This window comes from Eublepharis macularius, chromosome 3 (assembly GCF_028583425.1).
Source record: "Eublepharis macularius isolate TG4126 chromosome 3, MPM_Emac_v1.0, whole genome shotgun sequence".
In the NCBI taxonomy this organism is placed as follows: Eukaryota; Metazoa; Chordata; class Lepidosauria; order Squamata; family Eublepharidae; genus Eublepharis; species Eublepharis macularius.
Window position 1 is genome coordinate 104,581,252 of NC_072792.1, and position 72,089 is coordinate 104,653,340.

The window sequence follows — 72,089 nt, forward strand, 5'->3', positions numbered from 1 at the left end:
TTGGCAAAAGTCCTCTTTTTTTATGTGCACTTTTAGATTTCTTGTCTTCTTCCAAGTTTGTAACTCCATTGAAGTCGCCTGCCAGAATTATTTGATCATAGGTCACTTCATCTAACTGTTTCTGTAAATCCTTGAAAAAATTTTCTTTTGCACCATTAGGCGCATAAATTCCAGTCACCAAAGTCTTCTTTGAGTTCCAAATTATTTCCACTGCTATATACCTGGTTTCTGTATCACATAGAACGAATTTGGACTGCAGCTCTTCCTTTATATACAATACAACTCCTCTCTTCTTCTTTTTGGAAGCCGCTGCAAATTCATTTCCAAGTTTTGCAAGTTTTAAATATTTTACATCCTGCTTTTTGATATGTGTCTCTTGCAAACACACTATATTACATTTTTGTTTTAAAAGCCAGTGGAATGTGATCTTACGTTTAGAAGGTGAATTTAGTCCGTTTACATTCCAAGATATAATTTTACACTCCATGATCAAATTTTAGCTCTCTTTGGTAAGTCTTTTTCATTGTCTTTAATAAACGTTTCCATCTCCTGACCAGATCTGATATTCCTCCTAACTCCACCAAATTAGAAAGCCAGCCCTTCAGGTATTTCCCATCTGTATCTAATTTTCAAATCTTTTAACATCTGGACCAGCTCTCTATACTTTTCCCTCTCCAACAACACCGATCTGGGCAGCTCTTTCATGATTCTCACCGCTTTCCCGTCGACTTCTAATAGATCCTGTAATTGTTTACTCACAATTGACTCTCTGCTGCTTCTAGTTGTAAATTGCATGATCATATCTCTCGGTAACTTCTTTTGAGCTGCAAATTTTGAATTAATCCTGTATGCCACATCCAGAAGAGCTGCTATTTCCACTTCCTCTTTGCCCAGGTAACCTGCCAGAATTTCTCTAATATGCTCTTGGGTTGATTTTTCCAAAACTTCCGGGATCCCACGAAATCTAAGTTGTTTTTCCATTTGTTTACATTCAGCTACGGCCATTCTTCCCTTCACTCCTCTCATCTCCGTTCTATGCACATCGGCCAAGGTGTCAGCCGCATTTTCTACTGCGTTAACTCTCTGCTGTGTGACTTGTAAGTCTTTTTGAACTTGATCCATATTCTTAGATAGTTCTGCTATCTCCGATTTAAATGCCTCTTTAAAGTCCTTCAAATTTTTCGCCATCTCTTGCATCATATTTTTAAGCTCTTTATTTCCTTCCATAACTTTTTTCTCCATCTCTTTATTTCCCTCTGTAACTTTTTAATCTAAATTTTCCAGTGCTGTCTGCCAGTCCTTTTTCGACATCGTGGGGCTAGCTTTACTTTGCTCCCACGAGTCTGCTCTTTTCCTTAACTCCATGGCACAAATTTATTCTTTTCTTTTATTTTTAAAAGTCCAAATTTAAATTGTTTTTCCAAAAGTTAGTGTTTACGAAATCCAAAATGCCGGGCGTCTTTTCTCTATGATCTTATTTGAGGCAACCGCCCTTACCCTTATCCAAGATGTCCTACTTCCATTTTCCTTGAAGTCAAAACTCTGCCCTTCTTCAAAATGGCGATATCCCACTTCCGTTGGTTACAAGCTGCTTCTCACCCATCTCTTTATGGTTGAGATGCACTTCCTGTTCCTCTCCGTTGCACAGCAGCTCTCGTGATACTGAAACTTTCTCACAGTCCACTATCTCCTCCAAGCCGCAGGTATGTAAACTATATTCATTTTTACGCTCTAACTTCTCTTTAAATAGTCACTTCTTAACAATTTGTATGCCGGAACGTTCTCAGTTATATATTAAGTCTATCGCAATTGCCTAATTCTCTTTATCACTTTGATTCTTATTGTAATCTGTTCTGTACTGAGAGATAGCAATCTTTACCTTCTTAAGCATTTCTCTTGGGTTGTAATCACTGCTTCAATTATCCAATCAATTCAAAGTGCTTCTTTATGTTGCTGAAGCTTGGTCATGAGGGTCTTATGTCAGAAATGGACTCCAGAGCCGCTGCAGAGATCTTGGCTGCCTGTCTACGAGTGGGACCTCAAGGGTGGATGGGGGATTGTTGTGTAGACCCCCCCCTCACACCTGAGATCAACACACTCTCGAGGTCTTGAGCGTACTTGCTTGTTCTCTGCCTGAGAACAGGGGGCTATGGGCAATTTGTGCCCCTCCATCCCCTACAAACAGCGGCACGGACAGCTCAGCTCCCTGAACTGCATTAGACCTTCATGGATCCCAAACCGGAAGTCACTCCACAGTTTCATCTCAATGACCTCTTCTGGGGTGAAATGCTACCACCATAGAACACAATGTAGTAAAAGTCACAGCACCATCGAAATACAGTTAACAAAGTGAAATCCAGCATCATCACGCAGATGCAGGTCTAACACCAATTTTATACAACCATTTGTGAGGAGAATAAACTACGTTAAAGTGCCTCTTCCAGAGCTTTTAATGTTTTGTAGTGGGCAGGGGGAATCTAGGCATTTGCTAATCTCCCTGCACTTTCTATAGCCCTGCCTGCATGCTAGCATGAACAAAGATTTCATTCTGTCCCTCTAGAGCATGTGGAATGGCTGATTTTTCATGCAAGGAGAGAGAAGCCATCACTTCTGTCCCACATCTACTCTGACTGCCAGCAGATACAAGCACAGCCTTTCCTCTACTCTGCTTAGTATGCACACAGCCCCAGAACCTATGGTTATATACTGAGAATAAGAAAGCACTGTCCTGCGACTTGCACATATTTCTGATTAAGCCATGCTGTCCCCTGTCTGCCCCTTCTGCTGAGTAGGAAATCATTCTAGAGAAGCATCAGTATAACCATCAAACAGGATAGTTTCTCACAAATGTGAGAAATAATTTTGTTTGGATTCAACAAGTTTCTTACATCTATGAATGAATGTTGTTCAAGGTGAATTTTGTTTGGTAAAAATCTAATTGAACAGTCTTAATTGTCAAGAAACATGTCAGAGTAACTGGACTTGGAGAAAATCTTTCTCAAAATTATCATCAGCTGATTTGAAAGATTTTTACCAAATACATTTTCAAGGATATTAGCATCATACATACTTTGGTGCTTACATAATCGAATGTGGGATATGTATTGGACATGCCTGAATTTGATTAGAAGTGTTACATTTTTTTGACAATGCCCAATGGTATTAGAATGTCAGGAAAATTTTGGAATCCTACAGTAGCTTTTTTGCAATGTCTTCCTCAAACAGAATTGTTTTAAATGCAACCTCTTTTTCTATTGCATGGAGGGATTTTACCCATAGTCAGGATATACAGCAGTTTGTCAACCATTGTCTCGATGCTGCTTTGATTTACAAAAGGCTGTGCAAAATGCTTTTTTAAAAATATATTGTCAGAGGACACGTGGAGGCAGGGAAAAGCAGCCATTTAACTCTTACTTGACTTATAAAGACAAGAGAAATTAGGAGTAACATTACAACACTTTCCAAGCTTTGAAAAAAATAAATAAAAGAGTGTGCTCATGTCACTAAGGGAGGAAGGGGGAAGCAGTCATTTATCCCTTTCCTGGCTTTTAAAGCCAGGAGAGAATAAGCAGTAAGGTTTCAATGTTACAAATCATTCCTAGCTTTAAAAAAAAAGACAGTGTGCACATATCATCAAGGGGGGAAAGGAAAAACAGCCATTTAACCATTTCCTCCAAAAGATACACAAGGAGGGAGAAACCCCACGGGTAACTGACAGAACTTATGGTCCACGCCAAATACTAAGTCAAGTGAAAAATTCTTTAAAGTGCAAGTGCAAGTGCTACTATAACCATTCAATAAATATTTAACAGTTCATTCTCATGCAACTACATACACATCACTTATTATACAAAACATTGAACTCTACAATCACGATAGGTACTGCATCAACAAATTTTGCCAGGTACAACCGAAAATCCTGAAGATACGACAGTTCTTTTAAATATATTTCTTCAATCCTGAAGATACGACAGTTCTTTTAAATATATTACTTCAATTTCTCAATTAACACTCCTTCAGTGTGTCATCCTCTCCATTCAGATGAAAATGGATGTGCAGGTAAGGAACAAGCCCTTCCTCACGCTCAATCTGGGGCCGGCTACAAACATCAGATTTCGTGCCCACTTCATCAGGAGCGTGTTTCCTATTAAGGATAGAGGTACATCAACTTCCCAGTTTCATTACATTAATACCTCAAATGATACAAAATTCCCCTATTATACTTACACATCACATCAGAGGTACATTTTCATAATACAAATTGGCAAACAGTCGACCCGAAGAAAGGCGGCCGTGCATTCTCTGGCGCGCCCACTGTCCATGTAAATTACACTCTTATCGCGGCTGGCTAATTGATTACCCTCCTCGTTAAAGCTACAGACCCCCAATAAGTCAATCCCCATCGAGGCAACCCTATTTTATAAATAGCAGTTAAGTAATAATTCGTTATTCAATCCCTTTGGTTTAACAGAGTCGAGCTTGAAGATCCAGTAAGCCTCCCGACGGAGGAGCCAAGACTGGACCCCTTCCCGTTCACCTCTATTGGCCACTTCCAAAATCATCACCTTAAAATTATTCTCCTGGTGATTCTGTTCCTTAAAATGTTGAGTAAGTGGTGCCTCCATCACGTTGTTTCGGATTCGTGAGATGTGCTCAAGCACCCTCACTTTGATGGGTCTCAGAGTGCAGCCAATATATATCAAGTCGCATGGGCACTTAAGGGCATATACGACCCCTTTCGTTTGGCAATTTGCGAAATGGCCAATGATGATGCTATATGAAGGCAAGGAGATCTCCATTAAGGGATATAGACATATCATTGGCCATTTCGCAAATTGCCAAACGAAAGGGGTCGTATATGCCCTTAAGTGCCCATGCGACTTGATATATATTGGCTGCACTCTGAGACCCATCAAAGTGAGGGTGCTTGAGCACATCTCACGAATCCGAAACAACGTGATGGAGGCACCACTTACTCAACATTTTAAGGAACAGAATCACCAGGAGAATAATTTTAAGGTGATGATTTTGGAAGTGGCCAATAGAGGTGAACGGGAAGGGGTCCAGTCTTGGCTCCTCCGTCGGGAGGCTTACTGGATCTTCAAGCTCGACTCTGTTAAACCAAAGGGATTGAATAACGAATTATTACTTAACTGCTATTTATAAAATAGGGTTGCCTCGATGGGGATTGACTTATTGGGGGTCTGTAGCTTTAACGAGGAGGGTAATCAATTAGCCAGCCGCGATAAGAGTGTAATTTACATGGACAGTGGGCGCGCCAGAGAATGCACGGCCGCCTTTCTTCGGGTCGACTGTTTGCCAATTTGTATTATGAAAATGTACCTCTGATGTGATGTGTAAGTATAATAGGGGAATTTTGTATCATTTGAGGTATTAATGTAATGAAACTGGGAAGTTGATGTACCTCTATCCTTAATAGGAAACACGCTCCTGACGAAGTGGGCACGAAATCTGATGTTTGTAGCCTTCCCCAGATTGAGCGTGAGGAAGGGCTTGTTCCTTACCTGCACATCCATTTTCATCTGAATGGAGAGGATGACACACTGAAGGAGTGTTAATTGAGAAATTGAAGTAATATATTTAAAAGAACTGTCGTATCTTCAGGATTGAAGAAATATATTTAAAAGAACTGTCGTATCTTCAGGATTTTCGGTTGTACCTGGCAAAATTTGTCAATGCAGTACCTATCGTGATTGTAGAGTTCAATGTTTTGTATAATAAGTGATGTGTATGTAGTTACATGAGAATGAACTGTTAAATATTTATTGAATGGTTATAGTAGCACTTGCACTTGCACTTTAAAGAATTTTTCACTTGACTTAGTATTTGGCGTGGACCATAAGTTCTGTCAGTTACCCGTGGGGTTTCTCCCTCCTTGTGTATCTTTTGAAGTGATTACGGGTACAGCCATTGTTACCAGTATATTTAACCATTTCCTGGCTTTTAAAGCCAGCATGGAATTAGCAGCAAGCTTAGGAAACATTCCTGGCTTTGGGGAAAAAAAATAAGAGTGCGCATGCATACCTGGGAGGAAGAAAGCCAATGGAGAAGCAGCCTTATGATACTTACCTTGCTTTACTAAAAAAATGGCGGATAAGGAATTCAGAGAGCTGAGGAGGATGGGAGTGGCTAATTCTGCACAGACCAAGCAGCTCACAGAGAAAAGGAGAGGGGGAGAAGAGAAGCAGAAGGGGAGTATAGAGTTCACACTGACATCGCGCCAGCCACAACTCGGGAGCAGCTTCAAAATAAATTCACAGTATGTCCACAGTGAGAAAAATCAGGAATGCTATGGACAAACATTGGTTCTGCATCCCATGACTACCTTGGAAATGTGAAAGTCCCGCAAACATGGGAAGCAGAAAAGGTGCTGAAACGCTTTAAAGTGCCAGTGTGAAAAGGACCCTACAGTAACATTTAAAAAAAACACACATTAAGAAGCAGAAAGAAAGTCCAAACTATTTAGATACAATGTAGTTTAACACTGATTTAGACTTTAAAGGATTTGAATTCTATTCATTCAAAGCAGTAAAATTTGAGAGCTTTACCCAGACTTCGTAAGCAACATTCTTTTAAACAATATTTTACTTTCTTTTCTTATATACATTCTCAAAATACAAGTTCAGAAGGATGCTAGATCCTGCAATTATGAGTTCTTCTCTATTAAATATTTTCAGTCTTATATACTAATAGCCCTGATCTTTGTAAACAACTGAAAATGCTCCTTTTTGCAGAAAAATTGAAATCTAAAAAAAATATATGTTTTTTTTAAAAACCCAAAATGATAAAAGGAGTGCTGTAACTTTAACCAGATGTCCTCAGTGGCTGTTGCTAGGCAATCATCAGCCAGTATTCCAGGGTTGGTTTCTGTCAGTAAAAGTCAGAGAGGGGCCAGGGCCCATTTCAGTGCTCTTTGGGCCTTTGAGGGAGGACTTATTGGGACCAGGCCCAGAAGAAACCGCCAGATGATTTGTTACCACATGACTTGCATGACTCAGCCAGGCCTGGCTGCTTGCTACTATTCAACAGAACTCCCCCAGCCCCCCCCCCCCCAGTGTAGAGGTTAGAGTTTCTAAGACCCAGGTTGGACTCACCACTCTGCTGTGGAAGTTCACTGGGTGACTTTGATCCAGTCACATACTCCCAGACTAACCTACCTCTTAGGTTGTGAGGATAATATGGAGGCAAGGAGGGGGGATTTTAATGAAATATTAAAAACAAGTTTAGATCACAGAATAAGAATAAAGAATGTTCATTGGTGAGTTCTATCTATTCGGTTGAACTAGATTTGATTGATCCTTGGGGCATGTTACACCCAAAGTACAGAGACTAAACCTTTATTTCTCCTTTACATTGTAACTGTTTTCGATTAGATTATTTCCTTGTTTCCGCTGTGTTGATGCTTCAGATTAAAGCATGCAATACAGATGTAATTGTTATTTCTGATCATGCTTCTATTTCATTAGTCCTCCAGTTTCCAGATTGGCTACCCAGTCTAAAGCAGCTTAACATTTCTCTGCTCAATGACAAAACTTTAAAACACAGATGTTGAGCTTGCAGAGTATTTTAATATTAACCAAGGAACTGTGAATACTTATGCTATTGAATGGGAAACTTGTAAAGCTTCTGTCAGAGGAAGGATTATTGCATATGCATCTTACAAGAAGAAGCTTAGAGAAAGGGAATAAACAAATATGAGAAATAAGTTGAAATACTTCTTAACTCAGAGCTAAACTACACGAGATGCCTGACATGTGTTGGGTTCCTGCAAGTTTACCTGGGAAATTAATTGGGCCACACCCCCAAGCTCCAAGAGGAAAACCTTCTCAGAGACGGAAAGGAGACTTGAACCTCTCTGAGTTTGAAGCTCTGTGGGAAGGGAAGGTTGAGTCTTGCAGCTGTGGTAACAGTTTCAGCAGATCCTTCTGCCACTGCTAGCCACCTGTCAGCTTCAGGCTTGGATCTCTTTGGGCTCCCTGCACTCATTCTTTTCTCCCATCCTTTTGGCCCTGCTGCTACTGCTCTCTTGCAAAAATCTACTCCGCTCAGATTTTCCTCAAGGAGCTTGGGGACAGGACATGACTATACTTCCCAGGTAAACTTGTGGGAACTTGACATGTGTCGGGTGTCTCATGTAGTTTATCTCTCAGTTTGCTACATCTCTCAATCCAGATCTCTATTGAGAGTTGCAAAAGGTTAAATATGAGTTGAATATCATATTGTCAATGAAAGCAGAACATGCTTTGATGCGCTTGTTCCAGTCATATTGGGAAAGGGGAGAGCAAGCAACCTTGATCTTTCATGTTTAGTTATTGCTCAGCAATAGCTTCTTGCTGAAGCTTTGAATATGGATGAAATTAAGGCAGTGATAATACATATGAGCACTGGTAAATCTCAAGGTCTAGGTGGGTTCTCTATTGTATTGCCAGAATCACTGCAGGCTGCTTATATTACTGTCATTCCAAAGCCAGGCAACAATCAGACTCAATGTGCAATTTTTCAACCTGTTTCATTGATGAATGTGGAGGCTATGATACTAACTGCCATTCTTGCTAACACACTTCAAAAGTTTATTAGAAATTTCGTACATGTAGAGCAGCTAGGATTTATACAAAGCAGGCAAGGTTCTGATATTCTTAGACTGGTTGTGAATGTGATTGTATTAAATAAAAAAAGATCTGATCGAGTTGCTATTCTTTCTCATGGTGATGAAAAGTGTTTGACAAAATATATTGGAAATTTATTTTTGCCACATTGTCTAAATATGGTTTCTCTTATGAATTTTTGAAATTGATTAGAATTTTGTATTCATCCCCTAGATCTAGGGTACAGACCGATTTTTTCTGCACAATTCCCTCTTGAAAGATTTACTAGACAAGGTTATCCTCTTTTTCCTCTCATTTTTGATCTGTGTTTGAAACCTCTAGCTTGTGCTGTTAGACAAAGTAATAATATACATGGTTTTATACATACACTTAAATAAGATACATGGCTTTATACATAAAATATACACTTTAGAATTTAAAATTATCTTACATGCAGATGATCTTTTATTATTTACTTCAGAATCTCAGTCTTCCATATCTGAATAAATGAGTTTGATTAATAATTTTGGTAATTGGTTTGATTATTAAATTAATTGGACAAAATCAGAATTGATGCCATTGAGAGGCAGATCGCACCCAAAGAGTGCTTGTTAATGGTTTCTCATCCTCTTGGAGAAGAGTGACAAGTGGAGTGCCTCAGGGATCAGTCTTGAGACCTGTTCAATTCAATATTTTTTATAAATGATTTGGATGATGGAATAGAGGGAATTTTATTAAATTTGCAGATGATACTAAATTGGGAGGAGTAGCAAATATGGTCGAAGATGGAGTCAGGATGCAGGATGATCTTTTTTTTTTAAAGAAATTTTTATTGGATGGGTTAACATACATTCTACCAATCATTTTACAACATAATTCCCCATATATTAATGTATGTAGCCCACCCCTCCCCCCTTTTCTATGTTGACTCCCAACAGCACTATGACTCCTTTATTTCTTATCGTTAACTCTATATTACTTTCATTTGTCCCTATAATTAAAGGCAAAATTCTAGCTTATTCTTTATCATTACATTTCTATAATTATCAATAGATTACCCTTATCCTATCAGATCCCCCTTAATTCCACATAAATTTGATTTTAAATTTCCCCCATTCTATAAAAAGTTTCACCTAAATTTATTTTCATAACTTCCTTATCAAACTATTCATTTCCACCATATACAGCAGTTTAAATCCAGTCTTCAACCTATTACAATTTGTTTCTTTAAACAATTACATATAACTTTGTACTTTTGCTTTAGCTTCAATCCCTTAGACAGCACTTTTAACTTAGAACTAAAAACGTATTCCTTCAAATAATTCCGTTCTTATATTTCTATCTCTCCACATCTTTTAGAAATAAATTTTACTTTTACATTTTTTTACTTAAATTTTGTTCTCATTTTCTTATCAATTAATTCATTTAACTTTACATTTAGCATTTTCCAATTTGTTCATTCATCTTACATTATCAATTTGTTCCTTTAACTTTACATTTTAACCATAAATTCAATCCCATAGGTAGCTCTTGTAGCTTAAAGCTGAAAACTTAGTCCTTTAAGTAATTCCTGTTTGTAACTTGAATCTTGCACTTCTGCCTCTTTTCCGGGTTTCCTCTTTCACTTGAACAATATTGTCTCTTGGTAAATTCTTCTGTTGTACATAACTGGAGTTGATTCTGTATTCTATGTTTATTGTTGGCTCTTCTGATTGCTTCTTTAAAAATTCTGCCAGAACTTCAATAATTTGTTCCTGCACACTCTGTGTTGTTGCCCCTAACATATCACGAATTCCCAGCTTAATGCCTGTAGTTTTGTACTCAATTTCTGCCACACGATCTTGAAATGCCTGTTTTTCAACTTTTAAGCTCAATGTCAAATCGGTGGTTTTTTGTACCATCTCTTGAGCTGCTTTGTTACTTGTAGCTCATTCTTCACCTCCTCTTCTGCTTTCAGTAAATCCTTTATATTTTTAATCAAATTTTGTTCCATTTTCTGCATAGATTGGCTCAATTCTTCATAGCCCTCTGTAACTTTTTCCCCAGTGATTCTATAGCCGTTCCTATGGCAACCTGCCATTCCTTCTCTACTTTCTTCATGCTTCTACACTAGATTCTTGCCCGTCCCAGATATCCTTTTTATCATTTATTTAAAAATCCAGACTACTTTAATCTCACCAGATATCGGGCGGAGAGTCTCTATGGTAGCTTGCTTCATCCTTTTCCCTTCCCTTCCCTTCCCTTTTCCTTCCCTTCCCTTTTGTCCTCTCGTTGCTATATCTTGCGTTTTTTCCTTTGTTTTCCTTCCAAGGTCTTCTTTGCTGTTTCCACTTCCTTCTTGCTCTCCAGATTAAGCCTCTCTAGGCAGTGTCACTCGTTGTTCTCCTTGCATTCTAGCCTCTCACGATGTTTGCTCCGCAGCTTCTCAACCTCCTCCCCCTTTCTCACTGCCAGTTCTCTCTTCCAAAACCGCAGGTATGCATAAACAAAAATTAATTTCACTTCTTTTACGCTTTATAGTCTATCAAATTCCACTTTTTCCTTCAAAATGCCTTACTCCTTTCTTGTTCTATCAGCTTAGTCCACAATTTTAACTTTTAGTTAAATTTCTCTTCTCATTTTAAGTCCGAAAGTAAGATAAAGATCTTTTACCTCAATTTGTTCCATTTGGGTCTTTCGTGCTGTTTCTTTTGTTTCAAGTTGGCCAAATCTGGTTCTGAAGCTTGGTTTCTGGTGACCTTATGCCAAACAAATGACTCAAAGAGTACTGCAGAGATTTTAGCTCGCCCTTCTCCAAGGGGACCTCAAGGCGATGAGGAAAATCCTTTATCCAGGACCTCCCCCACCGCCGAGATCTCTCACTCGCCGGGTTTCGTAGCGTTCTAGCTCCTCTTCTACCTGTAGAGGAGTGGCAGCAGGTGATCTAGGCACCTGGCCTGCCCAAACAGTCACTCTTGATGATCCAACTCTCTGGACCACATCAGGTCTCCATTAGCCAAACCGGAAGTTATTCAGGATGCAGGTTGATCTTGACAGACTGGAAAACTGGGCTAAAACAAGATGATTTTCAACAGAGATAAATGTAAAGTTCTGCATTTAGGTAGGAAAAATCAAATGCATAATTATAGGATGGGGGAGAGTTGTCTTGCCAGTAGTAAGTGCAAAAAGGATCTAAGGGTCTTAGTAGACAATACACTGAACATGAGTAGAGGTGGGCACGAATCGTAATACGAATCAAAAACATGCACGAACTGGGCCGATTTGTGGTTTGTGAAAACGTGGTTCATGGGACCACATTTTCCACGAACTCCACAACTTTTTTGGCCTGGTTCGTGAGAGTTGTGAGCGGTTTGTGAAGCCAGAGAGGTTGGCGCTGCTCCTAGGCAACATAGGCCCGGAATGTCTGCAGACCTTTTATTGCCGTGGAAACCCCAATCTTAGCCCACCTAACCTTGATAGGCAGGCCCCCTTGCCAACCATGGAGCTCCCATTCTGTTATATGGGAGTCAAGAGCAGGGGGGAGACAGGCCTTCTGTAGCCATGGGGACACCAATCTCATCCCTCAAAACTGTGTTAGGTAGGTCTGACTGCCAACTACAGACCTCCTGTTCTGCTCTATGTGAACATTTGTTATATAAGGCACAGCTCTCTGCCTTGTGCTTTCAGTTTCAGCAGACAGCGGGAGAGTGAGGAGCTGTTGCTGGGATTTGAATGAGAGGGAGGGAGAGTGGAATTGAGCTTGGCTGCTTTAAAACTTGGCTGGTTTAAAAGAGACTGAAAAGCCTCTTCAGCTTCAGTCTGGGGATAGCTGGGAAGGGTGCCTTCTTTCCTCCACCACATGCCACCCCACCCCAGTCTCAGGGACACTGCCAGGTATTCCTGATTTGCAGCACTATGAAGTTTAGAGTGGGGGGCAAAGGTGGTCATGGGGGGAACTGCAAAGGTTGTCCTGGTTGCCCATCGCCCAGCAATAAAGGGAGGGAAGTCTCGGTGGCACCACAGACTCCTACTAAGGAAGATCTGCCGCTGGGGGAAAAGGATCTCCTAAAACTTTGTGGGGGGGAGGAGGAGGAAGGATCTCAGGAGGAATGGTAGGGGTTTGGAGAAACCTCCACCCCCCGCATCCTAAACGTTTGGGGCTGTCCCTGCCCGCAGTCCACCCGTCACTCTTCCCAGCCCAGCTCCACACTGCAGCCGGTAATCCTTAGTTCTCCTTGTGACTTACCTCCTGGTCCCCATTTCAATCTCTCAATCTGGCAGCATTTTCACACCCTTCCAAACAACATGTGTGGCATGGTGCCATTCCTGCAGTATCCTGGTGCATAGGGGCTGTGACTCTCAGCACCTGTCATCCACAGCCCTGTGCAAGCACCTGCAGAGACACCACCCAAGCCTGTTGCCTCTGGCCTTGCTCCGCAAAATATCCAGCAGGAGGACAAAGAGGGTAGCTTCAAGTTCTGATCAGGGAGGAGTGGGAGGGGGATGGGAGAACACCCTGAGCAAGAAGCCTTGCTCCAAGGGTGCTGTGGGTGGGAGCGGAACACCCAGGCAGGCCACCGTTGCAGAGGTTGTTCCCTCAGGATCAGGGACAGTGCCTTTGAAAAGAGTGAGGTCGAAGGCCCAGGAGGCAGGTGTTCGCAGAGTGTCAGAGATTATTGCCCTGGAAGGACTCCCTTTATCCTTTGTGGAGAGTGTGGGCTTCCACAGGCTGCTGCATCACTTCGCCCCATGGTTCACGATGCCATCGTGGCGCACCATTGGCTGGTGAGTCATGTCCACCCTCTACCAGTGTGTGTGAGACATGGTCCTTAAGGAGCTGTCGGGCGTCAAAGGCTGGACCGTGCACTTCACAGCAGATATGTGGAATGGCTGTCATCATGGCTACCTTGGCCTCACTGCTCACTGGTGGCAATCGGAGGACCTCTGCTGCCCTAGGCAAAGACCAGCCCCCCCCCCAAACAAGTTGCCTTGGGGCCGGGCTACAGGGTGGTTCTTCTCCAGGCACAGGGGATGGATGACGTTCACATGGGGAAGAATATCACCAGCACGATCAGGGTGGGTCTGAGGAAGTAGGCTCCCTAGGGGGTGGGGGTTGCATGGCTTCATGATCACAGACGCAGGAAGCAACAAGCTGGCAGCCCTGAAGGAGGCATCCCTTCTGGGCCTCGTCTGCTTGGCTCATAGGCTGCACTTGGTCATGAGGGATGCTCTCGGGCTAGGTAGAAAGTGCAGGGATGCCTGAGATGAGGGAACATTGGCCATGCACCAATTGTTGGACAGCTGCTGGTGTCTGGCTGCCCACTTCTCCTGTAGCGTGAACTCTTCACATGAGCTGCTCCAGAGGGAGGAGGGCGATCCCAAGCATGTACCAGGACATGCCCACCCGCTGGAATTCCGCCTATGACATGATAAGTCATCTGGTGGAGCAAAAAAACCCAGTGCAGGATATAATGTCATTGGTGGCCATTTTGCAGAAGGGAGAGGAGCTCAGACTCAGCTCTGTGGACTGGCTAGTCCTCTCCCAGATGCTGCATGCCCCGAAACCATTTAAGGAAACCACCGAGGTGCTTAGCTCCTACCAGGCTTGCCTGGGTAAGGTCACTCCTCTGATCCGCGGGCTAGACCAGGTGCTTGTCAATGAGCTGGAGCATGAGAAAGCTCTTCTCCCCAGGTTATGGGACATGGTCAGGAAGTTGCAGGCAGGCGTGTCCGCCCACTTGCATTCTCTCGGTCAGGAGATGCTGTACAGACTGGCCTGCCTCTGTGACCCCTGTATCAAGGGCAGCATCACCATGCGGGATGGTTAGCTACAGCAATAGAAGAAGGAGCTCCGCAGAGAGGTGCACAGGTTCCAGGCCGAAAAAGCAGGATGAAGGGAACAGGGCAGGGTTGAGGTGGAGGAGGAGGAGGAGGTAAATGAGTCAGGCCATGAGAGCCCTCCCAAAATGGGCCCACTCAAAATCTAGTCCTCGTTGGTGGGTTGGGTGGTTGGCAGCAGCAGGGTGGGTGCATCTGTCATGGCAGAAGACTCAGCCGGGGCTATGGTGCAAGAGTACCTTGCCGAGCCCCGCCGCTTCAACCCCCTGGAGTATTGGGCATGAAAATCTGCCATCTAGCAGGAACTCTCCATCATAGCCACTAACATCCTCTCCTGCCCTCCCACCAGTGTCCAGAGCGAGCAGGTGTTCTCCCACTTGGGAAATCTCCTCCGTCTCCACCGTGCACGTCTGCACCTGGACCTGGTGGACATGTTGTCCTTTATTAAGCTCAACCTCCACCTGCTTGGCTATCCCTCCCCGGACCTGGACTTATCTGGACTCTGAGCCATCCCAGTCTATCAGGGACTTAACTTCTAGGGCCAAGCTCCTTTGCTGTGGGCTCAAAGTCTCAGGGCCACCGTCTGGCTCTGGGGCCAAGCTATGTGGTCACCTCTGCTGAGGGCTCCCATTGTTTTTTTTTAATATTTGATTACTATCTCTTTATTTTATGCACGTCCTGCCTGCTCAGGTCAGCTGTCTCTGCATGGAGGGGTAGGGCTCTATCCTCCCCGCCCCCCTGTCTCAGGGCCACTGCTAGGCTCTGGGGCCAAACTAAGTGGGCCCCTTGGCCCAGAGCTCACATTGTTCTTTCTCTTTATTATCTCTTTATTTTGTGCACCTGTCCTGCCTGCTCAGGTCATATCTATGTGTGTGGTGGGGTAAGGCTCTACCCCCACCCCCCATCTCAGTGCCACCATCTGGCTCTGGGGCCAAGCTAAGTGGGCACCTCGGCCGAGGGCTCACATTATTCTTTCCTTTTTGATTTGATTACTACCTCTTTATTTTGTGTGCCTGTCCTGCCTGCTCAGGTCAGGTCTCTGTGTGTGGCGGGGTAGGGTTCAAGGGATCTCAAGAGGAATGGCAGGTGTTTGGAGAAACCTCCAGCCACCCCTGCCACATTCCAAACTCTTGGGGCTTTCCCTACCCACAGTCCACCTGTCGCCCCATCTTCCCAGCCCAACTCCACACCGCGGCCCGTAATCCTTAGTTCTCCCTAACTCCCAGTCCCTGTTTCAATCTCTCACTCTGGCAGCACTTTCAGACTCTTCCGAACAAATGCTGTGTGGCACAGTGCCATTCCCATGATGGCCTGAGGCATAGGGGCTACTCTCTTTATTTTGTGCAACTGTCTGGCCTGTTTAGGTCAGGTGTCTATGTGTGGTGGGATAAGGCTCTCTGTTCCTCCTGGGTGCAATTTGCACCTATTGATGGGACTTGGTCTCTCACTCCCTGACAGGGGGAAGGGGATCCATTGGTGCTGCCACAGCTGGCAGGTGGGTGATATCAGCAACCACATCTTCTGGGGTGGGGGGGGAAACATTTCTGTGCATGTTCTGTGTTGCCCCCCCCCTCCGGCAGCCCTGAAAGAGGCATCCCTTGAGGGCTCTGTTTGCCTGCTGCCAATAAGCTGCAACTGGTCATGATGGGATGTGCACCATGAAGGGTATTCATACTTAGAACCACCTCCTCCCCAAGGAGGGGGAGGCATCCTTCTCATCCGCCACAGCCGGCCATTTAGGTGATGTCTATGTCCACCACTGCTCAGCATGAGTGTCAGTGTTACACATGTAGCTGTGCAGGACTGATTGAGGGTCCCCTATCATGGTGCTTGGTGTATCCCTCACCCCCGACCTTGGAGGAATGGGTTCCATCATTGCTCCCACGGCCAGCAGGGGGGTGATGTCCACAGGGACAAGCAACAATTCAGCTGTACTACCAGCAGTCCCAGTGCAGGGGATGGGACATAGTCTGTTCCTCCCCAACTGGGGGAAGGGGTTCCTTCTTCGCAGCTACAGCCGGCAGGTGGGTGATGTCTGTGGCTACCACTCCTCAGCACGAGGGACGGCTTTGCACATAAAATTGTACAATATGGTGGGAGGGCCCCTGATCCATGGGACCTGTTGTCTGCACAATGCCAGGGGGAAGGGGTTCCAACTTTGCCACCATGGCCAGCAGGTGGGTGATGTCTGTGGCCACATCCTTCTACAGTCCCTAATGGTACCTGCTGTCTCCTCTTTGATGTGGGGAAGGAGTTCCATCCTTGCCGCCATGGCCGGCAGGTGGATGATGTCTGTGGCCACATCCGTCTACAGTCCCTAATGGGACCTGCTGTCTCCTCTGTGCCGGGGGAAGGGGTTCCATCCTTGCTGCCATGGCCGACAGGTGAGTGATGTCTGTGGCCACCACATCCTATCCTCCTGGAACTTAGAATGGCCTCCCTCCAAGGTGGGGAAGGCATCTGTTACTGCTACCTTGTCTCAGAGGTGTCTTTTGTCAGTAGAATCAAATCCACGTACTCACTTAATGTAATAATAAGACATAATGTGAGAATATGCAACAGTGATATGAAATACTGTGATAATAATTGTGTGCAGCAGAGGTTTGGGTGGGTTTGTTTGATTGGCGATCACATCTTCTAGGACAGAGGGGCCTCACGCTGTTGAGATTGTAAGCTGTGGTATGTAATAGCCCCCCATGAACCCCGCCAGTGGGACTTAGAATAGCCTTCCCCCAAAGACAGGGAAGCATCCCTTCTGTCCCCATAAGGGAACATAGAACAGCCTCCCCCCAAGAAGAAGGAGGTGTCTGCCCATGCTGCCACATCCAGGAGGTGAATTTTGTCAGTAGCCACAGTCACTCACCTCTCCTCAGCAAGAGGGATGGGTATCAATCAGTCTTTCCCCCATCCTGTGGGGTACCCTGCACACCATCCATGGGACTTGGGCTCCATCTGAGGGACTTAGTCTTACCCTCCTCCACCTTGGGGAGGAGGGGGCAGCCATCAACATCACCTATGTGCTGGATGTGAAGGTGGTCATCTGTTGGGGCATGCAGGTGGGCACTGGAGGGTGCTGCCAGCTGGTGGCCAAACCCCCCGCCCCCGAGAAGGGAGGCAGCTGACCGCCTCCCCAACCCTACAAGGAGGGGCAGCCACCAACATCACCCATGTGCCAGACATGATGGTGGCCACCCGTTGGGGAATGCGGGCAGGCACAGAGGGGTGCTGCCAGCTGGCCGCCAAACCCCCCCCAACCTTGAGAAGGGAGGTGTATGACCACCTCCCCAAGCCCATGAGGAGGGGGTTGCCACCAACATTATCCACATCTGGGGGTCCATCACTTCAAATGGAGCCATAAGTCAGTTGGCATTGAAGGCTCCAATTCTCTCAAATGGGACTTTCCCTGCGGTGCCAAATTTGGGGGTCTATAACTTGGAGATCCATTTTGCAATCTTCACCAAACTTGGAGGGTGATTGCAGGAGATCCTGCTGACAACTCCCTGCAATTTTGGGCTTTCTGAGTCTGAAGGGGACATTTTGGGCCCCGACAAACCATGAACCAGTTCGTGAACCAGGTCAAGTTCGTCAAAATTCGTGGTTCATGAAACTGAACGAACCTCAAACCTCGCAATTCATTTTTTTTCCAGTTATGCCCATCTTTAAACATGAGTCAGCAGGGTGATGTGGTAGCTAAAAAGACAAATGTAGTTTGGGGGTGTATCAACAGAAATATAGCGTCCAGATCATGCAAAGTGATGATATTGCTTTACTCTGCTCTGGTTAGACCTCACCTAGAGTATTGTGTTCAGTTTTGGGCATCACAATTTAGGAAGGATATAGATGAGCTGCAACGTGTCTAGAGGAGGGCAGTGAAGATGATGAGAGGTCTGGAGAACAAGTCCTATGAGGAAAGATTGAAGGAGTTTGGTTTGTTTAGCGTGGAGAGGAGACGACTGAGAGGGGATATGATAACCATCTACAAGTACTTGAAGGGCTGTCATATAAAGGATGGCACAGAATTGTTTTCTTTTGGCCCAGAAGGTCGGACCAGAACCAGCAGGCTGAAATTAAATCAAAAGAGTTTTTGGCTAAACATTAGGAAGAACTTCCTGACAGTTAGAGTAGTCCCTCAGTCAAATAGGCTTCCTCGGGAGGTGGTGGGATCTCCTTGTTTGGAGGTTTTTAAGCAGAGGCTAGATGGCCTTCTTACAGTAATGCTTATTCTTTGAACCTAGGCAAATAATGAGAGGGAGGGCAGGAAGAGTTACATCAGTGCTTAGTTCTTGTGGCCCCTTCTTAGATGCCCTGGATAATTCCGATTGCCACATGTGGATTAGGTTGCAATTTTTTCCAGGCCAGTTTGGCTAGGGATCCTGACAGTGTTTTGCCATCTTTTGGGCATGGAGCAGGGTTTTTTTGGGGTGGTCGTGGTGGAGGTAGTTGTGAATTTCCTGCATTGTGCATGGAGTTGGACTAGATGACCCCTTCTAACCCTATGATTCTATGATTCTAATAAGCTGATCTTGGATATATCCTTGGATTTGAATAGTGCCCTTACAGACTTAAACTACAACACTGAAAGACAAAAGCCCTCTTCCTGTAGTTCACTGGATTGAAGACCGTACAATCTTATCAGCAATTGGACATATAGATGGCAATTGCATATGGACTTATTTTTTGATATTTGGAAACCTTTTATAGATACTTCTATATAGATTTGCCAATAGTGTTTTTGTAGTCTGCACCCCCCCCTTTCCCCCCATGTTTGCAAAGACAATGATGTAAACTGCTTTGGGTCCCCATTCTGGAGAAAAGCAGTATGTAAATTAAGCAAATTAATACACATAGATATAGATGGGGCACAAATAAAAGAGAAGTTGTTTAGTGGGTTTGAAGAAGAGAAGGGCATAAGGAAAAGTGAGTATATGGAGGCTGCCAGAAGAAGGAAAAGAGGAAAAAATATGGGTAAGCAGATACAGTGAAAAGTGAAGTACCCCCACAAAGGCTTGCAGATTCTCCATCATGCAACTGAGCCTGGCTCAGCCAACACCATGCAACTGGGCCATAGAGGAGAGGCTGCCAGTGGAGGGATGAAGATGAGGGCAGATGAAAGTGGATGGGAAGAAGATAAGGAAGCAGGAAAAGTGGGATAGGCTATGAAGGGCAGGGAAGGGAAAGAGAACATGGTGGAGGAGGGGAAAATGAAGTGTCTCCAGCAAGTCTTTGCGGGTTGCCCACTTGTAACTAGAGATGGGCACGAACAGCAATATGAAAAAAAAAGCCACGGACATGTTAGAGATTTATGGTATTTTGACTTCCTGTTTGGGATCCATGGAGGTCTAACGCAGCTCCACTTGCGGAGCTGACCGGACTGCCGTTTTAACCGGCCGGCGGGGTGAAAATAGCCCGCGGCCGACTGCTCTCAGGCGGGGAGCAGGCAAAGAACGCTCAAGACCCTAGGGTGAGCTAGATCTCGGACGAGGGGGGGCTCTACACAACGGGTCCCCTCCCGATCCTTGAGGTCCCACCTTGCGACGGGTCGGCTATAATCTCTGCGGCAGTTTTGGGGCCAATTCGGCTGGCATAAGACCTACATACCCAAGCATCGATTGGGGGAAGAAGCTGAGAGGAGAACTTAAAATCGAAACAGCGATTACAACCCGAGAAAAGTGAAGAGAAGGTAAAGATCATTATCTTCTGAGACGGGACAGATTGATAAAAACAGAGAGGAAAAAAAGTAGATTTTTAAACTGCAACAGACTAGCGAAAAGGAGGGGAAGACTCGGCAGGAATTGAATTTAAAAAGAGACTAAGTTTAAAGAAGTTATTAAAGAAATGGGACTATTGTTTTGAATACCTGTGGCTTTGGAGCTGTGAGAAAAAGACACCATCGCGAGATCTGCTGTGGGAAGACGGGAGACAGGAAGTGCGTAATAACAATAGAGTGGCTGGAGAGAAGCGGCCCTTGCTGGAGGGCAGGAAGTAGGGAATCGCCATTTTTGAAAGGGGAAGGGTCGCGGCTTCAGCGGAAGAGGAAGTAGGCCATCTTGGATTACAAAATCATAGAGAAACCATAGAGAAAAGACGCCCGACATTTTGGACTCTTTAAAATTTAATTTCTATAAGAAGACCGGGACATTTAAAATAGAAAAACGTTAAATTTTATGCCACGGAGTTAAGGAAGAGAGCGGATTCGTGGGAGCGAGCTAAAGCAAGCCCCACGATGTCAAAAAAAGAGTGGCAATCGGCAATAGAAAACCTGGATAAAAACCTGGACAAAAAACTTTTAGATATGATTAAAGAACTTAAGGACACGAAATTGGAGCTGATAAAAGAGGTTAAAGAGGTTACACAGACAGTAAAATCGGAGCTGTCAGAAGTGAAAAAAGGTATGGAAACAATACGAAGTGAATTACAAGGAACGCAGCAGAGAGTTAAAACAGTAGAAGACGCGATGGAGAATTTAGCAGACGCGCAACAAACAGAGATGAGATTGGTGAAGGGGAGAATGTCAGTTGCAGAAACTAAACATATGGAGAAGCAGCTATGTTTTCGTGGCTTGCCAGAAGTGGAAGGAAAGTCAGCGCAAGAACAGATGACTGAGGTGTTGGCTGAGTACCTGGGGAAGGAGGAGGAGGAAGTTGTGGCTATCCTAGATGTGGCATACCGTGTGAATTCGAGAATAGCAACCCAGAGGAAACTACCAAGAGATGTGATTGTGCAGTTTACAACACGAAATATGAAAGAGAGGATTGTGACAAAACAGTTTCAAGATCCATTGGAGATTGATGGCAAGACGATTATTATAATGAAGGAACTGCCCAGATCAGTGTTACTGGACCGGAAAAAATATAAAGTGCTAATTCAGATTTTGAAGGACATGAAAATCAGGTACAGATGGGAGTTACCGGAAGGAGTGTCCTTTGAGTTTGGAGGGGCCAAAAAACGCATCAGATCTGAGCGAGAGATGGAGCGATTTATTAAGGACAATGAAAAAGACTTACCAACAAGATCATGAGTATGGAGTGTAAAGTATTATCTTGGAATGTAAATGGACTAAACTCACCGAATAAGAGGAAAAATACTTTTCACTGGCTACTAAAACAAAAATGTGACATTGTTTGTTTGCAAGAGACCCATATCAGAAAGCAGGATGTAAAATATTTAAAATCTGGAAAACTGGGCAAAGAATATGTAGCGGCCTCCAACAAGAAAAAAAGAGGAGTGGTGTTGTACATAAAAGAGGAGCTACAGCCAAAATTTGTTATGAGAGATGTGGAAGCTAGATTTGTAGCAGTGGAATGTATTTGGAATTTAAAGAGAGTGTTGGTAGTCGGACTTTATGCACCTAACGGTGCAAAAGAAAGCTTCTTTGAGGATTTAAGGAAGCATTTAGACGATCTTGCATACGACCAGATAATTCTTGCTGGAGACTTCAATGGAGTGACAGACTTGGAACTAGACAAAAAGACTACAACGGCACAAAAGAAAAGAGGACTATTACCAAAGCTTTTTTTTGAGTTGATTCAACAAGAGACTCTTGAAGATGTATGGAGGAGAGAATATCCTAAAAGCAGACAGTTTACTTTTTATTCTGCAAGGCATTCTACACTATCAAGAATTGATATGATCTGGGCCTCAAAAGACTTAGCATTATGGACTAAGGAGGTAGAAATAATGCCTATGGTAGGCTCAGATCACAACCCAATTATGTGGAAATTTGGAAAAAAGAGAAAAAGGAAAGCATGGAGAATAAATGAGGACTTGTTACAGGAAAGAGAGAATATGGAAATACTGAGAAGAGAGACAAAGTTTTTTATACAATACAACGTGAATAAAGAAGTACCAACCAATAAAGTTTGGGATGCTTACAAGGCGGTTGTAAGGGGCATACTAATGGACTTAAATGGTAGAGCAAGAAAGAAGAAAGAGGAGAAAAGACAAGAGACTGAGGAGAAAATAAAAGCCAAAGAAATACAGCTAAAAAAGAGACCAGGGAAAAAGAAGGTATACCAGGAAATTAAAATACTTCAAGAACAGCTAACAGCAATGAGCAATAAAGAATTGGAGTGGAATCTCAAAAGACTGAATCAAAAAGCGTTTGAGGGTGCTAATAAACCTGGGAAGTACCTGGCATGGCAATTGAAGAAGAAAAGGGAAAAGAAGATAATAAATAAAATTTGCGAAGATAACAAAACGTATTTGGAGCAGGCTACCATTAGTAGAGCCTTTTATAAATTTTACGCTAAGCTGTATAATAAAAAAGAAGTAAACAAAGAATCAATAGCGTCATATTTGGAGAAAACCAAACTTCCAGAAATCTCGGAAGCTTGGAGAAATAAGTTGAATAGTGAAGTAACTGACGAGGAAATAAGTAAGGCAATACAATCTGCAAATCTAGGAAAGGCGCCAGGGCCAGATGGACTTACGGCTAAATTCTATAAGACAATGGCTAATGAACTGGCACCATTCCTAAAAGAGGTGATGAATGGGTTTTAAGGGATCAAAGGATTCCAGAAACTTGGAGTGAAGCGAATATATCATTGATCCCAAAAGAGGGCCAAGACCTGACTAATGTGAAAAATTATAGACCTATATCGCTACTCAACAATGACTATAAAATTTTTGCGAAGATATTGGCGGAGAGATTGAAGGGGTGGCTCTCGGAAGTCATAGAGGAGGAACAAGCATGCTTTTTGCCAGACAGACAAATAAGAGACAACTTAAGGACAGTGATCAATGCTATTGAATATTATGACAAGCGTTGTGACAAAGAGGTTGGTTTCTTCTTTGTAGACGCTGAAAAAGCGTTTGACAATTTAAACTGGGACTTTATGTTTGCCACTATGGAAAAGCTACAATTGGGAGAAAGATTCATCAGAGCAATTAAGGAAATTTATAGAGACCAGACTGCAGCAATCGTGGTGAATGATGAATTGACCAAGAAATTGACGATAAGTAAAGGAACAAGACAAGGTTGCCCGTTATCTCCATTGTTGTTCATTTTAGTATTGGAGATTCTGATGATACAAATACGTCAAGATGATGAAATTCGTGGAATAAAAATAAAGGACTATTCATACAAGGTCAGAGCATTTGCGGATGACATAATGTTAATTGTAGAGGACCCATTGGAGAACATGCCAAGAGTGATAGATAAGATCAAGGAGTTTGGAGACTTGGCAGGTTTCTTCATTAACAAAAAGAAGTCAAAGATACTATGCAAAAATATGACTAAGCAGAAACAACAATTGTTAATGGAAACAACGGATTGTGAAGTAACAAGTAAAGTGAAATATTTGGGAGTCGAATTAACTGCAAAGAACATAGATCTATTCAAAAACAATTATGAAAAACTATGGACTCAGATAGAGAGAGACTTGATTAAATGGAATAGATTGAATTTGTCATGGTTGGGCAGGATTGCAGCAGTTAAGATGAATGTGTTACCAAGAGTAATGTTTTTGCTACAGACAATACCAATCATCAGAGACTCCAAACAATTTGAAAAATGGCAGAGGAAAATATCAGATTTTGTTTGGGCAGGCAAGAAGCCTCGAGTGAAAGTGAAAGTTTTACAAGATGCAAAGGAAAGAGGCGGAATGCAACTGCCCAATCTGAGACTTTATCATGATGCAATCTGCCTAGTTTGGTTGAAAGAATGGATGACATTAAAGAACAAGAAACTATTAGCCCTAGAGGGATATAAAAAAATATTTGGATGGCACGCATATTTATGGCATGACAAAGTAAAGGTCAACTCGATGTTCCTGCATCACTTTGTTCGGAGAAGTCTATACATAATCTGGAAGAAGTACAGAATTTATCTACAAGAAGGAACCCCTTTGTGGGTGGTTCCATATGAGGTGATAGACCCGAGAGCTGTTGATAATGAACAACAATGTTTAACGTATAAAGAAATAACTAAAACGGAAGCATCCAAACTTAGAATAAAGACACAAGAGGAACTATCACCTAACTACGATTGGTTCCAGTATAGACAGATCAGAGACTTATATAATTCGGACTCTGTAAAGGGAGGTATACGAATAGAGAATTCGGAACTAGAGCAGACCCTACTTAAAGAAGATAAGAAAAGAATATCCAAGATATACCAAGTACTGTTGAAGTGGTATACCGAGGATGAGATAGTTAAAACACAAATGGTGAAATGGGCTATAAACTTTAATAAAGAAATAACAATGGAGGCATGGGAATACTTGTGGAAAACTACAATGAAGACAACGACATGTATTAATATCAAAGAGAACATTTACAAAATGATCTATCGTTGGTACATGACACCAAAGAAGATTGTGCTAGGGAATTTGAATACTTCTAATAAATGCTGGAAATGTAAGAAGCATGAGGGCTCCCTCTATCATATGTGGTGGTCGTGTGAGGTAGCCAGGCAGTACTGGGGGGAAATAATAAGAGAAATGAGTGAAATTTTACAATTTCAAATTAATAAGAACCCAGAACTCCTGCTACTGAACTTGGGAATGGAGGGAATTCCAGCCCAACACAGGACGTTGATATTTTATATGACAGCAGCAGCTAGACTTTTGTATGCGCAAAAATGGAAAGTACAAGAAGTGCCAACTATTGAAGATTGGACTTACAAATTGCTGTATATGGCTGAAATGGACAAGATGACAAGAAAACTGAGAGATCTGGACTCAGGGCAGTTCAACACAGACTGGGAGAAGCTGAAACAATACCTGGAGAAGAAATGGGAGGTGGGAGGAAAACTGTGGCAGTTTGAGAACTACTGAAGTATTGAAGTAGAGGGGGGAGACTTTACCGGGGGGAGAAGAGATAAATGTGAATTAATAAGCAGTCAGATTAATAGATTGACATATATATAGATATATATAGGTTAACAAACAGAACATAGAGAAAATAATTAATTATAAGGACTAAATATAAGGAGCGATTAACTAACAATATTTTCTTTTTTTTCTGACAAGTTTTGTACCAAACTGAATGTCTGAAGATATAGATGGGTCAAATTGATTGACTACGTGAGGAGAGATATATAGAACTATTATAAAAAGATAGAATGAGTAATATATATAGAGAATAAGTCAAATTGTTTGATATAAACGAATGTATGATCTATATGGTTTATGATATATAGAAATACCTGAAATTGAAAAATTGGGATAAATTGTTTATCTAAGATGGAAACAAAGGCTTACAGTTTGGGCATATAATGTTAAAAATAGTTAAGGATGTACTGCTTAGAATAATGGAGAATATATATTTGTTTTAGATAGAGGAAGCTAATAAAAGTAAGGGAAAGGGGACAAAGGGTTGGAAAGCTGTTGGAAGTCAACAAAAAGGGGGGGGGAAAGGGAGGGGGTTAGAGATGAAAAAATTGGGGAAAATTGAATGTAAATGTGGAAATAATGGATTCTAACCCAATAAAAATTTTTCAAAAAAAAAAAAAGAATTTTATGGTATTTTATATATTTAGTTTAGTAACTTCGCAGAGTAACATATAGCAGAGCAATTTAGTCAGAAGCGTTTAAACCCTCACAAACGTGCATTAATTAATCCTCAGATAAAATTCATAGAAAGATAGAACTTACAGTTTATTGTAGCAGATTTCTCCATAGCAATATCTTCTGGTAATAACAAGGGAAAGATCCTATCTAAAGAGTTACATTCTCTAGGCTAATACCACGCCCTGAAAATAGGCTGTGAGGTTGTAGGTGCAGGTTTGTGGACAAAGAGAAGGGCTCCATGAGGAGCGTGGTGGCTTTACATCTTTCTCTTGGAAGAGCATGAGGGAAGGTGTGAAATCTCCCAAGAGGCACAGAGGCAAGAGGAGGAGTCAGTAGGCGTTCCCACCTTAGACAAGAGAGTGGCAGATTGCTAGACTTATACATTACATTCAAAGAGACATGCAGCGCCCCCCAGTGTCCAAGGCAGGCTGAGTCGCCTATTCCAACAGAACAGCCCAATCTACTGTTTGTGAACAAGCTGTTAGTAAGGCCGCATTCTAAACGAACAGGAGGTCATTGCAAGCCTTGTTCATTGGTGTTCATCAAGCCAGACAGTCTGGCACCTGCAATCAATTCCCTTGGCAACTTAGGCAGGGATTATCTGAACTCTGTCTGAACTCCTGCTGTTGTCCTGGAAATCCCAATCTAAGCCCAATTTAGCTTGATAGGCAGGTCTTCCTTTCAAGTGTGGAGCTCTAAACTTGTTACAGCAAGGGAGCAAAGACCAGGGGGGAGGGGGGCTTCCAGCTCTGGCTTAATTTGCAGACAGTGGGGATGGAGAGAGTTGCTGTTGTCATTTTGATAGAGAGAGTGCATTGGAGCTTGAATTTTCTTTGTGTGTGGTGGAATAGGGATCTACTCTTTCAAGTTCTAGGGCTCCTGCCAGGCTCTGGGCCAAGCTATTATTTGTTATTGGTACCTTTCCTGCTGCCTGCTCAGGTTAGGTTTCTGGGATTGGTGTGGTAAGGAACTACCCCTTCGAGATCCAGGGCTGCTGCCAGGCTCTGGGGCCAAGCTATTATTTATTATTGGTACCTTTCCTGGTACCTGCTCAGGTCAGGTTTCTGGGAGTGGTGCAGTAGGGATCTTGACTTGGATGATGGCTGCAGGAGAGCCTGCTGGCCCCCACGAACATCCAACCACGAACATGTTTGTGAACAGAGCCATGTTTGTGGTTGTTTGTGAGTCCCTGTTCATGGATGGCAATGGACAATGAACATCATGTTTGGTTTTTGTTCTGTTCGTGCCCGTCTCCTCTTGTAACAGAGAATCCCCAAATCTGAGGTGGGAAGAAATCAGCAGAGAAATATTTCAAAAGCATCATCTGTTTTTTTTCCTGTCTATTCAATGCTTAGAGATCCCATGTTTTAACCAAGAGCTGACCAAGATTTCAAAACTAAGTTTCTGCTATTTTAGTGTTCTGTGTTATTAAATCAGATTTGTGAATGCCAGTGCATCTGAAAGTTATTATAATAGCAATAATAATAATTGGTGAGGCTAATAATTGTTTTGTAGTGCTGTGAGTAGTTTGACACATGCTGCTCACTTTTCTGAAGTTAACATTTTGAGTGCAAACATAAAGCTTAATGGTCAAGAACAACACAATGACAGTTCTAATATAAAATATGTCTTATTTTCTATCAAGTAATGAAAACAGACAAGACATTAAAAGAAAGCATCTTTAATTGCTGCTCTGTGTAATAATGCATGTCTAATTATTTTAAATATAACACAGTTCATCCTATGAATACAACCCAGTTCCATGGCTCAAACCCCTTTAGAAGATCAGAGCCTACAAATATCTAAATACACACTTGCTAAAGCAAGTACTAAAACCTCTATCTTTGTATTTCCCCCATTTTTTTTTTAAATCATGCCTGGGTGCTGTTGTGCAAGCCCTCCTGTGAGAATATGATACAAGATGCTATTGCAGAGCTGGATGAAAATCCAGCCTATAGGAAGGCTAGATGAAATACCATGCCTTTCTAGTATAGATATTTGCCCACTGCAAAGCATGGAAGTACTGGTTCCTGCATGATGACGTCACTTCCCAGGAGTGATGTTGTCACACTGCCTGGGAGTGTGCCCAGGAGGCCCTTGACTGTCATGCAGTTGCGTGTGTACAACACTTCCAGGCTTTTTAGAATGTGCAGCCTGTCTCAGGGGCTTCCAGCCTCCTTTATGAAAACAGATTTACAAAGTTAGACAATCATAAGTGTGTGGTTCCTAGGGACCATAAAGTTGTCAGCCTCAGAAAAATGCACTGAGGGAATGCAAGACTGCTGTGCCAGAGTCTCCTTATTTACACCTTGTGGGGGAATCACTGTTCTATGTAGTGCATTACAAAGCATGATGTGTTTAGGGAACCATCCTTCCAAGAGGCCAGAATTGTATAAAATTATGCAGAACATAAATAAGTGTGGTCTATGAAGCAGACACTCAGAGACATGTTCTCTAACAGCCACTTTTGCTGAGTCGTCCCTTGGGGCCTAGCTTATCACATCCTTCAGCTTCCTCTTATACTATTGTTTTATATTGGTCATAGTACACAAAAAGAGGGGACTCACAAGGACTTGCATCTTTTTTCTCCTCCCCCACTATTTCCACATTCCATCCCTTGAAAACTCCTATAGCCTCTTTTCCTGCTTCTTCCTTTCCTCCTCACCAAAGATGCAATCTACCTTTATCTACTCCCCTGTCTTCAGTTTTTTCTCCTTCCCATGGCAGCATTTAGCTAGGAAAAGTATGGCCCAGTTGCTTGGTCCCAGCTGCCAAGACGGGCCAAGTAGGGTTGCTGTTCCCCTAGTGGGGGCATGGTATCCCGTGCTCCCAGCCTCCCCCCCCACTCACTTGACTGGCGGGGGGCACAGGAATGGGCTCCCTGGGACGAGCTCCAGGCAAGGTGTGACAATGTCACTCCCAGAAGTAATGTCATTGTGCATACCCTGGGGGTGCTCCTGGGCTTTGTGCCAGCCAATTCAACCAATTTGGGGGCTCAAAGCAGCCTAGCATGAAGCCCAGGAGCACTCCTGGGGCCTGCATGAATGATGTCACTCCCCCCATTTCCTTTTTCTCTGCCCTGAAAGCTCCCATAGCATCTCCTCTTTTCCTGTTTTATCCTCTCCTTCCTACCTACCAGTCAATCTAGCTTTTACCTGCCTCCTCCATCTTCAGGTATATTTATTATTTCATTTCTACCCTCCCCTTTTCTGTAATGGGGGTCCAAAGAAGTTTAAATCATTCTCCTCTCCATATTGTCCTCAAAACAACCCTATGAGTAGGGATGGACTGAGAGTGAAAAATTCTGGGGAAAGGTTCCTTCCCCATCCCACCCTGGCCCTGCCCCACCAATGGTGAGAAGGAGACAGGAAGAGGCAGTGTGCCTAACCATTTGGCCAGGCACTGCTTTCTTTACCTCACATGGGACTTAAGTAAGACTGGTTCCAATTCCCACACCTTGGTCGGGCCGGGCACTACTACCCTAGTTTTGTACAAGGCTCATGCTTGCCAGGCACTGCCTCCTCCTTCACCTCATGTAGGGCTTGGGTGGGCTGAGTCAGGTGCTGCCTCCTTTCTTGCCTTGTGCAGGCTGAGCTGGGTGCCACCACCAACCTCACCTCATATAGGGCTCAAGTGTGCGAGGCACCACCTCACCCATCTCGCCTCAGGCAGATTGAGCACCACCTTCCCTTCCTTGTATGAGACTCGAGCAGGCTGAGCACAGCCCTTCTGTCACAGAGCTGGGCTGGCCGAGGTGAAGGGAAGTGCTGTTAATGGACAATCCACCCTTGACTGTGAGGTAAATTATGCTGAGAATGTGTAACTGGCCTAAGGCCACCCTAAGAGTTTCCATGGCAGAATAGGGGTTTGAGGTCCTAAGCTGAAATCTAACCACATACTGGCTTTCATACAGTTAATGCTTGTTGAACATAGCAAGCAGCCAGGCCTAGGTGTGTCACACAAGTTGCATGGTATCAAGTCACTCCACAGTTGCTGCTAAGCAGTGCCTGGTCACCTAAAGTCCTCTCTCATAGGCCAAAACAGGTCTGACAAATGCATGAATGATGTCACTCCCCCATTTCCTTTTTCTCTGCCCTGAAAGCTCCCACAGCATCTCCTCTTTTCCTGCCTTATCCTCTCCTTCCTACCTACCAGTCAATCTAGCTTTTACCTGCCTCCTCCATCTTCAGGTATATTTATTATTTCATTTCTATTTATTATTCCATTTCATTCATGGAATGTAGGCAAAATTGTTTTGGTTGCCTAGCAATAACCACTGAGGGCATCCATTTTTTAAAACTACAAGTGTGCCTTGTATCATATTGGATCTTTTTATTTCCCTCATTTTTAGATTTCAGATTTTTCTGCTAATCTGGAGCCCTTTCCATGTTGTAGAAGGTTCTGTCTTGTCTGTTTACAGTTCCAGTATCTGGATTTAAGTATCCTCAAATTGGCCAAGTTGATATATTGATGATTATGGTCAAAACAATATTAACCCTGATCCATGGACTATGTAAGGTTCTCCTGTCTTTCTCTCCTCACATATTTTTGTTAGCTGAAAAGACAGTGCTAAGTAGAGAATAATGAAATTTCTCTGAGAGAAAAGAAACCTTGTCTGAGATCAGAGCTGAGTATAGTAACTCACCAGAATTATATCAGATGCTTCTTTAGCAGCTTGTATTAGTGGAACTTAGGTAGCATGCAGTCTAAGCTGCTAGCACAGGTTATCATGATTGTCTTGATCATATTTAAGCTTTTCAGGTTGGGTACTGAGTATGTGGAATGAAAACTAAGGCTTTTAAGACTTTCAACATATTTTGCTGTAAATCGTTGCATTCTTTTTTAAAGACAAAGACAAATTAATTGGTACTGACAGAAAATTGCATTGTATTGATAAAGACAAAGCAAATTGAATTGCTTTGATAAAGACACACCGCACATCTCCACCCAAGAAACCACTAGGCAAGCATTCCTTGTGGTAAGGCTATACCATGGTAAGTGCATGTTTTCGTGATGATTAGAAAACAGAACCCTGATATTTGTATTGTTTCAATTTTTGCCCAAATGAGCAAATTTAACTTAGCATCATAGAATCATAGAGTTGGAACAGGCCTTACAGACCATCTAGCCCAACCCCTTGCCTAATGCAGGAACAGCCTAAAGCATCCCCAACAAGTATTCATCCATCCACTCCTTGAATACTACAATGAGGGGGAACCCACTGCATCCCTAGGCAGCCCATTCCACTGCTGAACTACTCTAGTCCTATCCCCTGCTGCCAACAGGAACAGCTCTTGTCATTGCTCTAAGTAACAGCCTTTTAAACATTTAAAGAGAGTAATTATGTGTTCCCTCATCCTCCTCTTCTTCAAACTGAACATTCCCATGTCCCTCAGTCTTTCCTTGTTGGGCTGGGTTTCCAGGCTCCTAATCATCCTGGTTGCTCTCCTCTGCACCCGATCCAATTTGTCCATGTTCTTTTTGAAGTGGGGCCTTCAGAACTGCACACAATACTTCAGGTGGGGTCTTACCAAGGCAGTATGTAGTGGGACAGTGACATCCTGTGATTTGGATGCTATGACCTCATTGATACACCCCAAGATTGTGTTTGCCTTTTTTGCTGCTGTATCACACTGATTGCTCATATTTAGCCTCCTATCTACCCATATCCCAAGATCTTGTTCACACACAATGCTACACATCCAGTATGCATTGTGCATACTGCTTTGCATTGTGCATACTGCTTTGCATTTTTGTTACTTGTCACTTATCCATGTTAAATTGCATCTTATTCAAATCTGCCAATTTTTCCAGTGTGTTCATATCTTGTTGAATTCTATCCCTTTCTTCAAGGGTGTTTGCTACTTCTCCCAGTTTAATGAGTAATCCCTTCACACCCTTGAGCAGATCATTTATAAAAATGTTGAAAAGCACTGGGCCCAAGACCAAGCCCTGTGGCACTCCATTAGATACCTCCCTCCAATTACATGTTATGCCCTCGACAACTACTTTGGGTGCAGTTATCTAGCCAGTTCCTTATCTATCTAACCATCCTAGAGTCCAGTCTACAGTCCACCAGTTTACCCATCAGAACATAATGTGGAACCTTGTCCAAAGCTTTACTGAAATCCAGATAAACTACATCGACAGCCCTCCCACAATTCTGTCACTTGATCATAGAAGGAAATGAAGTTAGTCTGGCAAGACCAGTTGGGGACAAATCCATGCTAACTTCCCCATATCACCATGTTATCCATTAGATGCTTGCAGACTGATGCCTTTAATATCCGTTCCAGTATCTTCTCCAGTCAGGCTAACTGGCCCACAGTCCCCAAGGCCGGCCTTTTCCCCTTTCTTGATGATTGGGATGACATTTGCTCCTCCAGTCTTCCAGCACATCATCTGTCCTCCAAAAGGCCTGGACAAGGGGTCTACAAGTTCTTTAAGCCTTCTCGGGAGTACCCCATCTGGCCCAGGGGTTTTGTACATATTCAGTGTAGCAAGGTGCTTCTCCACAACTTCTCTGCCCATTTCAACCAGCAGCCCCGAACCCATGCTTTGCCAATTACCATCTCTAGGTAGGCCTGTTCTCTCCTTCAGGGTGAAAACTGAAGCAAAGTAGGCATCGAGCCTGTTTGCCTTCATTCTGTCCTCTGTCAGAGTTTCTCCATTTTCACCCACAAATTGGGGTATCATCCCCTTCACCTTCTGTTTGCTTTTTGTTGTGACAATCTTTTTGTTGTGACAATCCCCCCCCCAGCCAATCTCAACTCATTCTGAGCTTTGGCTTCCCTAATGGCTGCCCTACAATGCCTAGTTACCCCAAGATACATTTTTTCCTCTCCATTTCTTGAACATTTCCTTTTTCCTCCTTAGCTCATCACAGAGCTTTCTGTTCATCCACACTGACATCTTAGCTCCTCTACTGCATTTCTATCCTTCTGGTCTCCCTCCCATGGGGAAGTCATCAAATTCAGAATTCAGACATTAGCTGTGAGGCTTTGGGGAGCTATTTTGCTGATAAAATTTTGTCTCTCCATCATGACTTGCCAGCCACAGTTGAGACAGTAAAGGAACTGGAGACACCTTGGCCATCTTTAGGGTCAATATTTGATCAGTTCAGTCCACTCTCTGGGGAGGAGATTGACAGGACCCTGCAATCAGTTAGGCCCACCACATCTCCCCTGGATCCATGCCCATTGTGGCTGGTAAAGGCCAGTGCCGATGGTCTACGGTCGTCATTGGAGGCCATTGTGAACACGTTCTTGGGCACCGGGGTTTTTCCCGGGCCATTAAAGGAAGCTGTGGTGAGACGTCTCTTGAAGAAACCATCACTGGATCCTACTGACCTGGTCAATTATTGCCCAGTTTCGAACCTCCAGTTTCTGGGAAAGGTGATTGAGCAGGCAGCGGTGGAACAGATACAGGGGTTCCTGAAGGATGTCTCGGCCCTAGATCCCTTTCAGTATGGGTTTCGGTCAGGACATGGGACAGAGATGCTGCTGTTCACCCTCATGAATGACCTTTGCAGATATTGCAGATATTATCAGATTTGTCAGCAGTGTTCGACACAGTCGATTACAACCTTCTGACCCACCGCCTCACCAATGTGGGAATACGAGGGACTGCTTTACAGTGGCTTGTCTCTTTTCTCCATGGTCAGGGACAGAGGGTGGCGCTTGGGGAGAAATTGTCACCCCATCACCCATTGGTGTGTGGAGTCCCGCAGGGAGCAATACTCTCCCCTTTATTGTTTAACATCTACATGCACCCCCTTGCCCAGTTAGTGTGAAGTTTCAGGCTTGGGTGTCATCAATATGTAGATGACACCCAGCTGTATCTGATGATGGATGGCCGGCCCAACTCAACCCCAGATGTCCTGAAATATGCGTTTGCAGCCGTGACTGATTGGTTGAAACAGAGTCGACTGAAACTGAACCCAACAAAGATGGAGGTCCTGTACTTGAGCCACAGGGGACTGGGTTTGGGACTCTGGCTCCCAGCCCTCGATGGGGCACAGCTTGTGCCAGTTCTGAGGGTCAGGAGTCTGGGGGTGATCCTGGATGCCTCTCTGAAAATGGAGGCACAGGTCACAGTGGTTGGCAGGTCTTTTTTCCACCTGCAGTAGACCAGGCAACTTGTCCCCTACCTGTCTACCTGTTACTTAACTACAGGAATCCAGGCAACAGTCATCTCTAGGTTGGACCACTCTAACTCACTCTACATGAGCCTACCCTTGAGCCTGACCTGGAGATTGCAGCTGGTGAAAAATGCAGCGGTGCGCATCATTATGAAAGCACCAAATAGGGCACATATTACACCAATACTGTGCGAGCTGCATTGGTTGCCAGTGGAGTACCGGATCAGGTTCAAGGTACTGGTATTGACCTATAAGGCCTTGTGTAGACTGGGGCCAGCATACTGGAGGGACCGTCTCTCCCTGTATATTCCCAGGAGGACCCTCCGATCAGGAGGAAAACAACTGTTATTGGTTCCTGGCCCCAAGGAGGCCCGCTTCGCCTCGACTAGAGCCAGGGCTTTCTCAGTCTTGGCACCTACCTGGTGGAACACTCTGTCTACTGAGACCAGGACCTGGCAAGATTTACAATCCGCTGGGCCTGTAAGACAGAGTTGTTCCGCTAGGCTCATGACTGAAGTTGGGCCTCCACTGGCCGCAGGATGCAACATCTACTCCTCTCTCTGTGAAAGTTGCCCACCACTTTTTTTTCCGCTGCTGTTCCTGTGCTGCTATATCCAGTTGTATAGCTTTATTGTTGCCGCCATGCAAAAGAGTGCTGCCATTTTTAAATGATGTTTTAATATGGACCACTTTAAAATGATTTTAAGGCTGTTATCCACCCTGAGCCCACTTGCAGGTAGGGTGGAATACAAATATGATATTAATAAATAAGCAAGCAAGCAAGCAAGCAAGCAAGCAAGCAGGCAGACAGACAGACAGACAGACAGACAGACAGACAGACAGACAGACAGAGACAGACAGAGACAGACAGACAGACAGACAGACAGACAGAGAGACAGACAGACAGACAGACAGACAGATAGATAGATAGATAGATAGATAGATAGATAGATAGATAGATAGATAGATAGATAGATAGATAGATAGATAGATAGATAGATAGATAGCTTCAGCCTGCAACAGCTCCTCTTTTGGGAGAGCCCACCCTTCACTTGCTCCTTTCTCCTCCAGCATTCTTGTCAATGGAATAACTCTCATATATCTAAGTTTATTGAAGTTTGTTCTACCTGCGCATTTGGCTACAAACTCCCTTGGTATCCTGTGGCAAAAGAAATTCTAGGAGGATATGATCACTTCCCATCACCTTTAACACATCAACCAGCTCTTTCTTGCTGAATATTATCAAGTCAATCATGGCAGAGCCCCTCATTGCTTCCTCTACCATTTGAGAAAGGAAGTTGTCTGCCAGGCAAGTCAGGAATTTGTGTAACCCTGGATACATAGTAGTTGGTTTTCCAGCACACATCAGTGAAGTTGAAGTTGACCATAACTACAAGGTCATGTTTCTTCAATACCCTATTAAGCTGCTCACAGAGGGCAGAATTCACCTAATCTCTTTGATCAGGCGTTTATAACAGACTCCAACCACAATATTGCTCATCCTCCTCTCCCTTACCTTTACCCAGACACTTTCTACTGGGTTTTCACTCTGCTCTGGTGTTTTCTGACCATCAAGCACTTTCCTTACATACAGCACCACTCCACCTCCTCTATGACACTTCCTGTTCTTCTTGAATAATGCATACCCATCCACTACTGTATTCCAGTGCTGGAAATCATCGAGTCTCTGTAATGCCTAGTAAGTTATATCTTTCTGTCTGATTTAGTAGATAAATTCCTCCTTCTTATTGCCCAAGGTTTAGACATTGGTATATAAGCGTCGGAAGCCTTGCAACATTCCCCCTCTTTGGACTTCCCAGGTAGGCCTCTTTATTTGCTTTCCTTCTTCCCTGAAATTCCTATACCAGGTGTTTCCATTCTCCTGCATTGTCAGTTTAAAGGCCTCCCAAGGAATCTCCCCAGGTCCCTTCCAAACACATTCTTCCCTGCCCTTGATAGGTAGAGTCCATCGCATGCAAGCCGGTCACTGATATACTTATATACTGATATACTTATTTGTACATAATTTCTGGTTCACATTTCACTCATGAAAGCAATACAACAGCATGTAATTTATTGAAATTGGAAGAAGAGATTTTTTATAGCATTGAGAGATTAAATGTATCTGTCACTTATGTTAATCATAGCATTAAATAAGTCAAGGGTGTCACTCATATCTGGTAAAGCACTTAGTTGGAGCATGTCAATCAAAGAATGCTTTCCTTTTCTCTTTCACTTTTTGATGAATAATTGTATGTAATTATGTAATCATCACTTCAAACAGCATCATCTCAGATGATAAAAATAACAGGCTACCACCCAAGTCCAATGTTTCCCTGTATATTTGGGCAGCCTATGTACATAGCTCCTAAAGCAATGAGAACTTTCCAATTCATTCAGTGGAGAGAATAGATAAATATGCACAATGGCGATACGTATGCCAAAATGCTGTCCTCAATGAATTCGAATGATGGCAGTTGTGCGGAAACTTTGTATCTCAGACATGTGAAACTAGATGAGAGGATCCAGTTAGCCATGTTAGTCTGTAATTGTAAAATAGTTAAGACTTTAAGACTAACCAACTTTATTGTAACATAAGCTTTTGAGAACCAAAGCTTAGTGGTAAGCTGCAGTATTGCAGCCTGAGCTCTGCTCACGACCTGAGTTTGATCCTGGCGGAAGCCAGGTTCAGGTGGCCAACTCATGGTTGACTCAGCCTTCCATCCTTCCGAGGTCAGTAAAATGAGTACCCAGTTTCCTGGGGGTAAAGTGTAGATGACTGGGGAAGGCAATGGCAAACCACCCCATAAAAAGTCTGCCAAGAAAACATTGTGATGTGACGTCCCCCCATAGGTCAGTAATGACTCGGTGCTTGCACCGGGGACTACCTTTACCTTTACCTAAGCTTTTGAGAACCAAAGCTCTCTTCATCAGATGCATGGAAGGTATGAAGAAACTGGCCAGAGATATATAGGTGGTGAGGGGAGGGGGGAAAGGGTGCAGGGAATGAAGGCCATGTAAATCAGTTGCAAAAGTCATGAAAGAGGTGGAGTGTGCAACCCAGGCTGGGTGTGACCCCTTCCCTCCAATGCTGAATCTGAATGGAATGCCTGAAGGCAGTTACTTCTAGTAATGAAATATCTGGTATAAAGTGGTCTTTATCTGTCCATTGGGTATCAGTCAGTGGAAACCCACCGACCGATACTCATATCTACATGCCTCCAGCTACCACGCAAAACATACCACTTGGTTGATTGTCTACAGCCAAGCCTTATGTTACAGTTGTATCTGCTCCAATGCTCTTGATCGGGACTCTCACTTAAGAGATTTACAACAAGCATTTTGGGGGCTACAATAACCACCAAATGAGGCGAGGAAACAAATGAACAGGGCCAGACTAGTACCCAGAAACATCCTGCTCCAGGACAAACCAAAAAGAACAAACAACAGAACACCACTAGTTGTCACCTATAGTTCCCAGCTCATACCCATCCAACATATCATCAGTGATCTACAGCCCATCCTGGAAAATGATGCCTCTCTCTCACAAGCCCTGAGTGAAAGAACTCTCCTTGCCTACAGAAAGCCCCCCAACCTTAAAGGACTTCTTACTAACAACCATGAACCAGCTAACAGAGTCACCAGCACAGGAACCAGACCCTGCAACAGACCCAGATGCCAACTCTACCCACATATCTACACAGAAAATACAATTATGGGACGCAATGGCATCAATTATACAATCTCTATCTCTTATAGTTGCTCATCCTCCAATATGATATATATGCCCTCGTGTGCCAACAATGCCCATCTGCTCTGAACGTAGGACAAACCAGCCAATCTCTGCACAAAAGAATAAATGGGCATAAATCTGACATCAAAAATGGCAATAACCAGAAACCAGTAAGAGAACGCTTCAATCTACCAGGACATTCCATCAAGGACTTAAAAGTCACCAAAGTTCAACAGAAACATTTCAAAAACAAAATCCAAAGGAAGCTGCTGAATTGGAATTCATATGTAAATTTGACTCAGTCAGATTTGGATTGAATAGAGACTCTGGATGGTTATCTTCAGGGCTTTTTTTCAGCTAGAACACGGTGGAACGGAGTTCCAGCACCTCTTGAAAATGGTCACATGGCTGGTGGCCCTGCCCCCTGACCTCCAGACAGAGCTTAGATTGCCCTCCACGCTATAGAATCCATGATTGAGAGGTAGGGGTGTGCAGGCCAAGCCGATTCAGCATACACAATTCGGCTTTGATTCGGCTTGATTTGGAGAGATTCGGCCATTGTTTTCAATGGGGAACCTGCTCCTGGCTTTCTGGGAGTTTGGGGGGCATTTTCTCTCCGAATCAAACCAAACAAGGTGGGAATCTTCTCCTAACTCTCCTCTAACTACCCCCCAAATTTCAGAAAGATTGGACTTTGAGGGGCCATGTTATTCCCCCCCAAAGAAGGTGCCCCTATCCTCCTACACTCTCCATGGTTCTCTATGGAGAAAAACAAGTCATCTTTCTAGGTAGCTTGGGGTGGCATTTTGCAATCAAAATGCACCCAACTTTCAGGGGACCTGCTACTACCTGTCCTCCCACCCTCCCCCAAGTTTCAGGGAGATAGCAAAGAAGGTGCCCCTATCAACCCTCACTCCACTATTCCCTATGGGGAAAAAAAGAAGGTTGTCTGGCTAGGGGTCGCATTTTGCATGAAAAAGGCCTGAAACTTCAGGGGCCCATCTCCCACCTATCCTTCCACCCTCCACCAAGGCTCAAGCAGATTCCACTTTGGGAGGACATTTTATGGCCTCCCAAAGAAGGTCTCTGAGCCCCCCCCCACTCCACTATTTCCTATGGGGGGGGGAAAGAGGCTTGTCTGGCTAGGGGTGGCATTTTGCATGCAAAATGCCCCCAACCTTCAGGGGCCCATCTCCCACCTGTCCTCCCACCCTCCACCAAGGCTCAAGCAGATATCACTTATGGCCTCCCAAAGAAGCTGCTCTTACCCTCCGCCCACTCCACTATTTCCTATGGGGGAAAAAAGAGGCTTGTCTGGCTAGGGGTGGCATTTTGCATGCAAAATGCACCCAACCTTCAGGGGCCCATCTCCCACCTGTCCTCCCACCCTCCACCAAGGCTCAAGCAGATCCCACTTTGGGAGGGCATTCTATGGCCTCCCAAAGGTGATTCTCCTGCCACACCACTTAATGTCTTTCTACTGTGGGGAAGACTTCCACACAGCAGAAACACATGGGATTGGGGCTGCCAATGACCACAGCCACAGTCCACCTGCACCCAAATTGCCAAAGACTGCACACACCCTCCCCAAAACATAACCTCCCCTGTGGCCACTGGCCAGCAATTCTCTCTCTATTGATTCCTGTTACGGGAAAATCTCCCACAGCAAGAACACATGGAATGTGGCATCTATGGCCACAGGCACAGTCCCCCTTTTAAGTCCACCCCCCAACAGCCCCACACAGATCCAAAGACACCCTCCCCAAGATTCCCATACTGGCCACTACCCCAAGAGAAGGCTGGCCAGCCGTCCCCCATTGTTCCCTATGATGGGAACTTTTAAACTCTCTTTCTCAGGGCAATTATTCACAGCCCAGGGGTGCCATAATGGAGGGCACACTCCTGAGTGCAAGCTTGTCCCTGTGAAAGCACACCTGGACCACATACACCCTCCCCCAAATTCCCCCACCACCTACAGAGATGGTTGGCCAGCCAGACCCATTGTTCCCTATGATGGGAACCAACTGCACACCAAAGAATAAAAGACAAACACACACTGAATAAAGTTTAATAAAATTTATTTTCTAACTTTCAAAGTACAACTAGGCAAAGTATTGTGACACATTACACCAGCAGTCTCCCACACAGAAAAATAACACAACTCACTTAACATTAGAGAATCACAAAAACACAATTGCAGTCAAAAACTTTTTCTTTAACAGCTTTAGGTTATACAGCAGGAGGGCACAACAAAGGGCATGCCAGCAGTCTCCTACACAAATATAACAAAACTCACTTCACATCAAAGAATCACAAAAAACAATTCCTGACAAAAATACTTTATTTCTATAACTGCTTTAGTTTACACAGCCTCCGTTCCAGAAACCAATGACAGAATAACAAAAACCACACACAGTTTTTTTCCGAACCACTTTATTTCTTGGCACATGAGGGAATGATGGCAATCACCCATCCCGCCCAAACCAAATTGATAGGGGGAAACTCTTGCAACCAGGTCCAGCAGAACCATTGTCATTTCCTGCAGCTGTGCTTTCAGTTCAGCCAGTAGGGAAACAACACAAATCAGAACCGTGCACAGCCACAGGCACAACACAATGGCATTATCAGAGCAGTGTCGCAGATGTTTCCCCCCACCCCCACCCCCTGCCAGCCTCAGGCTGTACCTGCAAACATCTGCGAGACACCGATGTTGCCCTCATCATCAGCTGACCACCAGCATAATCCCCAACTGTCACCAACCACACCCACCCAACATGAACATTTCAACAGCATGCAAATGCAAAAACATCAGAATACTTCAAACAACATTAAAAACATCCCAAAAACAGTAAACAGTAAATGTCAACAGTGTATAAGCATCCCTAACCTAACCAGTCCCTATCTAACCTATCTCTCCCTCCAGCGGCAATCAACATTTCTGGGGTATGTCATTATTTTTCAGAATAAATTTGGTCCCACAGGGTCTGTTACAGTTTCAGATCAGTGTTTTAATTCCTTTGGGAGAAGGAAACAAATTGCAGGGTGCATTCCCTTTGCCACTGATACCCACCCTCCTTCTGGCTGGTTTTAACTACATCTAACAAGTTTAATGCAGGGGAGACCGTGATTCCAAAGAAATGAACTCGCAGAGGATGTAGGCCACAAGGCGGGCTCACCTCATTCACTCTGGAAGTCCAGTCCTGAGAAATTGACAAGGCAAGAGGTTTTTTTTGTTAACAATTTTTATTGGATGGGTCAATACAATCAAATTAAAATACATGTACAATTCATTTAATTTCCCACAGCTATATTTCCCCACCCCCTCCCTACCCCCTTTTCCATGTGGACTTCCAACAGCACTCCAACCCCCCATTATTATTATCACATTATTTCTATACTATAGTTGTTCTTGTCTCGTTATTGGTAAAGATCTTAACTATATCTTATCTTACTTGATATCTTGAAAACCCTTCAAAAGACCATAATTGTCGCTTAACATCCCATCTCTTTTCCATATATTTTTTTAGTTTTTTCCAATCTTCCAAAAACGTTTTCGGATCTTGATCTTCCAAATTTCTTGTTAACTTGTCCATTTCAGCCATGTACAACAATTTCCTTGTCCATTCTTCAATTTCAGGTATTTCTTCTTTTTTCCAGTATTGAGCATATAACATTCTTTTTTTTTATATATATAATTTTTTATTTTCAATAGAGCATATAACATTCTTGCTGCTGTTATCATAACAATGTCTTATCATTTCTACTAACATCTTCTAAATGCAAAGATAATAACATTTCTGGGTTTTTAACATTATACTGGAGTATCAAAGACATCTCAACACAAATTTTAGTCCAAAAGTCTCTAGCCTTTTGGCAAGTCCACCACATATGAAATAGAGAGCCCTCATGCTCCTTATATTTCCAACACTTATTGGATAGCTGTTTATTGGCTATGGCTAATTTTTTCGGTGTTAAATACTATCTATATAGCATTTTATAGCCATTCTCTCTTATACTGGTACATGTTGATATTTTTAACGTGTTTTTCCACAATTGTTCCCACGTTTCCATCGTTATTTCATTATTACAATTTATTGCCCATTTTACCATCTGTACTTTGACTGTTTCATCTTCTGTGAACCACTTCAATAACAATTTATACATTTTTGAAATTGCTTTAGTATTATCTCCTAACAAAAGTTCTTCAAATTCTGAGTTTTTAATTCTAAAACCTGTTTTCCTTTGGTCTGAGTCAAATAAATCTTTTATCTGTCTGTATTGTAACCAACCATACTTAAAAGGCAACTCCTCATTTGGTTAAAGCTTCAGCTCCTTATCTGCTACTTCTGTTAAGTCCTTGAGGGTAAGCCATTCTTTTCCCTTATACTCTAGGTTTGGGTTGATCACCTCAGCTGGTATAATCCGCAGTGGTTTCTTCTGATCTATATATTTTTTTGTACTTCAGCCAAGTCAACAATAAATTCCTTCTCAAATAGTGGTGCTGGAACATTGCATCCATTTTATACTTATCGTACCACATATATGCATGCCATCCGAAAAGCGTATTATAGCCTTCCAAGGTTAACAAATTATGATTGGTTAAAGACACCCATTCTTTTAACCAGACTAGGCATATCGCTTCATGGTAAAGTCGAAGATCAGGTAACTGCATTCCACCTCTTTCCTTCACATCACAAAGTACTTTAATCTTTACTCTGGGTTTCTTTCCTGCCCACACAAATGCCGATATTTTCTTCTGCCATTTTTCCAATTGCTTTTTGTCTTTAATGATTGGTATTGTTTGCATTAAGAACATAATTCTGGGCAGAACATTCATTTTAACTGTGGCAATCCGACCAAACCACGATAAGTTTAATTTATTCCATTTTATTATGTCTCTTTCAATTTGTGACCAGAGCTTTTCATAATTATTCTTAAATAAATCAATGTTCTTAGCAGGTGGCAAGCCTTCTGATGAAAGCTTACAGAGAGAAGAGGAATGTTGTGTCTACATATATCTGCCTTTCCGACACCCTTGAGAAACTTTCACTTTCTCACCCTCGGGCCAATTGTTTTGAGAACTGAGGGGGAGGATGGGGCCTGCAGGGAACTGCTATTCTGTACCTCAGCTTTTGCTTAGCATTCGTATGCGTGGTCGCGCAGCGCAGCATACTCAAGCGGAGCAAGGGTGGAGACAAAAACTGAAAAGCGAAAAAAGAAGGGGAGAATATACTCAAAGATAAACTAACTCAATCTGCACAAGGGGAATGGCTTTGGGGCGATCGTTTTTATGTACCCGCTAGCTTAAGAAAAGAAGTGTTGCAGCGTTGTCATGATGCCCCGACTGCTGGCCACTATGGGTATTTGAAAACACTTCATTTAATACAAAGACAATTTTGGTGGCCAAGCTTACGCAAAGATGTCTCCCAGTATGTGGCATCCTGCCCAATTTGTCTCAGTGCCAAAACTAGAAAAGGAAAGCCTCCAGGACTATTACAACCCCTTGAAACCCCAAGCAGACCTTGGGAAATCATTTCTATGGACTTTATCACTGATCTCCCTCCCTCCAAGAACCACACCTGTATACTAGTCGTAGTGGATTTATTTTCAAAGCAAGCCCACTTCATTCCTTGTACCACCATACCGTCGGCAAAGAAATTAGCGGACATTTTTATGAAACATATTGTAAAATTACATTCTTTTCCATCGAAGGTGATATCTGACCGAGGTGGACAGTTCGTTGCCAACTTCTGGCGGGAGCTTCTTCAACTTATGGGCGTGGAGCAAGGCCTTGGCTCCGTCCACCATCCACAAACCGACGGACAATCAGAAAAAACTAATCAAATATTAGAACAATTCCTCCGATGTTATATTAATTTTCAACAAGATAACTGGGCTGATTTGTTGCCTTTGGCAGAATTTTCCTATAACAACAGTGTGCATGCCTCTACTTGGGAAACACCCTTCAAAGTAGTTTATGGCTATGACTTTAAACCTTTTCCTTTTGAAGCTCTCCCCCCTCCAACAGCTCCCAAAGATGTAGCGGAATGGTGGGGAGAGGCTGCGCAGCAATGGACTCTAATTCAAGCAAATCTTGAAAAAGCCAAACAGGATTACAAAAAATACGCTGATCGCCAGTGTGTGGCCAAATGGGAATTGCATCCAGGAGATCTTGTTTATCTTTCAACAAAGAACTTAAGAGTGACTCAAACAAGCCATAAATTGGCTCTCAAATTTTTGGGACCTTTTCCTGTTCGCAAAGTGATCAACAAAGTCACTGTAGCACTTGACTTACCAAAAAATTTACGTCAAGTCCATCCTACATTCCACATTAGCTTGTTAAAAAAGGTCCCCCCTACAAATCAATGGCACACCACCACTCCACCAATACCTACTTTGATTGATGACCAGGTCCACTATGAGGTGCAAGAAGTTCTGGACTCCAAAATTCGACACAATAAGTTGTTTTACCTCATTAGGTGGAAGGACTTTGACTCTGGACATGATGGATGGGTGGAATCTATTCATACTCGTGCCCCTAAATTGTTAAAAGCTTTTCATACTCAATATCCTCTTAAACCTGGGGGAGGACCATTTTAGATGGGACAGAATGTCAGGTTCTGATTGTATTTAAGCCAAAGAGACTGCATTTTAATCCTGTCAGTATATTAAGTGTTTCTTTTGCAGGTGGCAAGCCTTCTGATGAAAGCTTACAGAGAGAAGAGGAATGTTGTGTCTACATATATCTGCCTTTCCGACACCCTTGAGAAACTTTCACTTTCTCACCCTCAGGCCAATTGTTTTGAGAACTGAGGGGGAGGATGGGGCCTGCAGGGAACTGCTATTCTGTACCTCAGCTTTTGCTTAGCATTCGTAACAATTTTCAAGTTCAGCTAAGATCCGTGTATCTTGGAATGTGTACTCTAATGGTTCTTTATCTCCAGTAAAGCCTTTTGAAATCAAAGGACTTTTGTCTTATTGCAAGAGGCAGGCTGAGTTGCAACTTTTAGCAAGCCACAGTCTGACATAATGCAGGCACTGGGCAAATCAGGGGTTCTCCATTATCTGGAAGTGACTCCAGATTTCGGAAGTGAAGGGGAGCCCATGCTTCCCAGGGGAATTGCTCACGGGCCCACCCTGAGACACATCCTGTGAGGTGCTCTGGCCAGACACACAGTGCCCCACTCTCGGCTGGACAGTTGGGGATGGATGAGGCTGAAGGGGCAGAGATGTGAGCTCTTCCACCACAGTTTCTTCCTCTTCCTCCTGCACCCTCTCCTCCTACACAGCCACGAGAGGCTTGCTGCTGGCCTCAGAGGAAACAGGGGTGGATCGCCCAGCAGGAGGTCCCACCAGCAGTTCCTCCAACATCCTATGGGTTTCTGGGGTGAGCTGGAGTGCAGGGAAAGTCATGTGCCCCGCACCCATCCCAGGAGACACCACATGCTGCCCCTCCTCCAGCAGCTGGGTCTTAACCACTGGAGGAGGTGGAGCCTCAGCAGCAGGCCCCACCCAGTGCCAGCCCCTGCCTGAGATACCTGGGTTGGGGGTGGCCTCCAGCAGCTGCCTTAGGAAAGGGCCTTGCTAGCCCTCTTCCTATCACCAGAAGCCAGGCTGGTGAATGGCAGGAGCGCAGGGGAGGGCCTCCTCTGCTCACATGGGGGGGGCTGCTGCAGAAGTCCCCCTCCCCCATCCCTCTAGATTTTTCTTTGGCCTTTCCCCCAGGGCCCCTCTCATTTTTCGTTTCTGACATTCTTTCCCCTCCCGGAAGCTACACTGACTATGTAGAAACAAAAGGAAAACAAAGGTAAACTTTATTTTCAAGAACTATCTACCTACTTCTAAATCTGTTCCTCTTGTGGCTCTATCACTCCTGGAGATGGTCAATCAAATGTCTTTTTAGGCAACCCTATTTATGTTGGGGGACCTAAACCTACCAAACAGCTGAATTCCTCTTCAAGAATCAAGCTGGCTCTAAACCCCAATAATAAGGGAAAGCCTTAGCCACTTACAAGACTAGTATGCCTGGGCCAGCCTGGCTCCATGGGTGCCAGAGATGGGCAGTGAAACCCTAGTTATGGGAGCACTAACGGGAAGCCTATTTATGACTATACCGATATGTATATATTTGTATATACTTTGAATATAGCTAAGGAAAATAGAGTCCCCTCTACAAAATTAACCAATCAACCAAAAATTATTCAATTTCAAAGTGCATGCAATGCATAAATCACATCTGATTTATATAAATTCATAAATATATGATTCATAAATAATTATGCAATATTCATACAGCTTCTGACAGATACAGTAACCAACCACTTTTATCTGCAAGTGTATACAGTCAATCAATAAAGTGCAGAAAGTGCAAAATAGATGGCAGGTAGTGTTGTGTCCTTCAGCCAGCATCTGCTCCCAGACGTCCTTGCCCTACGGTCAGTCATCTGTTTCTGTTTCACACGTGCTATCTTCACACTGTGCTTCCTCAGGGGCACACAATTTATCTTCCAGTTACCACCCTTTTCTCATGCATTACAATTCCACAGGTGGTTCATTAATGTCAGCATTGTGACCCAACAAGGCCCAGAGCCACTGTGCAGGCAGGCCACAGAGTAAAACAGAGCAAACATGCAAGTAGTGTGGCCAATCATCCAGGAAAATGCTCCCCTCTTGCTTCCCTGGCACCAAAAGATAAAACAGAGGACAATAATCCAGGCCTCAAGAAGACCCAGGTCCACTTTGCAGGCAAAGCCAGTGTCACAGTGAAGCATTTTTAACCAGAGGCAAGCAGAGTGGCCAAGCATCAATTTAAACAAACTCTGTCCCTTCCCTTCTTCCCATCTCTCCCCTAAATAAAAAATCTCTCCTACCAGTCCTCTCCTGACGTCCAGCCCTGAGTGAATTGATCCACAGCAGAAGTCCACAGGCAGAAGTCCACTCCACTCCAGTCCAGGAAGGTTAGGCCAAGGCAGAGACTGTGAGAAGAAGCAGTGTCTCTCTCCCAGTCCCTCTCCAGCAGCAAGCAACAGAAGCTGGCCCAAAGTACAGCCTCTATTTTAAATCCCCTGCTGCATCTTCTTCCAGAGAATCCATTGGCTGGAAGGGGGATGCAGCAGTGGGATTGGACACTCCTAACTCCCCCCTACCTTGCCTGATCCCCCTCCCTCCTCCCCCTTGTACTCCTACTCCACTCATCCCCTCCCCTACCTGAAATTGTGGTGGGAATCTCTTGCTTGCTTTGCATTGCTTTGCAATGCATTGCCTTGCCTTGCAATGCATTGCCTTGCAATGTAAGCAGCTTGCAAAGCAAGCAAACATTCCTGCAATTTCTAGCAAGAGGAGAGAGGTGAGGAGGAGGTAGTGAGTCACTCACTCCTTCTCCCCCCTCCCCTTTTGAAAGCACCAGCAGGAATCTGTAGCTTCCTGCAGAATTTTACTAGCCACTAAATGCAAATGGCTAGCAAAATGGCGATTCTTTGATTGCCAAATTGACCTGAAACATCCCGAATTGATTCGACAATCTCCGATTTGGTATTGCTGAAACTTTTTTGGCATGCTGAAAAAGTTTCGGCAATGTCGGAACAAGCTGAATTGGGCCTGATTTGGATTTTTTCCTGAATCAGAATCCCGAATTGCACGCCCCTATTGAGAGGGCCCTGCTGATTTCTTTTCTTTTTCCTCATTTATTTATTTGTTTGTTTGTTTGTTTATATCCCCTCTCTCCCTTTAATGCAGTTAAAAGCAGTTTATAATATTAAAAAAGCAAGAAATATTATGTATTAAAACTAAAAAACATCACTACAATTAATTGGTACCACAAATATAATCTGTAGTAAAAAAAACAACCAGGTGGCAAAGATTTCATGGTATATCACCTGTTAAAAGCCTGGTTAAAAGCCTGCTGAAACAATTCCACCTTGCATGCCCTGTGGAACCCAGATAGGTCCTGCAGGGCACGCACATAGTCTGACAGAATACAAGAATCATAATTGACACCTGCCAACAACTGGGACTTGAGGTCAATTGGAAAAAATCTAAGCTACACCCATGATAGTTGATTCAGTTTGTTGGGACAGTGTTGAATGCCACCTTGGTTCATGCCCTTCTCATGCTTATTCTGTGAACCTAGGCAGATCATGAGAGGGAGAACAGGAAGGGTTACATCAGTGCTTAGTACTCATGGCTCCTAATGCCCAGGGTAAGGCCGATCATCACCTTGGGGTCAGGTAGCAATTTTCCCCAGGCCAATTTGGATAGGGATCCTGACAGTGTTTTGCCATCTTCTGGGCATGGAACAGGGGTTACTGGGAGTGTGGGGAGGGGAAGTAATTGTGAATTTCCTGCATTGTGCAGGGGGTTGGACTACATGACCCTAGAGATACCTTCCAACCCTATGATTCTATGATTCTCTACCCAGTGAATGGGGCCAGACCATTAGGTCCCTCATGTTACTTTTCCCCAGGAACCATTTAAATTGTTTTTTGTATCCAGAAATACTTGGGCCTTATCACATTTACAACTGTAGTAGTAATCTTCAAAATTGGTTTTTGAAGACTTATAATTGTTTCCTTCACACTCAGAAATGGAAATTGTCCATACCTTATGGTCACTTTCCTAGTGTGCCTTATGTGTACCTTCAAATAACTTTCGTGGTGGTCCGATAATGTTAATTGCTAACCTATCAAGAGGTCTTTCATTTGGTACCCTGTGATCTGAAATCACTGTGACTACTGATTGCTTCTTTGGATGGATGGGCAGCTTATTGTAGGGATGTTTCCGTTCAAAACACCTGGCTGCTTACTGAAAATCATTTACATATTAATAAATTAGAACTCAGAGCAATCTGTTGTGCCCTTGTTTCCTTACAGCTATAATGTAGAACAAAGTGGTCCAGTTTCAATAGACAATACAACAGCTTTATATTATCTAAATAGAGAAGAGGGTACTGCATCTGTAGCTCTTTGCTCAGAAGCCACAATATCTAGCAAAACTCTGCCCAAGAAGCCAGCAGATGTTTTGAGCAAGATTATGCTGCCTCACCACAAATGGCTACTTTGGGACAATACCAACCCATTTGCCTCCAATGTGATGCTCCTCATGTTGATTTTTTTGCAATGAGAGAGAACACAGTCCTCTCATGTTACCCCGATTGGAGCGGGGGTAGCCTTGTAAGTTGGCAGAATTAGCATTAAAGGAGATGCAGTGAGAGGGGGTAACTGAGATCTCCCCCAAAGTATATCAGGATTTTTCCCTCAGAGAAACTCTTTAAATGAACAGACAGATGTTCTAAAGTTTTCTTTATTAACAGAGCAATAAAATGCAAATGTACAGAAAATCAAGGAGGAAGATGGAGATTCAGGCCAGGGTAGGGTGATATTTACCAGTCTAGGAGAGGGAGGACATCCACAGAGGCAGCAGTGTGAGTGGCCAGTGCTTTGCAGCAAAAATGAGGCTTAGAAACATGTCTGAGGGTGTGCATATGAATCCAAGGAATCCAAGGACACACACACAGAGTACGTGGCTATAACTAGTAGCCTAATTATAGTGCAAAACATACCCTGGTACAGAATTATGTCTTCTGCGTCCAAAACAATAGCAACATGGCTTGTCCAGAGGAGTGGGAAAGTGGGAAAGGCCCAATGGCTCTATCTGAGGTAGACAAAAGGTGTGAATGGGGCTTGATGACCCAGCAATTGCTGGATGGAGAGAGCCATCAGGTTCGCTAAATAGCTCTGATTAGGAAAGATGGGTCAAGGAAATGAGGAAGGATGTTAATAAGATTAACTGGGAGTTCTTGGGAGAATTCTTTGTTCTTAGGTATTTTATTTATTTATATTTTATATATCATATTTATATCCCCCCCTCCCCTCGAACAGACTCAGAGTGGCTTACAACAAGGAGATATTGTACATTAAAATCAGCTTGTTGCCAAGGGGGGAGGAGTCGAAGTGCTCAAGTGAGCCTTCCGGTATGTGTAACTCTCCAGGGCATGGGGCCGTCAGTTAGCCAGCCTACCTATGACTCATATTCTAGCAATTTTCCAGCTCCAGCCTGGCTAGGAAATGTTCTGCCTTGCTAGGCAGTGCCATGTGCTCATGGCATTTGAGGAAGGGGTTTATGATATTTCATATCCATAAACTGTTCATTTCAGCTTGAGGGATAGGGGGCTGGCTGCTAACATTTCCCCTCCCCAATGAAGGAAACTTGATCTTGCATGTGACTTCATTCCACTTACATGGAGAGGCAGGCAGACTTGAGGTCCCAAGGGAGAAGGAAGGAGGGAACAGGAAGAGGGTGAGGAAACTTGAGTCAGCAAGTAGAAACAGGGATGTGTGGGCAAAAAGTAAGAACAGCCAGATTAAAAGCAAAAAGGTTTTCTTTTTCTGAACCAAGGCTGCTTGTTCCCCTCAGATCAGGCCGGGGAAGGATTCCCTATCTACTTAAAACTAAACAAATAAATGCAAAGTAAAATAGCAAATTGATAAATGCAAAAATAAGTAATCAAAATCAGATGCAACACAATCAAATAAAACAAGTGAATGAATAAAAGACAAATGGAGAAATCAAAACATAAAACAATAAGTTCAAAAGGTAAAGTCAGTTTTCTTTTAGGGGTACCTGGGAAAGTTTTTGTTGGGTTCTGGGACCGAATCACACCTTGAGTCTTTTCCTTTTCTCTTTTATAGTTTGAACTAATTTTAATTCCCTGAGGTCTAAGGCTAGCTTCAGCCTTTGGTCTTCTATTGAGGGAAGTTAACTGTGAAGAAGAGTGTGGGACCTCCAGGTCTCCCTAGCACAAACCTCTTATGTCTGGGGCATACATAGCTCATAAGATGCTGCTCATGACCATTGCAGAAAAAGTAACCCTCCACCAGGGAGCCTATGATGTTGATGAGGACAACTTCAAGTGCTTTCTTTATTCTGGACTCAATTCCCAAACCAAAGTCACCTTAAGACCCCTAGAACTAACAAATCTCACCTGGGGAGAACTTTCAGACAGGGTCAGGAAAGCCTACACATGACAGAGCAGAGCGGTTACTTCCATCATTCCTGCACTGGGAAGGAGGCCCGTTATTGGCATACGTAACTATCTGGATGGGCTCAGGGTTCCTAGAATCTAAGTTCATGTGGGGAGAATCACAGGGGATTTTAGCTGGCACTTTAAGAGTTCTGGACTCCTGGAAAAGAGATTATGGAAAATCCTTCCCATCTCTGAGCTGAGGTCCTTGTTTTAGGTTCACAGTTGGGGGTTAACTAACTGTATGGCTAGCCAGATGTGCAAAGTATGGATAGCTGTGTTAAATCAGCTCCATTTGTGGTGGGGTGAAAATAGGAGACTGCTGTGAGCCATGCAATTCCAGTGTCCCTGTTAAAGGGCCCCAGTTGGTCTGCTATGGCTTTTGCCTTGGTAGCAGCCCAGGGGATTTTTATGGGACGAAGAGGAATGGGACTTTTCTGGTCAGGATTGTAGGGGGCTGCAGGAAATGCATCCTCTGGCAGGGACTCATAAGAAACTGAGCCAGAGAGATCTGGGAGAGTCTTGGGGCTGACAGAAGCTATTCAGGCTCTCAATAGACCTAACTGATGTTTAGGGTGTTTGTCTCCTTGTGGCACACCTCATGGCTGATGGCGGTGTGCTGAGTTTCCTCTGATTGGCAAAATTTCTCTGCAAAATTTGAGCATGTGCTGCCTTCTGCAACTTTGATTCACAACATTGCTTCACCTGCCAAGAGCAGGAACATATGCTTCCCAAAGGCACACAATCTTTTGCACAGGAGGATGATATCCACAGATTACACCACATGACGTGGCTTATATCCCCTCATGGTTGGGTTTCTTTGGCCAGGTTTCAAATGTTCTGCTTAATACTCACAAACACACTTCATGCACACCTATTAGACCTTTAAGTGAAAATTATTTTCCTTCTGAGCGAATGCACACGGTACATTTCTGTCCCTTACTGAAAGGTGCTGCTAAGTAACTCTCAAAGACTTAAAGTTAAAGCATTTTATTTTATAAGCTACTAGTTCATTCTCCATTGCAATCCTTGTCAGGAATGGCATTCTCTACCAACATACACTGTATATATGATTCTAAGCCCAGCCTAGTCCCACCCCTCTGCAGCAGACAATTAGCTAAGCTGAATGGATGAAAAGCAAAGTACAGCAGAAATAGAGATTGAGAGACTTCAAGCCCAGCTCTTTGGGAGACAGGGACACTGCAGGCTGAGAGAGACAACAGCAAGCTGGCACTTTCCAAGCTGAGAACAACTTCCAGCTACATGGAATTGGCTAAGTGCTTCTTAGCCAAACATCATGGCTATTTTCACACGTCTCGGCATAGAGCTAAACTCATGGAATGAGGGCGTCTTCACGGCGTGATTCCTGACGTCATCACACCATGATTCCATTTTCATGTTGTGATGATGTCAGATATCACGCCATGAAGATGCCCTCGTTCTGAGAGTTTAGCGCTATGCCAAGATGTGTGAAAATGGCCCATATTTCCAAACAGTTTTAGAATAGAATGTTCAACCTTTACCCTCCAACAGTTCCTGTAATTTCACAGTGGTTCCTCTTTTTGGTTCTATCTCAGTTCATGCTTAAGCCTTTTGAACTTCTGGCTATGTGTTTTTTATCTTTACTCTCAATAAAAGTAGTCCTTCTAGTTGCTATTACTTCCACCAGGAGAGTGGAGGAGTTATCTGTATTATGAGCTGACTGTCCCTTTATTAAATTTCATGGGGAAGTGTTGTGCTATGCCCTAGTCTGCAATTTTTAGCTAAGGTCCTATCTATGTTTCATTTATCACAAGATATTCTCCTCCAAGTGTTTTTTCCTTCTCTCACATCAGAAGCAGAATGCTCATTACACATACTAAACATCAAAAGGGCATTATTATTTTGCTTAAAAATCAGCTCATTTCAGACAGATCCTCAGCTTTCTGTTTGCCATTCTGGACTAAATAAGGGCAAGCCTGTTTTTTTTCCAAACACTGGCCAGGCAAATTGTTTCCATGATAAACTATGTTATGAACAAGCCAGGTTGTCTTGTCCTCTTCATCTATGGGCACACTCTACAAGAATGCAAGTTTCTTCAGCAGCCTTCATCCAAAGATATCTTATGGACATCTCCAGAGTAGCTAGTAGTTTTTGGCCAACACTTTCATGTGACATTACTCTGTGGATGTGAATTCAAGAAAATAATCAGCAGTGGGAAGGCTATACTGTACTCCTCGTTTTACTGAGAGCTTCACATCACCTCCTTGTTAGACTCCCAATGTGGGACTGGATAGAAGACCAAAGATGAATTGCACATGCCTGTAACTGTTGTTCATTGAGTGTCTTCTGTGCACTTATAAATTTCTTCCCTCCTGCCCCACTGTGAGTTCTCTAGTTTGGCTTTTATTCTGTGTTGGAGCCTGCAGAGTCTCAGAAGACTTGAGGGAAGGGGGAGTCCTTCCCTCAAAGCACACAATGGTTTGATTGTGTTCTAGAGCCAGAAAATTCTTCTCTGTGGCAGACCTGCACATATGCAGTTCCAGCATGCACCTGAAAAGGAAGGTACTTGATAAACAACAATTATAGGTATGTGCAAAAAATTCCATGCTTTCTCTAGGGCAAAGAAGCCAATAGCCAAACACACAATAGCAAGTAACCACTGGTCAAAAGTCTCTAAAAGCCCAACAGAACCAAAGTCAAGGCAGTTACTCTACCAACTGTAGCAAGGGAGACTGTGGAAAGCTGAATAAAACCAATGCCAAACCAGAGAATCCAAGCCAAACACATCCTGCAAGCTAGTATCAATGCAGCCAGCCAGATATGGCAACACGCACATGTTCTCTCTCTATCTTTCTCATGTCACTTGCCTCCAAAACACAAAACTCAGAAAGATATTCAAAACAACTATATAATAACAACTGTAAAATCAGAACCAGAAGAACGAAAAAGATAATTTTTAAAAACAGTAACAATATCACCCCCCAAAAGCATGAATCCTTTAAAAATTAAAAAAATGTTTTACAAACAAAGAAAATGCAAAGTAGTTAAAAATTTTAAAGGCAAGAGACAAGAACCCAATTCTTTTAATGCAGCATAAAACAAAACCAAGAAAAACCTGTTCCCAGATATTTCTGGGATTTGGGCATTCCATTAACCAGTATCCCAAAAAATTCTAAACATTATCTGAATACCGGAATATATCCAAAAAATATTGGCAAGGCATATTTTGTACCATGCTTATATTTTACAAATCAGAACTAATTCATGGTGTATTATTTGGCTCAGAAATAATGGAAATGCTTGTTTATGTAGACTGGGTTTGTTATGTAAGATTATCAGCCTGCAGATCCATGAGATAACTTCTAGATCTGTTTTATATAACAAGTTCAGAAGCAATGCATCTTATATAGAGAGCCCCTGAGGATGGGCAGTTTATAAATTGAAATAATAATAATTTTGTTAAATATCTACCTGAGCAGTTGCTGCAGGTCTTCCAAGAATATGTTGTTCTCTTTGTAAGAAAGGTGCACTCCATCCCCTTGGTACAGGTCTGTAAATTTGGCCCTAATTTGTGGATGGGGCAAATAAATTTCCAACCCCGCTATCAAAGCCTTGAAGATGGTTCTGTTGGCCTTTCATCTAGCCCACTCTACCGCCTTAGGGTCCAATGCTTCCCACCACACTCAGCACAGAAGCATTGCAGACCAAAAGATCAGGATGCCAGGCCAGCACTTGCCTATTTCCTACAAGCCCACTTGCACCTGCAAAGAAAGGACCTTACCTTTAATCAATTCAAGGTTGTTTCTGCCCAAGTGAATGACCAAAATGTGAAGTGGAGGATCACTCCTCCCCTCAAACAACAGAGGCAGCAGCCTCAGCCATCTCAGGCCTCTTCTGCCCTGCCACTCAATGGTGGCCCACTGGGTCAGACCAAGCTGGAACCCGATCAGTGTCCTCTTGGCCTGGTGGGCTGCCCAGAAAACCATGCTTTGTCCACAGATGAGGATCCATAGCCTCACCTGTTGACCAACAGCACCTGGAAGAAAAAACAGCTAAGAAGGTTTACCCCTGTTTAAAGGGGAGGAACGTAAGATTGATAGGAGGAGGTGCACCATCAACCTACTCTTTGAATGTCGGACCCCATAAGACCATTGCTGCTGCTATGGATGCAGCCCCAATCCAGAAAGAATGGATGCCAAATTTGACACCCACCAGGACTAATTTATTAAGCACCCATTCAGTGACTGTCCAAAACTGGTACTTGGTCAGCGGGGAGCCATTGCAATGGTGGAACAGAATTCCCTGTTCATCCCCCCTGGCTCTGATATAACTCCAGAGGGTGGAGACAGGGCACAAGTCCCTCATGGCACGTGGGACAAGGATGACCTCTGCTCCCTTCTGCTTCTGATTGGTCTTGGAACACCAAATAGTTATTACTATCAGTTACCCCCTAAATTTAATATCCCTGTCCATTAAAGCTCATCTGGACTCATTCTTAAGGGACTGGGGAACGAGCTCCCTGACTCTTAGCACACCAAAGAAAACAGTCAGGGAACCAGCATGAAAAAGCATCTCCTCAAACCTAGAATGACAAACCCTAGCCCACACTGCTTTCAGTCTCATACGAATGTCTGGGGAGATGGGCTGCCTCTGATCTCTGGGTGCAGCAGCCTCCCAGGACCACCTCCTAAGCATCTTCTGAATGCAGAAGTCCCCTGTGGTGGTGGCCAGGCCACGGTCCTTGCACACAAAATCCAGAACTGCCAGCTGGCTCCTAATGTACCTGACTGCTTGCCCCTAAACTTTCTGTGACATGCAGAAGTGCATCAGGTGCTCCACAGGGATGGGCCACAGCTGGAGGAGACCTACCTCATGCCTGAACCCAGTGAACTGCCAGACCATCTGATCATATGACCTCTGGGTACTGGGGGCCAGGGCTAATTGAATGGCACTACAGGCCTCGGACTCCCAATCTGCCACAGATCCAGAGGCATCTGAGCTGGCAACAAGTCATCCTTGGGGGCAAGCTGACAAAACTGATCAATCTGTAGGTGAGACAGTGTGTCTGCTGGTAACTGTGGCAACTGTGATATCTGCTTAACTGTGTCTAACTTGATGCCAGAGACGTGCCTGGCCAAGAACAATACATTAAGGTGCAAGCACCTAAGTGTAAATGCCCGGATCAGTTTCATTATCCTAGGTGATTTAGAGGAGAGGAAATTGACTACACGGACCACTGCCATATTATCGCACCAAAAGTGTACTAAGTGATTCGCAAGCTCATTCCCCCACAAGTAAACCACCACCAAGATTGGGAAAAATTCAAGGAATGTTGAGTCCCTGAAGAGAGCCTCTTCCACCCAATCAAACAGCCATTGGGCCGCACACCAATGCCCCTGGAAATACACCCCAAAACCAGTTAAGCCAGAGGCATCAGAGGAAATCTGCAGTTCTCCTTCCAGTAACAGATGTTGCCTCCACAGGTAGATCCAATTAAAGGCTACTGAGAACTCTCCCCAAATGTCTAAGTCCTCTCTCATGCCTGCTGTAATCCACATCCAATGGTGTGGAAGCCTGAGGACATCCATTGCATCATAGAAGCATCAAAGAAGAGCCCTTCCGGGAGCCGGTGGCCCGCTACCTGCTGCTGTTCCAGTAATGCAACCTTCCAGTTCTCCCTAAGGCTACATAATCGGGCCTTAAGGTCCTGAAGCTTATCAGCTGGTAACTGTGATGTCTGCTGAACCATGTCTAACTTGATTCCCATCTGTGATGGGCCTTCTGTCTTTTCATGGGCCAAGGATACTCCTGAGTAAAATTAATAAAGTCCTCCAGGAGCCAGGCACACTTCCCCAAATCTTCTGGGCCTACAAAAAGAAAGTCATCAAGATAGTGGGCCATGTCCTACAAATGCTGCCACTGGCAAAAGGCCCACTCAAGGAATGAGCTAAAACACATGAAATGTGTACACATGAAATGGAGCATCCCATAGGAAGTGCCCTGTCCATGTAAAAATGGCTCTCAAAACAAAAACCCAGCAGCTCGAAATCCTCTGGATGGACTGAGAGAAGGCAGATAGCTGAATTAATGTTGCATTTTGCCATCTTTGCTCCTGGCCTGCACCTCCGAACTACCTTGACCGCTTGACCGTATCGAACTGCGCACAGGTACTTGGGGATGGTGTCGTTTTCAGACCCCTCTCTTGGGTATGAAAGATTATAGATAACTTGGAACTTGCCAACTGCTTTCTTAGGAACCACACTCAAAGGGGAGACCCTCAAATTTGGGACAGGTACAGAGGGGAATGACCCCAGCACCCTTCCCTCAGTGTACTCCTTTACTATGTTTGCTAGTACTACCACCTCCATGCCAACCACAGAACATAAACTGGATGACTTGAAGGAGAATCTAGGCCCCTGAAATGGGGTTCAAAAACCAACAGTTAAACCTTTTAACAAAAACTGGGTGCCAGTGCACCTGGGGTAATCGGCCAACATGGCCTCAAGTACCCTCAGATTTATTGGGCTGGGGCCCTTTTCCAGCAGCCTGTTGCTCAGCAGCACTGCCCCCACACTTGGCATACAACTGCTGCCATTTGCAAGCCATAAATGGGTAGTTTCCCCTACATATTGGGCCCTCATGCCCGAAGCTGCATGATTTCCTGCTGCCCACCCCTTGGGAGGAAAACTCCCAGAAAAGCAGCCAGGGTTGAACTGACTGTCCTGCAGAGCCACGGGTGTCAGGTGCCGTGGAGGTCTGGTGCACAAGGTGTCCACTATTGGAACAGTCACCATCATTAGGCCTTACTGGGGACATTACTTGCAGCCAAAGCTGCTGGTGCATCTTGTCCCAAGACATGGAGGGGTTAAGGGCAGTCCACATCAGGAATTTCTCATCGTATTGCAGCCAGGCTGCACCAACGAAGTCCAAATACACCCTGTATATGATATCCATATACTGGAACAAGGAGGCTTTCCTCCACGGTTGGGCGCGGGCAATCACATCTGCATAAATCAGGAACCTAGGAAACCAGTTGGCCTAGGTTCTGTTTACCTTGCATTGTTTAAGGCACTCTTTGTCCCAGTCATCAAGATCCTCTTTATCCTTCTTCTCCAGATCCATGAAGAGAAGAGTAAAGACATCTACATATTCGCCTTTGAGAATTTTTCCCAAGTTGCTGGTGTGAGGTGATAATGAAGGGGCATCGCCATATATCCAAATGGTAGGACTCTAAAAGGCACAGCCCCATAATTGGCCCAAGGTGTCACATAGAATGAACCCCAGGGTGCCAAAAATCCCTTACCAGTTTGTGCTTGCATTGTGGTAGGAGGCCAAGCCACAGCCCCAGTCACCTGTCCTGTAAAGGATGGCTGACCCCACTGTGACCACCTACAAACAACACCACTAGACTGTGCCATGCCTGCCTGAGAGTATGAGGACTGAGGTGTGTCTGGGGGTGCAGAGGCAGCGGCCTGATCCCAGGGCCCCCAAGGCCACATATTTCCCTGCTGGGGCCAAGTTGTCTTACCTTCCCACTCAGGCTATCTAAGTGCCACTGCCACATGCCCTGACTCAGCCATCCACCCCCCATTACCTGACAACCGGCTAACTTCATCCATAGGTCCTTCTGCCTGCAAAGTGCCTGCTCCATTGGCCTCTGGCATGCTGGTTGGTCCCGCAAGGGCTGAAGAACCCTCAAGGGTAGATAAGTGAGACAAGATATCATGAAGAAATGCTTTATTTGAAGCTGCTCTGACAGGTCCCATTCATTTTGCCCCTGAACCAGCCATTGAAATGCCCCTTGCCTTTTCTAAATCAGCAATCCACTCCATAATCTGTTGCCTAGCAGGGTCCTCGTCATCAGTGGATGATAGTGCAATGGTGGGTCTTTTAGGAGTGGGGTGCTTAGTGGGCTGCTTACCCTTGGAGGTCCCAAAGCCCTTTTGGGGAGGCATTGTGATGTAGTATGGCACATTACTGTAGGCCATGTATCCTGTAAATGCAAATCCCCCTTTAGGCTGAATAACCACAAAATGGCTGCTGGTGGGAAACTCACCCAAAATGGCTACTGGGCCTAGGAGCTCCAGCCAAGACCTATGGATATGGCCCCTCAAAATGGCCAACTGAAGCCCCACAAAATGGCTGCCCAGCCCAGGGGCCACCACTAAAGCCTATGGTATATAGTTTGCCCCAGATGGCCTTGAAATGGGCATCCCCCACTCCCAATCCAGGGCCTCAGGCCAAGTACTCTCTGACAGAATCGGGTAGGGAGGGAGGTAGGCAGGCAGGAGAAATGGGCGACCCCCTGCCCCACTCTAAGGCCTCAGGCCAAGTAGGCCCTGATAGAAGTGGGAGAGCACGGAGGCACTCACAGCCCTAAATAGGCCCCCTGCCCCCATCAAGATACATGCGGCCACAAAAGCGATGCCGTTGGGAGGGCAACCATACTGCCTGAGGGGCCTGACATAGCTGGAGGGCTCACTTCTCCTGCACAAGCCCGTTCTGGAGCTGGCCTCCGCAGCTGCACCCAGCATGAGGTGTCACTGCCTCACTTGCTGGAAAAGCCTTGCAGCCTCCAAGATCACTCAACACCTTTGCTGCCTTTGCTGAGGCCTGCTCGGGGCAACAACAAGAGCAAGGAAACCCCGGGTAGTCAGAAACTGGAAAAGGAATGCCGGGAATATACAATCAACAAGGTCTTCAAAATTTATAACCAAATTTTTAGTGCAAAGTGTGCAAAAGTGCAGTGTGCCAATCAAATAAATATAATTTATACATACAAGTAATAAATATGAACATTCATTAGTCCGTATTATTCATAAGCGAGCAAATAGATGGGAGCTGCAATAATGCTCCCGCTGGAAATAAGTGGAGAGTCTTCAAAGAGAGGGAAAAGTGATCACAGTCCAAGTCAAGATGAAAAACTGACGTGCCAATGGGATTATGCTTGCATATTATACCATTCCCATTTCGTATTGACAACTTCCTCCTGGGCACAATTATTGGAAGATCACTGTCCTGATAGTCTCCAGCTTAAACAGCTCACCATAAAGTATTCACATTGCTGGCATAAATTACCCTTTATTTGCTCGCTTATGAATAATACGGACTAATGAATGTTCATATTTATTACTTGTATGTATAAATTATATTTATTTGATTGGCACACTGCACTTTTGCACACTTTGCACTAAAAATTTGGTTATAAATTTTGAAGACCTTGTTGATTGTATATTCCTGGCATTCCTTTTCCAGAGGCCTGCTCGGGGGGCAGCTGCCGCAGCCATGGCTTATGGAACCTTGCTGCCAAATCCTCCGCTTCTGTCTCCAAAAAGCTATGCTGCCACTGAAGTTGCTCTTTGCCTTCGCTACCAATGCAGCCTCGCCTGCCGCCGACCAGCCTTGTTGCAGCTGCAAGCCAACATCTCCGCTCCTTGTGCTGGGTGAGAGCTCACTAAAAACACTCAGCTTCATACCAAGCACAAGGCATAACTGAAGCGCTGGAAGGGAAGAGCACCCCCCCCCCGGCACACACCCAGATAACTAGGAAAGCACCATCTGCTTCCCTCCTTCTGAGGGAAGAAATAACAGCCCTCGGTCAAGGCAACTGTTGCCACCGGCCAGGAGTGCCGAATTCTTTCAACACTACATGAATAAATTTGTTTTTCTTTAGAAGAGTTTATGAAGAGTTGTTGTGTGGACAGGTAAATGGATTTACCAATGTACTACTTATTTACAGCTAAGGGAAACCAACTAGAAGTTGTCTGACACAAGGATCTTTTAATTTCATTGAAGGTTTTCTTCACAGAGGAATCCATTCAGTACATAATTATTGATTTCTACTGAAAGACCTCTCTTTTGCAGGACTTTAATTTCATAAAGTCATAATGTATTGATCTCCAGAGTCTTACATCTTATCAGATGATCTAAAATTCTGTAAGCCCTTTGGCATGTTAAAATATTTCATCACACACTGGAAAATTATTAAAAGGAATATGGCATACATAGATATTATTATGGTGGACCAATTTCAACTAGCCCATTGCTTTCATTCTACAGATAGCTAATATTTTGAAAAACTTTGTTTTCTTGTTGTAGCATGGGTCTGTAACTTCAAAATATGTGATGGCAACATTTGTTGAATCTAAGACCAATACATCAAAACGCTATATTCTATAAACACATGATGTTGTGTATGAAGAGGGAATCTTACTATTTTAATAGCATAGAAAACTATAACAGAGAGCCATTTGCCAATACATTAAATGTTCATGACATACAGGAATCAAGGTAGTGAAGAAGCAAAGCAGTCATGTTTCTCAGGATATTGAGTCCAATGAATTATGTTTTTTTCACAAATACACTATTTTTATGCTGATGTGTCTTCATGACCATTTTTCTCTTGCATACCCTATACACCAAAGTAACTTATATGATCTTTCATTCACAAAATTAATAGATTCTTAATAACAATGAATTTTCCTTCATACCCTTCATGTACAGACTCTTACCCGGGACACATATATGCTCAGAGCTACACATTGTACAAGAGTATAAGGGAAACTCCATCAAAACCAGACCAGTAATTCATGATGAAGTAAAATGGAATAAAATGCAATTGCACAATGAAGCAATTTGTGTCTTCTGAGAAATAACAATCTAGTTTAGGAAGCTTGTTTTGTAACCCCTTAAAATCACCCTGAGATTCCAGAATTACAGAACAACCGGTGCTTGCAGGCAAATGGCAAATATCATAAAATATTTAAAACATCTCCAGAATAATGCCCAATCTTCAGATAGAAATCAAAGACCCCTCTTGATTAACCTTCCAAAGTACTATCTGTTGCCGAAAGAACATCCTGCACAACTCCAATATGACAACCTGTTTTATGACTGAAGGCAGCTTCATTAGCTCTCATAAATACTTAAAAATTAATTCAATATTTCTGCCTTTATTCAATTTTAGAAAACAACATTTTTCATAATTAGGGGAAAGATTCTAAATTTTCGACCTAAACTACCAAAACTCAAGCAATGCCATGAACAATCATTACTATTATTATAGTCATTAATGAGGAAATTTGCTTGCTGAATGTGTTTTCCCAAGATCCGCCATCTGCGCTAATTATTCTACATATTACCAGGTCTATTATCATCTTGAAGATCTACTAAATGTCATGTTCCATTTGCAGATCAAGGACAAGTTATGCCCTTAGGACTGGACATGTGTTCATGTTTCTGATTTGTAATTTGTCATTTACGCATCTAATTGTTTCTTCCCCAAAGACTAGTTGTCATATTTAACTCTTAATACATATAGTACTTTTTTGCCTTTATGATGGTAATCCTTCTTGGGCTCAGTACATATAAATCCTTAAATTATCATTTCCCCACAGCTATTCAATGTGACTGATTTTATCTGGTTGTAGTGATGCTATGGTATGTGTAACAGAAAAGAGTCCAGTAGCACCTTTAAGTCTAACTAACTTTACTGTAGCATAAGCTTTTGAGAACCACAGTTCTCTTCATCAGATGCATGGAGGGTATGAAGAAACTGGTCAGATATATATAGGTGGTGAGGGGAGGGGGGAGTAGATGCAATCAGTAGCTTCTGATAATGGGATCAGTTTGCTTCTGATAATAAAATCAGTTACTTGTGATAATGAGATAACCATTCATAGTCTCTATTCAATCCAAGTCTGATTGAGTCAAATATACATATGAATTCCAATTCAGCAGCTTCCCGTTGGATTTTGTTTTTGAAAGGTTTCTGTTGAACTATGGTGACTTCTAAGTCCTTGATGGAATGTCCTGGTAGATAGAAGTGTTCTCCCACTGGTTTCTGGATGTTGCCATTTTTAATGTCAGATTTGTGTCCATTTATTCTTTTGTGCAGGGGTTGACTGGTTTGTCCAATGTACAGAGCAGATGGATATTGTTGGCACATGAGGGCATATATCATGTTGGAGGATGAGCAGCGGTAAGAGCCAGAGATAGTGTAATTGATGCTATTGGGTCCTGTAATCATATTTCCTGGGTAGATATGAGGGCAGAGTTGGCATCTGGGTCTGTTGCAGGGTCTGGTACCTGTGTTGGTGACTCTGCTAGCCGATTCATGGTTGTTAGTGAGAAGTTCTTTAAGGTTGGGGGCTGTCTGTAGGCAAGGAAAGTTCTTTCACCCAGGGCTTGTGCAAGAGAGGCATCATTTTCCAGGACGGGTTGTAGATCACTGATAATTTGTTGGATGGGTTTGAGCTGGGAATTACAGGTGACAACCAGAGGTGTTCTGTTGTTAGTTCCAATAGGTTTGTCCTGGAGCAGGCTGTTTCTGGGTACTAGTCTGGCCCTGTCAATTTGTTTCCTCACTTCATTTGGTGGGTACTGTATCCCCCAAAATGCTTGTTGTAAATCTCTTAAGTGAGAGTCCCGATCAAGAGCATTAAAGCAGATAAGATTGTAACATAAGGCTTGGCTGTAGACAATCAACCAAGTGGTATGTTTAGAGTGGTAGCTGGGGGCATGTAGATATGAGTAGCAGTTGGTGAGTTTCCGGTATATGGTGGTATTTATCTGTCCATTATGTATGTCAGGCTATGGAAGACAGGATACGTTGAAGGTGACTCCCAACCCTTGCAGCAAGAAATCCAAGCTCTCTTGAGTAAATGGGTCTTTATTAAGATATCACAGGCTCCTCGGTACATATGTCCATAGGTTACACAGAAGCCATTAAAGGCATCTGGCTGTACACAGGTCTTTTGTTAAGAATGACGCAGTGAGAACAGGTTACATTATATCAACCCTTTCACATGTTCCCCCCACCCCTCCGGCTTTCCCAGCCAAACACAATCAGTAGCAGGACGGAAGGAGCTGTCCCAAGGCCGCTGTGGTGAGCCATCCGAGATAAGGGCTCACTGATCTTGGAATCTGGAAAGCAACAGGGAGCAGGTGCAAGAGGCTATTGCAACATATCATACACGGAATAAGAATATGGAAGGACAGTGGGCAACGGACCTGACAATGTAGTTGTACAGTGGTGTCCAGGAAGTGTACCTGTTGTGTAGAGTGGTCCAGGCTCAGATTGATAGTAGGGTAAAAGTTGTTGAAGTCCTGATGAAAGCTCTGAAGGGCTTCCTTCCCATGGGTCCAAATGATGAAGATGTCATCCAAGAATCTTAAGTACAGGAGTGGTTTCAGTGGATGAGACCTGAGGAAGCATTGCTCCAAGTCTGCCATGAATATGTTAGCATATTGTGGTGCCATGCATGTGTCCATGGCTGTCCCGTTAACCTGTAGATATAAGATGTCACCAAAATTGAAATAGTTGTGAGTGAGTACAAAGTGGCAAAGTTCAGTGGCGAGGTGTGCTGTAGTTTTGTCTGGGATAATATTCCTGATGGCTTGCAGTCCATTCTGCATGTGGGATATTGGTGTACAGAGCCTCCACGTCCATGGTTGCTAGGATGGTGTCATCTGGTAGGTTGTCAATGGACTGTATTTTCCTGAGAAAGTCAGTGATGTCGCATAAATAGTTGGGTGTGCTGGTAGCATAGGGCCTGAGGATAGAGTCTATATATCCTGAGACTCCTACTGTGATAGTGCCAATTCCTGAAACAATGGGGCGTCCTGGGTTACCTGGTTTGTGGATTTTGGATAGTAGATAGAATGTTCCTGGCTGTGGTTCCTGGGGTGTGTCCATATGGATACGTTCTCGTATGTCCATGGGGAGTGTCTTTAATATTTTATTGAGTTCTCTTTTGTATTGCTCCGTACGGTCAGAAGGTAGTGTTTTATAGAATGTTGTGTTGGAGAGTTGTCTCTTTGCTTCTTGTATGTAGTTATTTTTGTCTGTAATGACAACTGTGCCGCCTTTGTCAGCTTCCTTGATTACGACGCCAGAATTATTTTGGAGGCTGTTTATGGCATCTCTTTCTGCACAGCTGAGATTCTGCTTTAAGTGGTGTTGTTTGGCTATTATCTCAGCCTGGATACATCGACGGAAGTATTCAATGTAAAAATCCAATGACGAGTTGCAGCCCTCAGGGGGTGTCCACGTGGAATTCTTTTTTCTGGAGCTTTGTAATGATGATTGTGCATTGCTGGGTTGGGAGGGTGATTGCTGCTGTGATGGTGTCTGTTCAGCGCTTTGTTCAGCATTTTGTTCAGCAGAATGGTTGAAGAATTCCTTCAGTCTTAGGCATCTAAAATAGGCCTCCAGGTCTCCACAGAGTTGTATGGTTTGTGTGGGTCTGGCTGGGCAAAAAGATAGTCCACATGAGAGGACAGATTCCTCTGCTTGGCTCAGTTTGTGGCTGGAGAGGTTGAAAATGTTGCTAGATGGATCTAAAGTGGTCTACAGTAAAGTTGGTTAGTTTTAAAGGTGCTACTGGACTCTTCTATTTTGCTACTACAGACTAACACAGCTAACTCCTCTGGATCTATGACCATAGGGTATATGTTTTTTTGAAATATTCAACAATATTGCATGAACTTATATTTTTTTCAGTCTTCAGAATACAATAGTGAACCTACTTGTTCTTGTTATTTATATTTGGCAGGAAATAAGTTCCAGTTCATTGAACATACACACTTATGCTCAGGGCCGGCTCCAACATTGCTGGCACCTGAGTTAGCTTAAGGGCTGCTGCTGCGCGTGCTGGACTGCATGATGATGTCACTGCATGTCACATCATCACACAGGGCTGGGTGCACGCACAGGGGGGCCTTCCAGCCCTCCCGTTCAGTTGCTCTGTGGGCCAGGCATAGCCGGCCACTCCGGCCACTGGCTGCGCCTAGCCCACAGAGTAACTGAACAGGAGGCTGCCCACTCAGCTGCCCCATGCTGCCACTGCCAGCACATACTCCTAGCTGGGTGCAGCAGCTTCTGGCCAGGCATGGCAGGCAGCTGGAGTGGTGCGCGGCAGCGTGCATCCTCCCAGCCCTCTGGCTCAGATGCTCCGTGTGCCATCCCAGCCACCTGCTGCACCTGGCCTGCAGCTGTGTCCTGGCAGCGGCGGTGGCGGCAGCACAGAGAAACTGGGCTGGAGGGCTGGGAGGCTGCCCGCTCAGTGGCCCAGTGCTGCCGCCACCAGCACATGCTCCTGGCTGGGTGCAGCAGCATGGGACAATTGAGCTCCATGGCACATGCCCCCACCCCTGGGCCGGTGCCCCCCCGGCACCTTAGCACCCGAGGTGGCTGCTGGGCCAATCTCAATGGGCAGGCCAGCCCTGCTTATGCTGTTATATTGTTTTAATCACACATTTTCTTAAGATCTCATCCAGTGTTTAAAGGACTTTCCCATAAATCCAGTATAAATCCATATGACATAATCTGGATGACTTCTGAAAGGAGGAGTCAAAATAATAATTTCTCATGACAAAAGTCAATACAAATACATTTTAAGAACTATAAATGATTATTCTTCCCTTTTTCCAGCACATATGAAAAAAAGTTATTGAATTTACATTTTGGTAGAAAATACAGTAGACTGGGGTACCTAGAAGCTGAAGGTATTGTTTATGGCTCAAAGGATACATATGAGAGTCACATTTTAGACTTGTTTCATTTGTTAAGAAACACAAGGGAAGGGAAGCCAAAGGACTTCTTATTTCTTTCTGCAATATTCATTGTACAAAATCACACATATCTCCTTCAGTAAAATGCCATGTTGTGATGGACTGCACTTAACAGCAGGTTTACAAAGTGCAGCAAAATCAGAGAGCTGGGAGTGGAAGGGTTAACTATTCCCTAGAAGTGAGAGCTTCAATGACAGGCTGCTCCCTCTTTTCTGATCGTTAGTTAGAACCAGTCTGAAGACAGTTTGTTTCTGACATATTTGGAGTTAGGGAGTCTGACAAGAAAAGTCAAACAGGTTCACCTTTAGAGTGAAGCAAGAAGACTCCTTTGCCTTAAATGTAGTATTTCTGTCCTGAGAAATAATTCTATCTAAGAATTCAAAGTCTAAGTGTCAGCATAAGCTGCAGTATGCTTTACACAGACACCAGAGAACTAGGAGTATGTTTTGGTGGGAGTGCAAGGGGGTTGAGACTCCCTTTCAAGCTAAAAAAGAAGAGAGGTTATATCTTCTAAGGAGAAGATTATTTTTGACCCAGTTTCAAAGGGGATTTGGCTCTGAGGAAGACTCTGAGTCTGTTGTGAAGGGAAAATGGTTTTAGACTACACAGGAGATAGAAATACCCTCTAGTTTCAATAAAAGAGTGAGTTAGGTGCATGAAGAAAATGACTAACTCCAGAAAACCTGGATTCTCTTAGGAAACTTCCTGAAGAGAGATTGTAGCTGTACCTAAATTACTAAGTAAAACACCTCTCACTGTTAAGAATCAAGAATATATGAAAATAAGCTTCAAGGATACTATTTTGCCTGTTATACAAAGTGTATTCTGTAACACGAACAAAATTTTGCCTCCTCATTTCCATCTCCTGACTACGTTTTCTCAGTCCCTACCTGCTAAATAAAGTTACTTATTTTTGAATGTTATATAGTCTCTAGTGCCATTTCCTACAAAAAGGAAGAGGGCTTTTCCCCATCAAGTTCTACACTTTTTGGGACTACTCAGTCAAATCAAGGAAACTTAATTTTGGTGGAGAAAACTGCCTTACAGTGGGGACAGTGAAAGGGGGGGGTCCATCATACATGTATTCTCCACACCTGGAACTTGTAACTTTCTAAGATGTACAATAACAAAAGCATGAATAAAGGATGTGCAAGTGACTTGATCTTCTTCTCCTACTTTCTTTTCAAGTCATTCTGTGATATCCTCACAGCAGAAGACCATGAAGCTAATAAGGCAAATCACACTTTTAACAATGACTTGTGTTTTTAGTAATAGGAAATGCTACGTGTTTAAGTTAAGAATGAAATCTGGCTATATTCTGTATATTCTATGGTGTTGAACATGGCTGCAAGCAATGATGTGGAATTTGTGAAGAATGGCTGGTGGATTTAAATAACCCATAATATATTACTAAATAAATAATGCAATGCTATATATATTGCTAAATATATAATGAAAGGTTTACAGTAGACCCTCACCATTTGTGGGGGATTCTTTCTCAGGCTCACTATGAGTGGTGAAATCTATTAATACAGGGAGACAGGGGACTGCTGCCTCCCAGTAACAAAACAACCAAGTTTCCAGGAAAATTTAACAATGTAATTACGATGATGGTGCAGTGAAATCAGGATGGAGACCACATCATGAGATCAGACTGCAGACCGTATATCAGTGAAATCCCAACTGTTGAGAATATTCAGTTATGCAACAGAGAAGCTCTTGAGATACTCATCTGGCATCATGTGTAATTTCACAAAGTGCATTATCTGTTAAATTTATTTCACCTCAGTTTGCAAACAAGTGGCCTAACTTAATGGTAACATTCTAATGCATTTTAACTGGTCTTCAAATTAGCAAAAATACTAATTATTGGACAATCGCATATTTTCCCATGCTGATAGAAAATTACTCTAGAGTATTGCTGTTGTGATTAGGGGTGTGCATGAAAGAAATCAGTATTATTCAGATTCAGGTATCCGAAATACCATATATATTTGGATAGTATTTGGGTTCAGGTTTGTTTGGGAATTCCAAACATATTCAGCTCCATTACTCCCTATCAGAAAACCTTTTGGTGGGGGGAATGGAGAGGCCATTTTTCAAGCAAACTACACCAAAATTGCAGGGAAACTAGTCCTGCTTGTCAACTAAAGCACCCCCCCCCCCAGTTTTAAATACATTGGACCAAAAAGTCCAATTGTACAGGCCCTGAACAAGCTGCCCCAAGCCCATCTCCATTGATTCCTATGGACAGTGGGAAATCCAAGGCTTTCTCTAGGACACTGGAAGCCATAGTCAAACACACAGCAGCAACCAATGACCAGAAGCCTCCCAATTCAAACAGAATCAAATAATGCCCAACATAACCAATGAGAATGTGAATATACCCAAATAAGCTAGATACATCTGAATATACCTGAATAATACAGAACAGGTATTTTGGAGGTATATATTCATCCTGGGACTACCAAATTACACACCACTAGTTGTAATTAGTAGCAGAACTCTGCAGTCACATTATCAATCCACAAGAAAGAAATCCTGGATAGTTTGCAAGAGGATGGTGTTTGATGCAGTCATATTGTTGATCCACAAGAAAGAAATCCTGGATAGTTTGCAAGAAGATGGTGTTTGATGTAAGTACAGTTTTGACATGCTGAGCCACCAAAAAAACACTAAATTTGTTTTAGTTCCGTAGTAGAGATGGGCATGATCCAAAATACAAACCAAAGTTCAGCACAAACCAGGCTGGTTCATGGTTCATGAACCAGCAGTTCGTCAGTGCCCTTTTCTGACGAACCGTCACAAACTTTAGCATGGTTGGTTTGGTTCATTTTTCAGTGCGTCACTGCAGACAGCTTGGCGCAGATCAATCAGTTTCCTAGGCAACGGAGGATGAGCTTTCTGCAGACCTTCTGCTGACCCAGAACTGACCTTCTGCTGACCTGGAAGTGGTGATTTGCTGACTTGGAAATGACGTTTTCACGAACCAAACGAACCGGTTCATGAACCAGGGCAGGTTTGTGTAAGTTTGTGGTTTGTGAAACATGACGAACCACGAACTGCATGGTTCATTTTTTTTTCTGGTTCATGCCCATCTCTATTCCATAGTATATTGTTACCAAAAGCAAACATACTTCAATTATCCAGTAGCCTATACTAGCTTTTTGCTCCCCTCCTTATGCAGGTCTTGTTCTTCATGTCTGCTTAAGACATTTACCATAACTATAAACTCCAGTGCATGGCAGAATACAAACTAGGGTCACATGAAATGCATGTCTACTGCCAAACAAATGAAATTACTTAGGGGCTAGGTATATGCATGCACAAATGTTTATATGTTTCACTTGCTCTGTGCAATATTTTTCCTTCTCTTCAGTTCCTCAGAATTCTCAATTTCCATTCTATAGAATTTCAGTGGTAGTCCCTATATTCAGTCATTTTTTCCATGTCTCAAACTCTGCAACGGTAGCTCTCTGTCTCAAGATATCAACTATCCTTCAGAGGATCTTGGTATTATTTAGTCTTATATCACTTTTGCCCATGGGTTTAAAATCACAAATGTCATCTATTTCAGAGATAGTTCTATCATAAAAAAAGAAAAAAAGGCTGTGAGAAATAGTGACACCAAATTACCTATCTTGGGCCTTATATTCTCTGCCGTTTTATTTCTTACTTTTCCATGGCCTGGTTTATCTGTTGTAAGGAAATCTCTTAGTTTAAAACTTGTGTCCTGATCTGCCCTCTATCTACACCTAGTACTGGCTCATTTTTATTTCTTTGTTTATGTTACAGCTGCATGAGGTCATGAGACTGTATCTTCAGAAGTCATGAATATCTGAATAGCTTTATTGAGATATCTATCAGATTTTAAGGGGAGACTGAAGGTCAAGTAAATCTTTCTCTCTGTCCCCCCAAATCTCTTAGACTTTTGTATGGATAAACATGTCTGCCATGCTGGGGTTTCTGCTTCTTGTCCTTTTTGCAGAATTTTTAATCTACACCCCTTGAATTTTCTTCTACCACTATCCTTTCTCCTAATCTTTTAGCATTCTAGGAATGTTTTGTAGTGCAGTACGTCAGTCCTGAGATAACATTACTGCCTAATTTTCACAGAAAAGTGCCCAGCTGATCCCACCTGCACCCATGTAGTCTGGAAGGGATAAATAAGTTAGGGGGAATGTTGAGAGAGGGCTCTCATCGTCAAGCAATAATTGACAGGTCTCCAAAAGGCCCATTAAAAGTGGCTAAGACCATGTTCAGAGGTTTCTAAACCAGTTAGTGCAATCTGTAATTACTTGTTAACATAAGCCATTTACAAAGGGCCAAGTGATTTCCATATGAATTAATGCAAAAAAGTACTTCTTTGAAAGAGAAGCAGTTGTAAAATAATTTTAAAAATCAGAGAAGGCGGGGGGAAGGCAGCCATGTGAAATTAGTAGCCAGCGGCTGACAAACCTCTTTTGCATTTTAAGCAATTATTGATTTGCTGTAGTCACACAGGACAAAAAAGAAGCTTCTGGTTTGTTTGTGGTCTCAATCATTATTTAGTCTGACTGCCCTCTCAGTACATGTATATGATTCAATGTTTTGTGATAAGATTTGGCTGCACCATGCTTCACTTGGAAAATTAAAAGAACCAGCTTTTTAAAAGGCTCATCTGAGGGTGTCCTGGCACTGCCCAGTGGGCTCTCCCTATTGTGTCTATGGGTTCATCTTCCTTAACTACTTGCACCTAATAGACTCTAGCTTCTCCAGTCTTTTTTGATCTCCATAGTATAGAGCATTTGCCTTGCCTGGGCAGGCCTGACTCTGCTCTATCTTTGAGGAGCAACAAGAAGACACAGGGACATAACAAATTTATGTTTAGAACTGTGGGACTTCCGGTTCAGGGTAATGGAGAGACCGACGTGATTTGGAGCTCTGGATCATCCGAGGTGCTGTTTTTTGGGCTGGTGGGGCCTTCAGATCACCCACAGCCCCCAGGTTTTAGTCAGAAATCCGGCAAGAACGCTTCTAGCCCTGAGAGTGAAGGGTCTCGGTGGGTGGGAGGCTCTGAATTAAGGGCTTCTCCCCTAAGCCTTGAGATCCTCCTCGGAGAAGGGTGGCCAAAATCTCTGCAGCAGCTTCGGGAGTCATTAAATTGACATAGGCTCTTTGTTCCCCGAGCCTCGGGAACGGATTTGAACAGATTTGTACGTTTGAAGCAGTGAGTACATCCCAAGAAGTCTGTATTAAGTTAAGATTACTATCTCCCCCAATGGACCGTTTAACTGAATAAAGACTTAAATTTTAAAAGAACTAAAGACTGAGTTACCAAGCTGAAAAAGTATATTAAAAGATTGAGCAATTTAATTGGAGTTTTAAGAATGAGAAACAGTTAAAAAGAGCTAAGAAGAATATTGTTTTGCATACCTGTGGTTGGGGAGATAGCGACACATTGGGCGGATCGTGAGAATTGGAAGGAGTGCCGCAAGACAGGAAGTGGAGAACAATAGATGGAGAGGAGACAGAGAGAAAGAGCGGCAAGGGAGGTCAGGAAGAGCAGGAGGACCCGGAAGAAAAACAAAGCTGGAAGAGGAAGTGAAGTACCCACCATTGAAACTAAGGGAAAGGAAATGGATGTAGAGGATTCACCATTGAAAGTAAGGGAAGATCATCGGTGTGGCTGTATTACCATAGAGAAAGATCGCCCGACATTTTGAACCAT